Genomic DNA, 56,151 nt, shown 5'->3' on the forward strand with positions numbered 1-56,151 from the left:
CTTTGTCGATATTGTCTCTGCTTTAACCACCTCACACAGATACAAACTTTTGTTCTTGGTGAAGGCACCATGAGCCGATCCAAAAGGCCTCGGTACTTACTAAGCTTGAGCGTACATCTATAGCCCAGACTCTGGACACTCTTGCGAGCAATGTGGGACTATTACACAATTTTTCTTAATTTCATCCTTAATTATGTTTTTTACGGAATTCTTTCACCCCTGATAATTATTTTTGCATTTTAGTACTCGCATTTTATTCTGTTATCATGATATGATATAAAAAAATTTAGTATATATAAGTTATTGAGAAAAATGTAGGTAGAAAAGACATGGTACTCCTGTCACAAGTGAGGCCATAATTTAAGAGGCTCCCCCCTGTTGTCCCATTCAATTAACAAAATTAGGAAAACAAATTTGAAGGTTTCAAAGCATCTCTCATCTTTTCAGTTCAATTCCAACATTAATACTTGTCCCCACCAACCACCATCTTTGCTTCAAAATTCCTAAACAGAGAAAAAGCTTCAAATTTCCAACATTAGTAGTTGAATCATTGAATCCATATACATGCACCCAAATAAATGAAGGAGGAGAGCCTAAAAGAAAGCCAATCAAATAGAACTTTCTTGTGTGTCCAACTTAGTTGTTATGCACGCCTGAGTCGTTAGATTGATTTACATTTTTTTGAAGAATACAAGAAAGATATATACACGTGAAAAACACACGAGTTGACGTATCACACAAGAAACAAACATATCACACTCATACATTATACTAGGCCATCTTATTCATCATGATTATATCCTGCAAAAATTTATTGTGTTTCACATGTTTAATACTACTTGTGAATACTATATCTAAATTTATTGTGTCCACATGTTTGGTGCTATTTGTGAATGCTATATCTAAAGTTTACTTTAAAAAAAATATCACTTTTTCTAGCCATCTCATGTGCTTAGCAACAAATAGAGATCTATTTGATAGACAACCAATATGACATTGGCATGGAAGGTGATGTAAATAGGTAATAATGTTGTTAATAACTCACATTTGCTTGTACCCACATCAACTTGTAAATGTGGTTTGTTCATAAACTCAAATCAGTTGTAAATAGGTAATGTTGTTAATAACTCACATTTGAATGTTGTAAATTGTGTTTGATGTATTGAGTCATGAGAGATTGAAAGAAGAGATTGAAAGAAGAGATTGAAAAAGAAGAATGAGGCCGAGAATAACCAAAAAGAAAATAGAATTGGCATATATATATATATATATATATATATATATACTCCCTTTTCATCATTAAGAAATCCACATAAGTATATACTTGTTATATATGAACATACCTTTCTTGAATTGTTTGTTACTCCTTATTAGTAGAAAACAATGAGATCGATGTAGAACGAGCTACTAGGAAAATCCTTGGCGAGTACCAGTTATAGTTTAATATAGAAAGTGTAAGAAGACTATATCATCTACTTTAGCTCAATGTTTTAGTGGTTGATACTAAGAAAATTCTTGGTTGTTATATCGTCTTTCTCTCATGTGGGACTATTCATTTCACGCTCATAAAACAAGTTTTTACTGAACAAATAGACGGTGATATTTAAAGAAACTTATAATAAGATCAATATTGTTTAATTCAAATTCTCCTTATCATTTTTTTTAGGAAGGTAGTTAGGTATTTGTGTCTGGAACCCTAGACCTAAAGAAGCTTTTGACGTGGGAAAGCGTAACTGTATCATCAAATAAAACCTGGAAACAGAGTTGAACTCTGATCAATTAAAAGAAAAATTGTTGGAATTCTTATTACTAAATCATTACATGGACATAATTGGTGGATGAAACCTCAAAATGAACAACAAAACTTTCAAACAAACAGAATTTTCAAATAATATAGGAAATTCAATTCTGAGATCGACGTTTTCTGTTTTTTGGCTTTGTGTTACTGGATGCCTCATTTAGTTGGGTATCACTGCTGCTGCCTCAATCTATATCACCATCTGGGCCTAAACTTCTTCTGAATAACCTTCTTTGTACTATCAGATTGAGGATGCAACCATTCAATATCTAAAATTTGTATCATTTCAAGGGCTTGTATATCAATGTCTTGTATATGTGGAAGGAAACCTTGGAAATTACGACATTCTCTAATGATCAGATGCGTAAGTCTAGGATGATATATCTGACGCGGCAGAAACTCAAGTTGTGGAAAATCCACAATGTGAAGGTGTTGCAGAGAAGTGATAATGTTGTTGATATTCAATACCTTGGCATTGACTTGTCTAATGGTGAGCTCCACAAGACAGGGGAAATTAGTTGGGAATGTGATCAACTTTGGGCAATATTCAATGTACAAATAAACAAGCTTCGGAAAATAACAAGAAGCTGTCTCCTCCACTTCCTCAATCCATTCTTCCAAATTTTCCATATTGTTAGAACATTCGTCGCGGAAGCTATCGAACCTATCCTAGAAATTGATCCGATTATGAAGATTAATCGAAAAGCTAAGCCAAAATCAAATATGCGAACAGAATTTAACGAGGTTCGGCTTTAAAGCCTACGTCCTCGGGCGAACAAGAAATCTTTATTGAAGGATAGATGAAGACGACTCACACAACCCGCAAGTTCGTCCCAAGATGGTACCGTATAGAAATTAACCTTCTATACTAGATCTTCGACGACCGAGAAATTTAACACCGCTCAAAACTATGAACAAAAAATTTCTCTCTCACTTGCTCTCTCTCTTTAGCTCTCTCTAAAGAAGAGTTGTTGTTGCTTGTGTTGGTTGATTGTTGTTTACAAATACTCAAGACCCCTTTTATAATTAATATAAGCCGGTGGCATCCCTCCTAAATTGAACCAAAATTTAGAAATTGAATCCAAACCGCCTATTGCTTAAACCGCCTATTGCCATGTTTGAAACCGCCTATGAGTTTTGGAAACTGCCAACTAAACCCAACTAAACCGCCTCTCACAATTCTCCACCTCGTACACAATTTGATATACTTCAAATTTTGGACGAACACCAGGATACTCCTTGTAAGATATATTTGCTTCTTGTAACTTCATCCGACTGCGCCATATGACCATGGCTGCCTACGCACCCTTTTATAGGATCAAGCCTACCGTAGTTCTACCAACCCTTCACATAAAGATTACCTTGTCGCCATTACGTCCTTTCGGGCAACTTAACACGAGCCGATTTGTAGCAATTCTAGGCAATGCTGAAACTTGCTACATGTCACCACTTTAGTCAACATGTCCGCGGGATTCTCATCTGTGTGTACCTTCATTAGAGAAACATCACCTTCCTCTATGACATCTCGTACAAAGTGATACCTGACATCGATATGCTTAGTACGAGCATGATGAACCTGATTCTTCGCCAAGTGGATTGCACTTTGACTATCACACCATACATCCACGCACTCCTGCTTAATCCCTAGATCATCCAGAAGACCCCACAACCACAATGCTTCCTTCACACCCTCGGCCATAGCCATATACTCGGCCTCCGTAGTAGATAACGCAACTGTAGATTGTAACATCGATCGCCAACTAACTGGAGCACCATGTACCTTAAATACATAACCAGTAGTAGATCGTCTTCTATCTAGATCGCCAGCATAATCCGAGTCAACATAACCGCTTACCTGACATGTGTCTCCACCAAAGCACAAACCCGTATCAACAGTACCCTTCAAGTACCTCAAGACCCACTTCACAGCTTCCCAATGTGTCTTTCCCGGGTTTGCCATAAACCTACTAACCACACTGACCGCCTGTGAAATATCCGGACGAGTACACACCATAGCGTACATCAAACTGCCAACTGCACTAGCATACGGTACACGATCCATATGATCCTTCTCCACCGTAGTAGTGGGAGATTGTTTTCCCGAGAACCTGAAGTGTGGTGCCAAAGGTGTTGACACCGCCTTCGCATTCTGCATCCCAAATCGAGAAACTACTCGTTCGATGTAACCTTTCTGATTCAAGTATAGTTTCTTACTTGATCGCTCTCTCTTAATCTCCATTCCCAGTATCTTCTTTGCAGCGCCCATGTCTTTCATCTCAAACTCTTGACTGAGTTGAGATTTCAACTTATCTATCTCCACCATGCTTCTAGAAGCAATAAGCATGTCATCCACATACAAAAGGAGATAAATAAAGTCACCTTCGCGAAGCTTCTTGATGTATACACAACAATCATAGTCACTTCTGCGAAAACCATGCTTTAGCATGAAAAAATCAAATCGTTTGTACCATTGGCGAGGGGATTGTTTCAATCCGTAAAGAGACTTCCTCAAACGACATACTTGATTTTCTTTACCCTCAACCTTGTATCCCTCAGGTTGAGCCATATAAATTTCTTCTTCCAAATCTCCGTGCAAGAAGGCGGTTTTAACATCGAGTTGTTCCAGCTCAAGATCACTGTGAGCAACAATACTCAATAGCACCCGAATAGAAGTATGTTTCACGACCGGTGAGAAAATCTCATTGTAGTCGACCCCTTCTTTCTGTGCATAACCCTTGGCCACTAGTCTTGCCTTATACTTTGTACCCTTGATCTCGGAAGAATCCTCTTTCTTTTTGTACACCCATTTACAACCAATAACAGACTTACCTTCGGGCAATGGGACAACCTCCCATGTCTGGTTCTTGTGAAAAGACTCCATCTCTTCTTGCCTAGCAACCAACCAACTCTCTCTTTCCGCCGCGGTGATAGCTTGTTTGAAGGTGACCGGCTCGTCGTCTTCCACCGAGAGTGCATATTCAACCAGATTTGCCTGCCCGTAATGCCTAAGAGGTTTGTTTGACCCTAACCTCTGTACCGGCTTATATAACCGTTTCGGCCTAGTGTGTACCGAAACATCCTGCTGCTGTTGTTGTAAAACTTGTGTACCTTCCCCTTGAACCTCCTCATGATCGGGTTCATCAATTTCCTCATCCTGGGTATTAGCCTGATGCTCCACCTGATCATGATTCCTAGAAACCCGTTGGTCTTCGGCTTCTACTTCCACTACTTGAGCTTTAGTAGACCCAACATCACCACAACTAGGCACCGTAGCTTTCGCCATAGCTACAATAGACGACTCATCAAACACCACATCTCTGCTGATTACAAACTTCTTGTCTTCCGTACACCATAGCCGATAACCCTTGACTCCTGTAGCATATCCTAAGAAAATTGCCTTCTTTGCTCTATTGTCAAGTTTGTTACCTTTAACATGGTAATAGGCCGTACAACCGAAAACCTTAAGTCTCCCGTAATCTGCATGTTCACCTGACCACACCTCGTAAGGTATGCCGCCATCTAAAGAAGAATGTGGAGACCTGTTCACAATATAACAAGCTGTAGCAACAGATTCTGCCCACCATTCTACGCCTAATCCCGAATTGGAGCGCATACATCTAGCCTTCTCAAGTAGTGTACGGTTCAATCTCTCTGCGACTCCATTCTGTTGAGGTGTGTTTACTACTGTCCAGTGCCTCACAATGCCTTCCTGATTACAAAACTCCTTGAATGCCCCATCCGTGTACTCGGTCCCATTATCCGATCTTAACGTCTTCAGCTTTCGACCAGTTTTGTTCTCAACCATTGCTTTCCACACCAGGAATGTGTTGAATACCTCATTCTTATGCTTCAGAAAAAAAAGCCAGACAAATCTCGAATGATCATCAACGAATGTAACAAAATACCTGGAACCACCCTTGGAAGGTAACTTTGCCGGTCCCCAGACATCGGTATGTACGTAGTCTAATACCTCTTTGCTCCTGTGCTTGCTTGTAGAGAACGTCACCCTGTGTGCCTTCCCGAACACACAATGCTCACAAAACTCCATGCAAGGCTTCTTCATGTCCTTCAACAAGCCTTTCCCGCACATCATAGTTAGACCCTTTTCTGACATATGCCCAAGGCGCATATGCCAAAGCCTCGTACTAGCCGTTGGATCCCTTCCACTGATTCCTACTGCTACATCTCCAGTAATTGTTGTCCCCAAAAGTTTGTATAAATTACCGTAACGAGTACCTCTCATTACCACCAAAGAACCCTTAACGACTTTTATGGAGCCATTCTCTATAATTATCTTACAGCCGTTCCGCTCCAACACACCAAGGGAAATTAGATTTTTCCGCAAATCGGGTATGTGTCTTACGTCCGTCAATGTTCTCACCACTCCATCGTGCATCTTGATCCGTATTGTTCCGAGTCCCACAGTTTTACATATACTATCATCACCCAGTATAACTGTACCACCATCTATACTCCTATAGGTAGTAAACAACTCCCTATTTGGACACATATGGTGTGACGCCCCTGAATCAAGCATCCACTTATCGAAGATCTTCTCAGACACCTCTGTCACCGAGAAACATTCGTCTGCCTCTTCTGACACATATCCCGCCTCTTGCATCTCTTGTTTCTCCTTGTAGCCTTCGTTCTTTTGCTTCAACTTTCTCTTTGGACAAGCCGCTTTAAAGTGGCCAAGCTCACCACAACTAAAGCACGTTTTCTTGAAAGAGCCTCTAGATTTGGATCTAGATTTCCCGCCCTTTCCCTTTCCCCTTTCATTACTCCTCCCCCTCGTTACAAACAACCCTTGTGCTTGATCCTTGTCTACTCCACCCGACGCCATACTGCTAGTAGCAACCTTACGAAGGTCATCCGCTAATAGCGAATTTCTCGTCTCTTCCATGCTTAGACTATCACCAACAAGCATCAAAGTTTGAACAAGGTTCTCATAGGATTTAGGTAATGAAAGTAACAATATGAGGGCTTGGTCCTCATCCTCAACCTTAACATCGATATCCTTCAAATCTGAGATAATCCTGTCAAACCTATTCACATAATCCTGAATAGAAGAACCCTCTTCCATTCTACATGTGAATAATTTGGATTTCAAGTAGACCCGATTCGTTAATGTTTTCGTCATGAAATTGCTTTCTAGCTTTAACCACACACTCGCCGCCGTTATTTCTCCGTCTACTAGGAATGCCACGTCCCTCTCAAGACACAACATAATGGTGGCCCGTGCTTCGAGATCTAACTCCTCCCAATCCTCATCTGACATATCTCCTGGTTTCTTTCCCGTCAACGTCTTGTGTAATTTCTGCGAGATTAGCAGATTCTTCATCTTCATCCGCCAATAAGAAAAATCGTTTTTCCCATTGAACTTCTCTATCTCATATTTCCCTGCTTTGACCGTACCACTTCTCGATCCCATCTTCTTCTTCGTTCAATCTCAACAAGGCTCTGATACCAATTGTTAGAACATTCGTCGCGGAAGCTATCGAACCTATCCTAGAAATTGATCCGATTATGAAGATTAATCGAAAAGCTAAGCCAAAATCAAATATGCGAACAGAATTTAACGAGGTTCGGCTTTAAAGCCTACGTCCTCGGGCGAACAAGAAATCTTTATTGAAGGATAGATGAAGACTACTCACACAACCCGCAAGTTCGTCCCAAGATGGTACCGTATAGAAATTAACCTTCTATACTAGATCTTCGACGACCGAGAAATTTAACACCGCTCAAAACTATGAACAAAAAATTTCTCTCTCACTTGCTCTCTCTCTTTAGCTCTCTCTAAAGAAGAGTTGTTGTTGCTTGTGTTGGTTGATGTTGTTTACAAACACTCAAGACCCCTTTTATAATTAATATAAGCCGGTGGCATCCCTCCTAAATTGAACCAAAATTTAGAAATTGAATCCAAACCTCCTATTGCTTAAACCGCCTATTGCCATGTTTGAAACCGCCTATGAGTTTTGGAAACTGCCAACTAAACCCAACTAAACCGCCTCTCACACATATGATCTAAACGAATCCATTTCAAGTGAAGAAGTTGACCAAGGCCTTGAAGTTGTTGAATTCCGTTGCAGTTTCTCAGTTTTAGCTGCACCAAATTTGGTAGAAAGAATGAGATATTAGTCATCCATGATGGAAGTTTGAAACCTTTATAGCCATGAATTTCCATTATCTTCAGATTAGGATGAGGTTGAAGGCCCTCCAGTGTGTCTTCATCCAAATGTCTGTTTTCGCCAATATCACTGAAATCCCATATTCGAAGGTGTTCCAGAGAAGTGATGTTTTTTATATTAAATAGCTTGGCATTGACTTGTTCAATGATGAGATTCTCAAGACAGGGAAAATTAGTTGATGGGAATGTAATCAACTGCGGACAAACTTTAATGAACAACTCATTAAGCATGGGAAAAGTAGTTGGTGGGAATGTAATCAACTTTGGACAATATTTAATGACCAACCTATCAAGCATGGGAAAATGACAAGAAGAAGAATATCCGGTAGATTCTGCTGCAATAGCTTCCTCTACCTCCTCAATCCATTCTTCTAAATTTTCCAAATGATCTAAACGAAGATATATCAACTGAGGAAGTTGACCAAAGCCTCCAAGTTGTTGAATTCCGTTGCACTTTCGCAGTTCTAGCTGCACCAAATTTGGTAGAGACAATGAGATATTAGTCATCCATGGTGGAAGTTTCAAACCTTTATAGCCATCAATACTCATTTTCTTCAGCTTAGAATGAGGTTGAAGGCCCTCCAGTACGTCTTCATCCCGATGCCTGTTTTCATCAACATCATCATCGTCATCATTATAATCATCATCAGTAGCTGAACGTGGACTCTGCTAGTTTAGCATCAACCACGTAATATTTGATTTTTCCTTTAAACGAGCTCGTTTGGCTTCCTCTATTCCACCACCTCTTACCCTCTTCAAATAATTGATCATTAACTCACCACCAATGAGGTTTAGACCTCCCAGGTCTCCAATACCACCAACACAATGTGATCCACTCACATCATACATATCTAATCTAAGACTTGTCAGGTTAGTCCAATTTCCTATGTATTTGGGAGGCTGACAGTTCCCTAGATGTAACTCGGTCAATTCCTTCAATTCAATAATACTGTCAGGCAAATCTCTTACACTTGTCTCAGAAATATTTAAGACACGTAAACGTTTCAAAACTCCCAAGTCTTTCGGTAGCTCACCAAGATTTTCACAACCGCGAATATTCAACATTTTCAAATCATGGCAATCATTAATGGAGTCAGGTAATTTATTTATCCCAGAACCAGTGAGATCAAATATTCTCAATTTTTTCAAATTTCCAATGTCACTGGGTAATCCTTGTAATCTTTCACAAAACTGGATGGTCAAAAACTGCAAGTTAGACAGGCTACAAATAGACTTGGGCAATTCTTCAAATTTTGAACACCAAGACAACCCAAGATACCTTAGATTTTTCAATGCTCCGATGTCATTAGGGAGACCTCGAAGATCTTTACAATCGTTTAATATGAGTGTTTGCAAATTATATAGAGCACCGATAGTCAAATCATGTACTTGGACTGAGCAGTATGAGAGGCAAAGGTATCTCAAGTGTTTCAATTTGGCAAAAGAAAGAGGTGAACTCGTAATCATTGAATAACTCAAGTTTAATACGCGTAAGTACTTATTACTAAATACACAGTTTGATTCCCATGGACCCCTTGCAGTGAAGGCAAGAAAAGTGTGCAGTTTCTTTGGGAATGTTGTTGAAATTTCTTTTTTGTCAAAAACCACCCCTAGACGACGAACTTCTTTGTTAGAAATGGCATCCATTTCGCTCACCTTCACATTTAAGAACTCGTCATCCTCGCTAACACTTTGTGCAAGGTCATATATAAGATCATGCATCTTGTACTTTTTATCTAGTACTTGTGAATGAGTTTGGAGTAAGGAATTGTTTAACAAAATATTTAAAAATTTATTTCCTTCTTCTTCCATTGGTGATGGAACAAACCCTTCTGCTATCCACAACTGGACCATAGTTTCTCTATTAAACGTAGAGCCCCTTGGAAATATAGAACAATAAGAGAAACACTGTTTTAGATTAGGCGACAAACGATCGTAACTCAATTTCAGTAATTCCTTTATTCTAATTTCATTTTCTAAGCTTTTCATTACGGGATTGTCTTTTATATCCAGCCAGTCGCTTTGTTGATTTGTTATGTGCATAAGACTTCCTAGTGTTTGTGCTACAAGGGGAACTCCGCCACATTTACTTGCTATGCCTTTTCCTAGGTCTATCATATTTGAGCTCTCCTGTGCTCCGCCAGGAGAAAATGCTCGGTGTTTGATAATAGACCAACAACCCTCATCTGAAATCTGTTGCAGAATGTGAGGAGAAATCGCTCCCCCAACATTTGATGCAACCTCACAGCTTCGTGTAGTTACTAAAATTTTGCTCCCTTGAGCACCGACTACCAACCGTCTTTTAAGACTTGCCCATTTTCCAATATTTTTGTCCCAAAAATCGTCGAGGACTAACAAATATTTCTTACCGTTCAACTCTTTACGAAGTCGACTTACCAACACATCAGTGGTTGGTGTGTCACAAGTATATCCAGTAACTGTGTCAAGGATATCTTTTGAAACTTTATCCACAACAATATCACGATCAGAGATATATACCCATATTTTTAAGTCGAAGTGTTTGGTTACAGTCTCGTGATTATAGACTTGTTGAGCAAGTGTTGTCTTTCCAATCCCTCCCATACCCACAATGGATATGACAGAAATCTTTTCACCATCATGGGATTTAATCAGCAAGTCAACTATGTGGGATATATCATTCTCCCTTTCGACATTAATTTCCGTTTCATCTCCATAGGAGTCAGTGTTGTTTTGGTCGTCCCGCTGAAGATGATCAGTAGTACTAGTACTACCCAGCTGGTTGAATCCAAACTTAGCCATATCTTTGGTAAGATCATCTAAGTTTGTGTTAGTAGTTTTGATTTTATTAGCCATATCGTAATCAAATGAGATGTTGTTGATTACGGGTACTGAAAGTAAAATATCGCTTACCATGTCTCGCTCACCGCCAAGGTTCACAATGTGATCTCGACGCATTATTCGTAGGCAAAGTCGGCGAGCACGTCCTCAGCATCATAAGCGACATCTCTGAGGCGTTTCAACCAAAGCTTGACTGAATTTTCATTCACTTGTCGATTTTCGGCATCAGATATTACAGCCAAAATCATCTCCAGTGTCTTCTGAAGAGCTTGCAGATCACCTTTGACGTTCCAAACAGGACCAATCTGCGGCAACAGTTTCTTCAAGATTTCAGTTACACCATTAACTATGAGACCCTCAATTACTGGTGCCATTCTCTCTCTCTTTTTCTTGCTTTCTGTCTTTCTCTCTTTCTCTATCTCTCAGTAGTGATGAGTCTCATTTGCTCAATTATTCTCTTTTTATGGAGAGTCTCAATTATTATTTTTGAAGATAATGTTGTGTGTGAATTTTTTTTGTGGACGAGATGGTTTTCACCATACATGTAGGCCTAGACTTTTCGTATTTTCTTGAATCCTCTCTGCACCACAAATGTCGCCTAGACTTTTAGGTTTTTTTCAAGATATTGTTGTGTGTCGATTTCCTCGTGGATAAGATGGTTCCTTGAACCGTCTCTAGTTCTTTTTTAAGGCCAAAATGGAGGGATAAATAGAATTTCTCAACTAATAACTTTGTATTCATTGAGAAAATATTTTAAAGTTTGTTCCAACTTTTGTTTTTGTTTTCTAATTGTAAGCGTGCTTCCAATCCTTGACCTGTGGTGTGGAAACTAAACATTCTATCACTTGTAACCGAAGGTTGTTGGCTATTTCATTTGCTCACAAGAAGGTAATTTTCACACTTTTCATCTCTTACCGGAGGGTAGAAAATCGATTTTTATAAGAAAATCTACTTTCTCATCCTATTTGCATAAGTACTAAACCCACCCTAGAATGGTGTTGTTGGAAAAGTTTCATACAATGTGGAAATAAGTACGTTATGACAACCAACATGAACAACTTCATATATTCAATAATCCTAGATTTTTGAAAGAGTTCATTTCGTTTTAGCCCCCATAAGTACCTGGCAGTTGGATTTAGTGTTTAAGGATACAAAAAATTCAACTTTTTTCAGAAATACACTTGTGAACACTTCTCAAAACAATTTAGAACATTAAAGACCACTTCATCTCCTCTCGTTTCCTCTACTTCATCACATCTCAAAACATGGATAATCAGCTAACGAGCAGTTGCCCGATGGATAGTAGTTTCGGCGAAATCGTGAGAGATACTCATGCTTGTACTCGTACACATACATGTAACCCTCCTGAGAGATAGTGCTTAAAAAAAAGGGCGATGTTTTTTATTGCCTTGGTGATGGATTGAAGTGTTTCTTTTTTCATTTGGAAGTCGTTAGGTAAACAAAATATACACAGAGAAACTGAACTTTGTCGGGTAGTATAGTGCTTAGTTTTGAATTTGATTGTCGAAGAAACGCCATTAAAAGTACACAATGAGTAACCTACAACAGTTTTTAGTTTACTTGGTTTTCATTGATGATCTTTTTCTCGGTATGTTTTCTTCTGCTTTACGCCTGCTGGCGGGTGAATGGGATACTGATGATAATTATTTTTTTGATTAGCTTCGATTAGCTTCCTTATACCCCATCTGATAAAGCTTTCATTTGTTGCAGATTCGACGAAAGACATGATAGTTTTAGTTTTGGGTTTTCTTATGGCAATCAACATGAACAAAGTAAAGCAGTGGCATCCTTAGTTGTGGAAGATGGCTCTCTATCTTGTAAGTAACTGTGAACAACTGTTTTCTCTAATAAGATCAATTGTCTAGTAATGTGTGTGTGTGTCTCGAACCCTGAGACTTGGAAAGTGGAAAACAACTTGATCACCACTCTCTTTCTCATTTTCCTATCAGAACATAAGTGGAGTCACACAAAATGTATTATGACTGACCTAAAGAAATTTTTGACGTGGGAAAACATAACTGGTAGATGAAATTGAATTCTTGATCAGTTAAAGAGAAATTGTTGGAATTCTTATTATTAAATCATTAGATGGACATAATTGGTAGATGAAACCTCAAAATGAATAATTGAACTTTTAGATGAACACAATTGATTTTTAAGTCACCACCAATGAGGCTTAGACCTCCCAGGTCTCCAATACCACCACCAGCACCAGCACAATGTGACCCACTCACATCATACCTATCGAATCTTTCAAGGCGAGTTAGGCTGATCCATACCTTGCATTGTTCCAATGGTGTAGTTTTCAGACCATGTAAGACTTGTCAAGTTGGTCCAATTTCCCCAGATTTACTTCCTCCAGATTGCATAGCCCCCCGGTGCTAGTACATGACTTCGGTAACAATCTGATTTTAGTACCTTCCAAGTTTAGTTTCCCAAGTTTCAAATCTCCAATAACTAAGGTCTAATTCGGTCAATTCCGTCAATCCGGTAACATTGCAAGCAAATCTCTTGTACTTGTTGGAGAAATATTTAGGACACATAAACGTTTCAAAACTCCCAACTCTTCGGTAGCTCACCAAGATTTGTACACCTTTCATCATTCAACACTTCCAAATCATGACAATCATTAACCGACTTGGGTAATTTACTTATCATAGTACTAAAGAGATTAAGAATTCCCAGTTTTTTCAAATTTCCAATGTCACTGAGTAACCCTTGTAACTTAATACAACACATTAAGGCATGCTTGTGTTCAAGTAGAAAGCATTTTTATCTTGTTTAGCATCCCATCCTCTTCTTAATCCACCTCCCAATCCTCTTGAACCACCAGAGTAAATGTTAATCTTTGTGAATTGATCCATTAGGTTCAGCAACTGACTCAAACTCCTCCGTGGAGAAAATGGGTATAAAAAATCTCTGTTATTCATAAAATCGATTTAGAAACAAAAACGGAAATTATAACTGTGTTATGAAAACCAACATGAACAACTAAAAGCATGTGTCTTGTCTAATAAAGAAAAAATAATAGTAAATAAGACGAACCTGTATCACCATATATGTTAGTATAGGTGCTAAAACTTCTTCTCAATAACCTTCTTTGTACTATCAGATTGAGGATGCAACCATTCAATATCCAAAAAGCGTAAGCTCTCAAGGTCATCTAAGTCAATGTCTTGTATATGTGGAAGGAAACCTTGGAAATTTGGACATTTCTTAATAACCAGAGTCTTGAGTCTAGGTTGTAATAACTGGCGCGGCAGGAACTCAAGTTGTGGAACATCCACTATGTCAAGGTATTTCAGAGAAGTGAAGTTTGTGATATTCAATACCTTGGCATTGACTTGTTCAATCTTGAGCCTGATCAGAAGAAAATTAGTTGGGAATGTAATCAACTTTGGGCAAAATTCAATGACCAACTCAACGAGCATGGGAAAATAACAAGAAGCTGTCTCCTCCACTTCCCCAATCCATTCTTCCAAATTTTCCGTATGATCTAAACGAATCCATTTCAAGTGAAGAAGTTGACCAAGGCCTTGAAGTTGTTGAATTCCGTTGCAGTTTCTCAGTTTTAGCTGCACCAAATTTGGTAGCGAGAATGAGATATTAGTCATCCATGATGGAAGTTTCAAACCTTTATAGCCATCAATTCTCATTTTCTTCAGATTAGGATGAGGTTGAAGGCCCTCCAGTACGTCTTCATCCAAATGTCTGTTTTCGTCAACATCATTAACAACATCAATATCTGAAGGATGACCCCAGTTTAGTATCAAATACGTAATATATGATTTTTTTCTCTTAAATTTGCTCGTTTAGCTTCCTCTGCCCCACCATCTCTTACCTTCTTCAAACAATTGATCGTTAAGTTACCACGAATGAGGTTTAGACCTCCCAGGTCTCCAATACCACCACCACCAGCAGCATAATGTGATCCACTCACATCATACCTAATTAATGTTTCAAGATGAGTTAGGCGATCGATTCCTGACATTGTTCCTATGGTGTCGTAGGACGATGTAAGACTTCTCAGGTTAGTCCAGTATCCTATGTATTTGGGAGGCTGACAGTTCCCCAGATGTAACTCGGTCAATTCCATCAATTCAATAATACTTTCAGGCAAATCACTTATACTTGTTCCATAAATATTTAGGACAAGTAAAAGTTTCAAAGCTCCCAAGTCTTTGGGTAGCTCACTTAGATGTCTACACCAGCTAACATTCAACACTTCCAAATCATGACAATCATTAATGGAGTCAGGTAATTTGTTTATCTCAGAACCAGTGAGATCAAGAATTCTCAGTTTTTTCAAATTTCCTAAGTCACTGGGTAACCCTTCTCATTTATGACAATTGTGGAGTAACAGAAACTGCAAGTTAGATAGGCTACAAATACACTTGGGCAATTCTTCAACTTTATAACATGAATACAGAGCAAGATGCCTTAGATTTTTCAATGCTCTGATGTCATTAGGGAGACCTCGAAGATCTTTACAATAGTTTAATATGAGTGTTTGCAAATTATATAGAGCACCGATAGTCAAATCATGTACTTGGACTGAGCACCATTCGAGGTTACGGTATCTCAAGTGTTTCAATTTGGCAAAAGAAAGAGGTGAACTCGTAATCGTTGGATGAGCCAAACTTAATATGCGCAAGTGCTTATTATTAAAGACACAATTAGATTCCCATCCATATATTGTATTGAAGGTAAGAAAACTGTGCAATTTCTTTGGAAATGTTGTTGGAATTTCTTTCTCGTCAAAATCCACCCCTAGACGACGAACTTCTTGATTAGAAATGGCATCCATTTAGCTCAACTTCACATTCAAGAACTCATTTTTCTCACTAACACTTCGTGCAAGCTCATATGTAAGATCATGCATCTTGTACTTTTTATCCTGTTTTGGTGATTGAGTTTGGAGTAACAAACTGTTTACCAAAATATCAAAACATTTATTTCCTTCTTCTTCCACTGGTGATGGAACAAACCCTTCTGCTGTCCACAACTGGACCATAGTTTCTCTCTCAAATTCCCAGCCTCTAGGAAATATAGAACAATAAGAGAAACACTGTTTTAGATTAGGCGACAAATGATCGTAACTCAATTTCAGTATTTCGATAATTCTACTTTCACTTTTTAAGGTTTTCATTACGGGCTTGTCTTTTATTTCCAGCCAATCTCGTTGTTGATTTTTGTTGTGCATAACACCTCCTAGTATTTGTGCTGCGAGGGGAACACCGCCACATTTACTTGCTATGCCTTTTCCAATATCTATCATATTTGAGCTCTCCTGTGCTCCGCCAGGAGAAAATGCTCTGTGTTTGATAATAGACCAACAACCCTCATCCGAAATCTGTTGCAAAATGTAAGGAGAAACCGCTCCCCTAACGTTTGATGCAACCTCAATGCTTCGTGTAGTAGCTAAAATTTTGCTCCCTTGAGCACCGACTATCAAACGACTTTTAAGACTTGCCCATTTTCCAATATCTTTGTCCCAAAAATCGTCAAGGACTAACAAATATCTTTTGTCGTTCAACTCTTCACGAAGTCGTCCTACCAACACATCAGTCGTTGGCGTGTCACAAGTGGATTTCTTAATCGACTCAAGGATATGTTTTGAAACTTTATCGACAACAATATCATGATCAGAGACATAAACCCATATTTTTAAGTCAAAGTGTTTGGCTAAAGTGTGGTGATTATAGACTTTTTGAGCAAGTGTTGTCTTTCCAATCCCTCCCATACCCACAATGGATATGACAGAAATTTTTTCATCATCATGTGATTTAATTAGTGAGCTAATTATGTTGGATATGTCATTCTCCTTCTCGACATTACTTTCAGAGTCGTCTCCATAGGAGGCAGTGCTGTTTCGACCGTCCCATTGAAGATGATCACTAGTATTACTAGTACTAGTACTACCCAGCTGGTTGAATCCAAACCTAGCCATCTCCTTAGTAATTTTATCTAATTCTGTGTTGATAGTTTTGATTTTAGTAGCCATCTTGGAACCAAATGAGATGTTTTTGGGTACTGAAAGTAAATAATTGTTTACCTTGTCTCGCTTACGACCACTGTTCATAATGTGGTCTTGGCACCTTAATTCGTAGGCAAACTCGTCGAGCACGTCGTCAGCATCGTAAGCCACATCTCTGAGCCCTTTCAACCAAAGCTTGACTAAATTGTCATTAACTTGTCGATTTTCGGCATCAAATATTACAGCCAAAATCATCTCCAGTGTCTTCTCAAGAGTTTTCAGATCACTTCTCATGTTCCAAAGAGGACTAATCTCATTTGAGATCACACCCACCAGTTTCTTTAAGATTTCTGTTACACCATTAACTAGGAGACCTTCAACTGTTGCCATTATTCTCTCTTTCTTTCTCTATCTCAGTAAGGATGGGGTCTCATTTGCTCTCTCTCTCTCTCTCTCAATTATTATTTTTGAAGATACTGTTGTGTGTGAATTTTCTTGTGGACAAAAAGGTTTTCACTCCACATGTCCCCTAGACTTTTCATTTTTTTTTAAGATATTGTTGTGGGTGAATTTGATCAATTATTCTCTCAATTATTATTATTTTCGAAGATATTGTTGTGTTTGATTTTTTTTTTTTTTTATTGGCTTGGTGATGGATTAAATTTTTCGTTTTTCATTTGGAAACCATTAGGTAAACAAATTATGGAAGCGCAGAGAAACTGAACTTTGTTGTGTAGTATAGTGCTTAGTTTTAATGTTGATTGTCGGAAAAACAGCATTAGAAGTACACAATGAATAACCTACAGCAGTTTTTAGTTTACTTGGTTTTCATTGATGATATTTGTCTCGGTATGTTTTCTGCTGCTTTACGGCTGCTGGCCAGTGAATGGGATACTGATGATAATTATTTTCTTGATCAGGAGTAGGAGCTCGTTGATCGACTACTTGTTGAAGAACTACTAACTGGGTGAAAATGGCTTAAAAGGACGATGGAGTCGACCCTCAAGCTTCGATTAGCTTTTATACCCCATCTGATAAAGCTTTCATTTGTTGCTGATTCGACGAAAGACATGGCAATCAACATGAACAAAGTAGTGCAGTGGCGTCCCTAGTTGTGGAAGATGGCTCTCTATCTTGTAAGTAACTGTGAAACAACCGTCTTCTCTAATAAGATCAATTGTCTAGTAATGTATGTGTGTCTCGAACCCCAGACGTGGAAAGTGGAAAACAACTTGATCACCACTCTCTTTCTCATTTTCCTATCAGAACATAAGTGGAGTCACACAAAATGTATAATGACTGACCTAATGAAATTTTTGACATGGGAAAACATAATTGGTAGATGAAATTGAACTGTGATCAGTTAAAGAGAAATGGTTGGAATTCTTATTAAATCATTAGATGGACATAATTGGTAGATGAAACCTCAAAATGAATAACAGAACTTTTAGATAAACACAATTGATTTTTAAGTCACCACCAATGTGGTTTAGACCTCCCAGGTCTCCTATACCTCACATCATACCTATCGAAGACCCCAAAATGGTGTCTCTGGGCAGTTGGTGTCTCTGGGCTGTTAGGAAAAATAACCTAATTAACTTGTTCAGGAATATGAAGATAAACGATGCGAAAGTAAAAGTAGAGACACCAAGATTATTTAACGTGGCAAAAAACCCCTCCAAACTAGAAGGTAAAAAACCACGGGACCTAGTCCAGAAATCTTCCACTATAATTAAATAATGGGTTACACAACTCTTCAAGATGTGTAGAAACACTCTTGGACAACTCTTCACCAAATCTATGGTGGATAAACTGAACAAAGAAACAAAGAAATAAAATCTCTTACTCCTTAGGATTTGAACAAATCCTAGATTACTAAAGGTTGAAGAAGATAACCACAAACTAAATTGCTTCACAAGATTAATAATCTTCTTTTCTTCAAACCAATATTCTGCTCTTTCAATCTCTCTTGAAAGAACCACTTCAGAAATCTCTCTTTCTCTGACTTCTCTTTGTTCTGGAAGTTGTTGTGTATAATCTCTTCCCTTTCATTCCCTATTTATAATAATAAATAAGGAGGTTTACCAATAGAAATAGGAATTCCTTTTTAGGCTTGAAAAAATAGAAGTTTCTATTTTTTTCCCCAAACAAGGAATAAGGGAAATCCTATTCCAACTAGGAGTCCTTTAATTATAAGGAGGGACCCCAACAAACTCCCCCTCCCGACTTATGAAGAGGGACCTACCATCCCCAAACCTGCAACACTGCTACATAGCTCATGTTTGCCTTTGGGTAATGGTTTTGTCATCATATCTGAACCATTGTCTTCAGTATGGATTTTCTCGATCTTCAACACCTTTTCTTCAAGAACATCTTGGATCCACTGGTATCTCACATTTATATGCTTGGACTTGGAATGGAAACTAGAATTCTTACTGAGGTGGATGGCACTCTGACTGTCGCAATGAATAACATAATTATCTTGTTTCATACCAAGTTCTTCTACCAGCCTCTTCATCCATAACATCTTCTTGCAACATTCTGTAATGGCAATATATTCTGCCTCTGTAGTAGATAAAGCTACACACTTTTGTAATTTAGATTGCCATGACACTGCTCCCCCTGAAAATGTAAATAAGTAGCCTGATGTGGACCTTTTAGAGTCTACATCTCCTGCCATGTCTGCATCTGTGTAACCGACTAATACTGGCTTATCATTACCAAAACATATACGAGCTTTAGACGTACCTCTAAGATACTTCAGAATCCACTTCACTGCTAACCAATGCTCTTTGCCTGGATTAGCAAGAAATCTGCTTACTACTCCAACTGCAAATGCAATGTCCGGTCTTGTACACACCATTGCATACATCAAGCTTCCTACAGCTGAAGCATAAGGAATTTTCTCCATTTCTTCTTTCTCACTTCTAGTTGATGGGCACTGATCACGAGTCAACTTGAAGTGACTAGCTAATGAACAACTCACTGGTTTTGTCTTGTCCATATTGAACCTTTCTAGAACCTTCTCAATGTATCTTTCTTGGATAGCCAAAGTTTTCCAGCTTTCCTATCACGAGAGATATGCATGCCAAGAATTTGTTTTGCTGGACCCAAGTCTTTCATATCGAAATACTTGTTTAGTTCCTTCTTTAACCTGCTAATTTTATTAGCATCCTGACCAACAATCAACATATCATCAACATAAAGTAGAAGTATAATCAAATCTCCATCAAGAAATTTATGAACGAAAACACAATGATCTGAAGCCGTCCTGTGATACCCTTGATCCTTCATGAATGATTCAAACTTTTTGTACCACTGTCTTGGTGCTTGTTTCAGCCCATATAAACTCTTCTCTAACTTACAAACCAAGTGTTCCTTACCTTTAACTTCAAACCCTGTTGGTTGTTCCATATACACATCTTCCTCCAAGTCACCATGAAGGAAAGCGGTCTTGACATCTAGTTGTTCAATTTCTAGGTTCATACTTGCAGCCAATCCCAATACTAACCGTATAGAGGACATCTTCACCACCGGAGAGAAAATCTCATCAAAATCAATACCCTTCTTCTGCCCAAATCCTTTCACCACTAGGCGTGCCTTATACCGTGGTTGTGAATTTCTTTCTTCAGTCTTGATTTTGAACACCCACTTATTTTTAAGAATTTTCTTATTCTTAGGTTTTTCAACCAACTTAAAAGTGTTGTTTTTATGCAACGATTCAATCTCATCTTCCATAGCTTTCAACCACTCCTTCTTGTGTTCATCATCTAGGGCTTCTTCATAACACTGTGGTTCTCCACTATCTGTAACCATCACATACTCGTGTGGAGGATACTTGGTAGATGGTGCTCTATCTCTAGTCGATCTTCTCAATTCAGCTGGTGGTTCATGTTGAACTTCCATTCCTTGCTCAACATCATCACCCATAGGAACATCTTCATGAGCTTCATCTTCATGATTTTGTTCTTCACTTGCATTATCATGCATAACCTTAGAAGAGATATGTGGATCTAGATCAATGAGATCATTACTATGATTCTCATGCTTCTCAACTTTCCCGAAGTCCTCAATAGTTTGATTTTCAAGAAAGACCACATCTCTACTTCTAATAATCTTCTTATCGACTGGATCCCATAACCTGTATCCGAATTTCTCATCTGCATACCCTAAAAAGATGCATTGTTTGGCTTTATCATCAAGCTTTGCTCTTTGATCTTTAGGTATATGCACAAAAGCCCTGCAACCAAACACCCTTAAGTGTTCATAACTGACTTCTTTCCCAGCCCACACTCTCTCAGCTACATCTCCATCTAATGGTGCTGAAGGTGATAAATTGATCAGATAACATGCAGTACGCATTGCTTCACCCCAGAAACTTTTAGGCAACTTAGCTTCTGAGAGCATACATCTGATCCTCTCCACAATAGTGCGATTCATGCGTTCTGCTACACCATTTTGTTGTGGAGTTTTGGGAACTGTCTGTTCATGTCGAATACCATGGGTTTTGCAATACTCTTCGAACGACCCGATGTATTCTCCTCCATTGTCAGTGCGAATGCACTTCAATGATTTTCCTGTCTCCCGTTCTACCATGTTGTGGAAATTCTTGAAAACTGCAAGTACATGATCTTTGGTCTTTATGGCATATGCCCAAACTTTCCTGGAAGCATCATCTATAAAAGTAACAAAATACAAAGCACCACCAAGTGTTTTGACCTTTAAAGGTCCACAAACGTCAGAATAAACAAGCTCCAAAACTCTGGATTTTCTTTCAGATGCATTCCTTTGAAAGGAAACTCTATGTTGCTTTCCTACTAAACAATGAGAACAAGTGTTTAAATTTATACCTTTTACGTTCGGTAAGTCTTGTCGTTTAGCAAGGATTTGAAGTCCTTTCTCGCTCATGTGCCCGAGTCTTCTATGCCAAAGATCAGTGGAAGAATCTTTTTCAACTGCATTCAATTCTCCTTTGCACAGTTTTACTTGAGTCCTGTATAAAGTACAACACTTCTTCCCTCTTGCTATCACCATTGACCCTTTTGTGAGCTTCCACTTTCCATCACCAAAGTGACTGTGGTACCCTTCATCATCTAATACTCCTGTAGAGATTAGGTTATATCGAAGATCTGGTATATGCCTCACATTCTTAAGAATCAATGTACTTCCTGTGCTCGTCTCAATTTTCACTTCTCCAATTCCTACGATTTTTGAGAAACCTAAGTTTCCCATCCTGACTTTGCCAAGGTCACCAGTTCTGTAAGAGTTAAAGAAATCCTTACATGGAATAGCATGATACGAAGCACCTGAGTCAACCAACCATGTTGTTTCTGGTTCTGACTCAGCCATACTTAAGCAAGTGTCTCCACAACCTGAGAGTAAGATAATGTCATCACCTGAGGCAACTGCCGCAACATTATCTTGTTTTTCATCATCCTTTTTATTTTCCTTCTTTGGTTTCCTGCAATCACTCTTGTAATGACCCATTTTTCCACAACCAAAACATCTAACTTCTTTCTTTGGTTTTGATCTCCCCCTTGACTTATCACGGTTATGAGGTTTTCTACTTTTACCTCTCCCCCGTCTTTCTGTAACAAGTGCCTCTGAATGAGACTCGTCTGACGATGATTTCCTTCTTGTTTCTTCATTCAACAAACTACCTGTTACGTGATTCATACGCATTATGCCATCAGGAGCAGAATTGCTAAGAGACACCACCAATGTCTCCCAACTATCTGGTAAAGAATTTAGAAGAAGTAAGGCCTGCAACTCATCATCCAAAACTAACTTCATTGCAGAAAGCTGGTTTACTAGACTTTTCATCTCATTCAAGTGTTGAGCAATTGAGGTTCCTTCTTTATATTGTAATTTTCCTAGCTTTCTGAACAAGTAAGCCTTTTTGGCAGCTGTCTTCTGATCATACAATTCTTCTAATTTCCTCCATAGACTATAAGCGGAAGTCTCCGTCGATACATGATGAAAAACACTGGGTTCTACCCATTGTCGAATAAATCCAACAACCTTACGATCTAATACCTTCCAGTCTTCTTCATCTATCTTCATCGGTTTTGTACCGTGATTTTCAATGGGTGTAGCTAGGTCTTTGCAGTATAACAAATCTTCCATTTTTGCTTTCCACATCAAGTAGTTTTCTCCATCTAAACTAATCATGCGATTAGTATTCACTTCCATATTTCTGAACAATAAATCCAACCTTAGCTCTGATACCACTTGTTAGGAAAAATAACCTAATTAACTTGTTCAGGAATATGAAGATAAACGATGCGAAAGTAAAAGTAGAGACACCAAGATTATTTAACGTGGCAAAAAACCCCTCCAAACTAGAAGGTAAAAAACCACGGGACCTAGTCCAGAAATCTTCCACTATAATTAAATAATGGGTTACACAACTCTTCAAGATGTGTAGTAACACTCTTGGACAACTCTTCACCAAATCTATGGTGGATAAACTGAACAAAGAAACAAAGAAATAAAATCTCTTACTCCTTAGGATTTGAACAAATCCTAGATTACTAAAGGTTGAAGAAGATAACCACAAACTAAATTGCTTCACAAGATTAATAATCTTCTTTTCTTCAAACCAATATTCTGCTCTTTCAATCTCTCTTGAAAGAACCACTTCAGAAATCTCTCTTTCTCTGACTTCTCTTTGTTCTGGAAGTTGTTGTGTATAATCTCTTCCCTTTCATTCCCTATTTATAATAATAAATAAGGAGGTTTACCAATAGAAATAGGAATTCCTTTTTAGGCTTGAAAAAATAGAAGTTTCTATTTTTTCCCCAAACAAGGAATAAGGGAAATCCTATTCCAACTAGGAGTCCTTTAATTATAAGGAGGGACCCCAACACATTTTTCTAAAGGTAGTGTTTGCAAATTATATAGAGCACTGATAGTAAAATCATGTTCTTGGAGTGAGCAATTTGAGAGGTTCAGGTATCTCAATGTTTCAATTTCGCAAAAGAAAGAGGTGAACTCGTAATCGTTGAACGACTCAAGTTTAATATGCGCAAGTTCTTAATAATAAACGATGAACTTCTTGGTTAGAAATGGCGTCCATTTCACTCACCTTCACATTTAAGAACTCATTATTCTCACTAACACTTTGTGCAAACAAAAACATAAAGATTTAGCATTTCCATCTTCTTTAGCATGAACAACTAAAAGCATGTCATGTGTCTTCTCTAATAAAAAAAAATTATAGTACACTTTAAGAGAGGAAAGTAATAGTAAATAAGACGAACCTGTAGGGCTATGTAGCTTCTCGTGATATCTTTGAAAGAACCTTTTGTGTACTATCAGATTGGGGATGCAACCATTCAATATCTAAAATCTTTATCCTCTCAAGGGCTTGTAAATCAATGTCTTGTATATGTGGAAGGAAACCTTTGAAATTTGGACATTTCTTAATCACCAGATACTCAAGTCTAGGATGTAATATCTGGCGGGGCAGGAATTCAAGTTGTGGAACATCCACTATATGAAGGTGGTGCAGAGAAGTGATGTTGTTGATATTCAATACCTTGGCATTCACTTGTTCAATGGTGAGCTCTTTCACACAGGGACAAATAGTTGGCAATGTAACCAACTTTGGGCAAAACTTAATGACCAAATTAACAAGCATCGGAAAATAACAAGAAGTTGCCTCCTCCTCCTCAATCCATTCTTCTAAATTTTCCATATCAAATAAAATAAGATTTTTCAAGTGAGGAAGTTGACCAAGGCCTTGAAGTTGTTGAATTCTCTTGCAGTTTAGCAGTTCTAGCCTCAACAAATTTGGTAGAGACAATGAGATACTATTATTAGTCATCCATGATGGAAGTTTCAAACTTTTATACCCATTAATTCTCAAATTCTTTAGATTAGAATGAGGTTGAAGGCCTTCCAGTACGTCTTCATCCAAATGTTCGTGTTCGTCAACATCAATAGGTAAAGGACAATTCCAGTATAGTGTCAAAGAGGTAATTTTTTATTTTTTTTCCTTAAATTAGCTAGTTTGGCTTTCTCAATTCCACCGCCTCTTACCCTCTCCAAACAATTGATCATTAACTCACCACCAATGAGGTTTAGACCTCCCAGGTCTCCAATACCACCACCACCACCACCAGCACAATGTGATCCACTATTTTCACTCACATCATACCTAGCTAATTTTTCAAGATGACTTAGGCGATCCATTCCTGACATTGTTCCTATGGCGTCGTAGGAATATGTAAGACTTCTCAGGTTAGTCCAGTTTCCTATGTATTTGGGAGGCTGTCATTTCCCCAGATGTAATTTGGTCAATTTCGTCAATTCAGTAATACTGTCAGGCAAATCTCTTATGCTCGTGTAAGAAATATTTAGGACACGTAAACGTTTCTGTGAAGTGAATGAACTCACTTTGATTATGATAGAACCGTGAAGAATGGAGAGAGGGAGAGAGTGATCGGTCGACAGAGAGAGATGGAGGAAGAGAAGACAAACAAATGAGTAAACTCAATGATATTTCTCTATGTATATTTAGGGTTACAATTGATACTATATATAGGTTATTAAAGATAAGTACAACTAGAGATACAAAAGATATTTATCAAATCTAAGTTAGTTAAGATCATGGAGGAGATCTTGTTTGCATTGGTTGCATGGGTCGGCCTTGATGTCGCCGGGCTGGTGCTTGTGTCGGGTACTCGGTGAGAGACCCATAATACTCCCCCTCAAGTTGGAGCGGAAATAGAAGGAACGCCCAACTTGCCAATAATCTTCGAAAACGCATCAGCTCCTAAAGGTTTGGTGAATATATCTGCAAGTTGATCCGTTGTCGGTGTAAACTTAGTTGCAATGAGGTTTGTTTTAAGCTTTTCCCGTACCAGGTGACAATCTATTTCAATGTGTTTCGTTCGTTCGTGAAATACCGGATTGTCAGCGATGTGAAGAGCTGCGCGATTGTCGCAGTGTACCGTCATAGGGGAAGGATGATCAACTTCGAGGTCTGTAAGGAGATATTTGAGCCATTGTAACTCACAAGTAAGTGTTGCCAATGCTCGATATTCTGCTTCTGCGGAGGAGCGTTCTATAGTGTGTTGTTTCTTTGATTTCCACGATAATGGACTCGATCCAAGCATCGTGAAATATCCTGTCGTTGATCGACGGGAGGAAGGACAACCAGCCCAATCTGAATCACAATAGCCAGAAATGTGGAGAGAAATGGTTGCAGAGAGAAAAATACCGTGATCTAAGGTTCCTTTAATGTAACGTAGGATACGGTTAGCAGCTTCTAAATGAGCAGTGGTTGGTTGCTGCATAAATTGACTTAAGTTATTGACCGCAAACGAGATATCAGGTCGTGTAACTGTAAGATAAATTAAGCGACCCATCAATCTTCTATATGGAGTCGGATCCGGAATATTGATTCCGTCCGTTGATGTGAGACGGAGTTTCTGTTCCATGGGAAATGGTGAAGGCCGGGCTGCAGTGAGTCCCGAATCCTGGAGAATATCAAGCGCATATTTTCTTTGACAAAGAAAAATGCCTGAAGAAGAGCGGGAAACCTCTATTCCTAAAAAATACTTAAGGAAACCAAGATTTTTAAGGGAAAACGTATCCCCAAGAAAAGATTTGAGCTTGGAAATGGCCGATTCATTATTTCCTGTGATTATAATGTCGTCCACATAGACTAGTACATGAATAATAATATCGGCTTTGAAGTAAGAAAAAAGGGAATAGTCTGATAAAGATTGTTTGAATCCTTTTTGTACGAGAACTGAAGAAAATTTCGAGAACCATTGTCTAGATGCTTGTTTGAGGCCGTATATTGATTTATGAAGGCGACAAACACGTGTCTCCCCCTTGTTGGAATAACCTGGAGGTAATTTCATGTATACTTCCTCATTTAAGTCACCTTGAAGAAAGGCGTTATTTACGTCTAATTGATGAGGAGACCAATTTTTGATGGCTGCAATCGAGAGAAGGACACGAACAGTTACCAATTTAGCGACCGGGGCAAACGTGTCATGATAATCCAGCCCTTCTATTTGTGTATAGCCTTTGGCGACTAGCCGGGCTTTGTAACGTTCGATCGAGCCATCGGGTTTATATTTTATTTTATAAACCCATTTACAACCTATGGGACGTTTGTTCATAGGAAGAGGAACAAGTGACTATGTGTTGTTTGATTCCAAAGCCTGAATTTCTTTGGTCATGGCCTCTTTCCAATGTGGAAATTTCATGGCCTGAGAAAATGATGAAGGTTCATTTTCCGAAAGGATTGAAGCAAGAAAGATTTTGTGGTCCGAAGATAAGAATTTATCGGAAAGAGAATGTGATAATGGATAAGGAATATCGGAGTTTGAATCAGAAAATGGGAAACTCGGAGTGGCACATATGTAATCGTCCAAGTGGGAAGGTGGACGCCGAATTCTAGAGGGACGAGTTGGGACTAGTCCCTCGGTGACTGGGATTGAGTCAGGATTGACCAATGAGTGGTCAGAAATTGAAATCGCAGACGAGTTGTTGATCGGTTTGGAAGCATGAAGTGGAGAATTGGCAGAGGTGCCTATAGAATCAGATGGAAGTGAAGGGGAGACCGGGCTTGCGGTGCCTGTAGAAGATCCTCTTGAGTCAGCTATGGTGGCTGAGGGCACAATAGGTGATGAAGGCCATGAGGTTTCGTCAGGTACTATCGGCACACCAGTAGGTGAGCGTGCCAACGGAGTACATTCTGTGGGCACCCCAGTAGCTGGTATGGCCGAAGGGTCAACTGTTGGGAAGATGAATGTGCCATCATCTTCGATAAAGATGAAGGGACGTGGTAATGCTTGTGTGATAGAAGAATGAGATGACATGGGAAACGTGGATTCGTGAAAGACCACATCACGAGAAATGATAATTCGGCGGGAACGTAAATCAAACAATTTGAAGCCTTTTTGTCCATGTGGGTAACCTAAAAATATTGCCGGATTGGCACGAGGATCCATTTTGGTAATGGGTTTTGGTGTTCGTACAAAACACAAACAACCAAATACACGAAAGTGGGAGAAGGTAGGTGGTGAGCCAAGTAATTTCTCATGTGGAGAAAGACCATGAAGAACGGGTGTTGGTAATTTATTAATTAGGTAGATTGCCGTTAATACGCATTCACCCCAAAAGGATAATGGAAGGCTTGCTTGAAGTCGGAGGGATGGAGCAACTTCCAAAATGTGTCGGTGCTTACGCTCAACGACACCATTTTGTTGCGGAGTGTAAGTGCAACTACGTTGGTGTAATATTCCTTGAGTGGAAAACCAATTTTGTAGCTCCTTGTTCATAAATTCCGTTCCATTATCGGAACGAAATATTTGAATTTGAGGGAAAAGAGTATTACCGTTTCCCGAAGAAATAGAGTGGATTTTTTTATTGAATTGGGTCGTTACGTAATTAAAAAAATGGATGATCCAAGTTGTAGTGTCCGATTTATTATGCATTAAATATATCCACGTACATCGAGAAAAGTCATCGATTAAGGTGAGGAAATAGCGACACCCGGACGTGGAGGGAGTTGAAAATGGTCCCCACACATCCGCGTGGATAAGTTGAAAAGGGTGAGTAGATTTAGATGTGCTAATTGGGAAGGGTAATCGGGTTTGTTTAGATTGTGGACAAATTACACACGGAACTTTATTTTTATTGATAATACTAGAACGCATACAAGGAATACGAGAAATAAAATACTTATAACGAGAAACCGAAGGGTGACCTAACCTCCAATGCCATAAATCAAAAGAACTAACAAGATTATTACTAATAGAACTAGAAATTTTGTTTCTCTTCTTCTCAGATCTCTTTTGCTTTTCCGGCGGAGGGATGACCCTTCGCCGGATCCCCTTTTCGTTTTCATTGTGTGTTAGGCTTCCCTCCATTAATAGCTTCTCCTAATCAACTTCATTGAATGGTTGAGATATCAAAAATCACCCATATCTCTTTTCTTTTTTAGATCTATTTGTTTGATTTTAATGGAAGAAAAGAAAAACTATATTCGATCAGGGTGAAACTCTCTCTTCAACATTTCATCTTCTCTTCCTGCCAGATCCCAATCCCTTTCTCTACCCATCATTCATTCTTTCTCTTGGAATCCAAATCTCTCTTGGGTTTCTTTTTGTTGTTGAGAATTATCAAAATTTATTTGTCAATCGAAGAAGAAGAAGAAGAAGAAGATGTTTAGTATTATTAGATTGAGGAAGTTAAAGGAAACAGTGATTAGAACATCAAAGTTTGTAACTTTATCAGAAATTAGGTCATCATCAGATTCTTATATCAGAATCTTAAATAGATCGTTTTTTATACTCGATTTGATAGTGTTTATCGTCGGCGTGAATCTTTGATTGGATTATTACAACAAGAACGTTATAAATGGGATGGAGGTAGTGGTGGTGGTGGTAAATCTATTTATCAAGATGTGAATCTCTGCGAGACGGTTATCCTCCTAGGTCCGAATTGGGGATCATCTTTGAGAAGAACTTAGGGTTGGATTAAGAAGTCGAATTAAGAAGTGGTGGTAATTCTCGTCTGAAGAAGAACTTAGGGTTGGATTAAGCAGTGGAATTATTCTTTGTAGTGTTCTTAATAAAGTTTTTCCTGCATTGACGGCGGTTCCTTTGTGGTGGTGGTGGTTCTCCGGTGATGGCGGCGGTTCTCCGACGATGAAGACGGTTTTCCGGTGATGAAAACAGTTTTTTTACGGTGACGACGACGGTTCTCTGGTGAAGACTACTATGGTTATTTTCGTATTTGTATTAGTATTATTTTTGTCGACCTTTAGGGTCTTTTCATTCTCGACCTTTAGGGTCTTTTCATTCGCGACCTTTAGGGTCATTTTATCGAGTCGGTGTCTAGTCCCATTTCTGTCCCTTCATGAGGCACTTTAGATTCGAAAGTTCTAAGAACTTTGCTTATATAACTCTCATGAAGTTGAGGAGAGAAATAACAATATCATCCTTGTATCATTGTGATGTTTATCACTTATTAATGGATATGTTTCCCTTGGATTCAAAAAAAATAGAACTAGAAATTGAAAAGATCCTAGGTTCCGTGCGAAGCAAGTATAGTCCTTCATGACATTCACCAAGTCCAATCGTCCTTGTCCTCCGTAGGTCCTGAAAGACACAATGAGAAGATCGAAAAATTACTTCACAATTAAGTGATTTAGTAGTTTCGGAAACGGAGATGAGATTAAATTTAAAAGAGGGTATATGAAGAACATTACGAAGAAACAATGTAGGGGTGAATTTAATCGAACCTATATTGTGAACTCTCACTCGAGTACCATCGGGGAGACGAACAAAATAATTGTCGGGAGCCAATGAGTAAGACGAAAAATAAGAAAGATCGGAACAAATATTTTTAGCCGCCCCCGAGTCAATAACCCAAGTGGCGAACGAAGGAGAAGAAGTACCTGTCATGTTGACCGCCGGGTCTTGCATAGTGGAGGCGCCTGTAGACAGTGACATTTGGGTATTCCTTTGCTGGTCCAGGAGTGTCAATAGATACTTGTATTGATCAAGTGACATAGTTGTTGCTGCAGGCACCCCTGCGTCAGGAGCAATGGAAGAAACCGTGGCTGCCAATGGACCTGTTTTGTTCTTTGGTGGGTAACCATGTAACTTGTAACAAGTTTGTTGAAGGTGACCATGAAGCTTACAAAAATCACAGAATGAACGAGGTCGTTTCGGACGAGGTTTGTCAAATGAATCCACTCGGTTTCCAAACCGAGAATTGTTATGACCGACGGCTAGAGACGCCGCTTCAACATCAATGACGGAAGAGTTCACAATGTTTTGTTGAATCTCTTCTTGTTTAACAAGAGAGTGGATCTTTAAAAGTGATGGAAAAGGATCCATAAGTAATATCTGGCTTCGAATAGCCGAGAACCGGTCGTGAAGACCTTGGAGGAATTCCATGGCACGATCCTGGTTAGTTCGATCAAGGATCGATTTGCCATGACCACAAATGCAAGGATCAATAGCCATTAAAGACAATAACTCGTCTTGAAGAGACTTAAGACGAGTAAAATAGGAAGAGACATCGGAAGTTTCTTGTTTAAGCGACGAAATCGCTCTTTTAAGTTGAAACACTTTCGGAGCGTTCGTTTGATAAAACCTATCGTATAAATTTTTCCATATGTCTGAGGCAACATCATCATAAAGGACAGATTGACGGAGATCGGGATCAATGGAATTTGTGATCCAACTAACCACCAAATCATTACAACGTTCCCACGAGTGGAGGTCGTTTGGATTGGTTGGTTTTGGAATGGTTCCATTGACAAAGCCGAGCTTGTCTTTAGCTCGTAAGGCCTTTGTCATGCCTCGAGACCAAGACGGATAGTTATCTCCACTAAGTAGAGGCGTTATCATCACCGTAGTTGGTGAGTCGGAAGGATGAACATCATAAGGAGATAGAACTCGGTTTGGAGCTTGCATAGTTGTTTCAGAGGTGGTATCTTCTGGAGTTGTCATTGAAAAAAAATAAGAGAAGTGGCTCTTATACCATGTGAAGTGAATGAACTCACTTTGATTATGATAGAACCGTGAAGAATGGAGAGAGGGAGAGAGTGATCGGTCGACAGAGAGAGATGGAGGAAGAGAAGACAAACAAATGAGTAAACTCAATGATATTTCTCTATGTATATTTAGGGTTACAATTGATACTATATATAGGTTATTAAAGATAAGTACAACTAGAGATACAAAAGATATTTATCAAATCTAAGTTAGTTAAGATCATGGAGGAGATCTTGTTTGCATGGGTTGCATGGGTCGGCCTTGATGTCGCCGGGCTGGTGCTTGTGTCGGGTATGTGGGTGAGAGACCCATAATAGTTTCAAAGCTCCCAACTCTTTCAGTAGCTCACAAAGATTTCTACAATGTCTAACATTGAACACTTCCAAATCATGACAATCATTAACTGAGTCAGGTAATTTATTTATGTTAATATCATAGAGATCAAGATTTCTCAATTTTTTCAAATTTCCAATGTCACTGGGTAACCCTTGTAATTTACCACAATGCCAAAGGAACAGAAACTGCAAGTTCGATAGGTTACAAATAGACTTGTGCAATTCTTCAAACTGTGGACATGAATACAGACCAAGATGCCTTAGATTTTTTAATGCTCCTACGTCATTAGGGAGACCTTGAAGATTAACACATCTTTCTAATATAATTGTTTGTAAATTATATAAAGCACTAATATTCAGATCCTGTACTTGGACTGAGCAGTTTGAGAGGTGAAGGTATCTCAAGTGTTTCAATTTGGCAAAAGAAAGAGGTGAGCTCGTAATCGTTGAACGACTCAAGTTTAATATGCGTAAGTGCTTATTACTAAACACAAGATTAGATTCCCATAGATATCTTAGATTGAAAGTAAGAAAAGTGTGCAATTTCTTTGGAAATGTTGTTGGAATTTCTTTCTTGTGCAATTTCTTATGACATCCATTTCGCTCACCTTCACATTTAAGAACTCATTATTCTCACTAACACTTTGTGCAAGGTCATATATTAGATCATGCATCTTGTAACAAACTCCGGATGGAGGACTTTGGAATAAACCCTTCTGCTATCCATAACGGGACTAGATATGGTCTCCCAAACATGTAGGCCCTTGGAAATAAAGAACAATAAGAGGAGACGTATTAATTTTTCTTTGGAAACGGTAATAATGAACAGGTTCGTCTTATATACTACTTCCCTCTCTTACACCTACACATTTTGGTGATGGAATAAACCCTTCTTTTTCTTTGGAAACGGTATTAATTTTTTCTTGACCTTTTCGATCAACATAAAATTGAATTGCATCTCGAATAGGATCCCAACATAAACATGAAAAAATTTTCCAACATTCAAGAGGAGACGTATCCATAGACTTTTTTTTTTAGATAAAACTGCAGAGAATGGTTGAAGCTGTGACTCTTTGCAATTCAAAAATGGCTTGACTAAGACCGGAAAAGAAAATGGTTTGATCTATTTGTTTTGTGATGAACCTGCAGATAGTGAAGCTTTTACATGGGGAGAAAGAGCAAATAAAACCAAAAAACCATCATTCTCTGGAGGACTACTTAAAAGGAGGATGGAGTCGATCTTCAAGCTTCAATTAGCTTCTTTGTACTAATTCTCAAATAATATTTGGAAACAGAATTGAACTCTGATCAGTTGAAAGTGAAATTGTTGGAATTCTTATTAAATGAACAACAGAACTTTTAAATAAACAGAATTCTCAGATAAAATGGGAAACTCAATTCTGACATCGACGTCTTTGTTTTCTTCAGTTTGGTTTAATTTGTGTTATTGGATGCCTCACTTAGTTGCATATCACTGCTGCGCGGAATGAAGAAAAATAGAACAATATGACGCAACAATATTTTCAGAGCGTAAATACACGTGAAAAAGTAAGAGAGAAAAGTAGTAAATAAACGAACCTATATCCCCATATATGTTAGTTTAGGTGCTTAAACTTTCTCGAAAGAACCTTCTTTGTACTGTCAGATTGAGGATGCAACCTTGGAAATTTGGACATTCTCTAATGATCAGATGCCTAAGGTGCTGTTTGTTTTTTCTTTTTGTCTGAATCTGAATTTCGCTGAATCTGAATTCGCTGAATTGAAATGGCTGAATCTGAAATGCTGAATTATTTTGGCAGAAACTCAAGTTGTGGATGATTCTGCTGCAATAGTTGCCTCCTCCTCCTCAATCAATTCTTCTTTATTTTCCAAATGATCTAAAATAAGCTTTTGCAAGTGAGGAAGTTGACCAAGGCCTTGAAGTTGTCGAATTCCGTTGCAGTCATACAGTTCTTGCTTCACCAAATTTGGTAGAGACGATAACGTATTAGTCATCCATGAGGGAGGTTGCGAACCTTTATAGCCATAAATTCTCATTACCTTCACATTAGAATGAGGTTTAAGGCCCTCCAGTATGTCTTCTTTGTCCAAATGTTTGTTTTCGTCAACATCATCATCATCAATAGCTGAGTGAGGACCCTGCCGGTTTAGTGTCAAAGAGGTAATATTTGATTTTTCCCTTAAACTAGCTCCTTTGGCTTCCTCAATCCCACCACCTCTTATCCTCTTCAAATAATTGATAGTTAAGTTAGCACGAATGACGTTTAGACCTCCCAGGTCTCCAATACAACCAACACTAGCAGTACAATGTGATCCACTCTATAATACTGTCAGGCAAATCTCTTATACATGCTCAAGAAATATTTAGGACACGTAAACGTTTCAAAGCTCCCAACTCTTTCGGTAGCTCACTAAGATTTCTACAACCGTCAACATTCAACACTTCCAAATCATGACAATCATTAATGGAGTCAGGTAATTTAGTTATCCCAGAACTAGTGAGATCAAGAATTCTCAGTTTTTTCAAATTTCCAATTTCACTGGGTAACCCTTCTAATTTAGTACAATCCTGGAGGAACAGAAACTGCAAATTATACAGGCTACAAATAGACTTGGGCAATTCTTCAAATTGTGGGCATCCAACAAGAGAAAGATCCCTTAGATTCTTTAATGCTCCGATGTCATCAGGGAGACTGCGAAGATTAAAACATTTTTCTAAAAGGAGTGTTTGCAAATTATATAGAGCACCGATAGTCAAATCATGTACTTGGAGTGAACAGTATTTGAGGTTAAGTGTTAGAACTAATAGTCGCGGAAGCTATCGAACCTATCCTAGAAATTGATCCGATTATGAAGATTAATCGAAAAGCTAAGTCAAAATCAAATATGCGAACAGAATTTAACGAGGTTCGGCTTTAAAGCCTACGTCCTCGGGCGAACAAGAAATCTTTATTGAAGGATAGATGAAGACGACTAACACAATCCGCAAGTTCGTCCCAAGATGGTACCGTATAGTAATTAACCTTCTATACTAAATCTTCGACGACCGAGAAATTTAACACCGCTCAAAACTATGAACAAAAAAAATCTCTCTTACTTGCTCTCTCTCTAGCTCTCTCTAAAGAAGAGTTGTGTTTGTGTTGGTGTGTTTTTAGATTGGACCCAAGACCCCCTATTTATATATTATTATAAGCCGAAATTTAGAAACCAATTGAACCGCCTATAGCCATGAATTGGGAACAAGGGAAACTGCCAATTCCAAAACCGCCATAGCCAATAGCCATCTAAACCGCCTCTTGATTTGTTTGAAACCAAACCGCCACCAAAACCGCCTCTTATAACTTTTAGAAACTGCCTATTACAATTCTCCACCTCGTACACAATTTGATATACTTCAAATTTTGGACGAACACCAGGATACTCCTTGTAAAATATATCTGCTTCTTGTAACTTCATCCGACTGCACCATATGTCCATGGCTGCCTACGTACCCTTTTATAGGATCAAGCCTACCGTAGTTCTACCAACCCTTCACATAAAGATTATCTTGTCGCCATTACGCCCTTTCGGGCAACTTAACACGAGCCGATTTGCAGCAATTCCAGACAATGCTGAAACTTGCTACACGTCACCACTTTAGTCAACATGTCCGCGGGATTCTCATCTGTGTGTACCTTCATGAGAGAAACATCACCTTCCTCTATGACATCTCGTACAAAGTGATACCTGACATCGATATGCTTAGTACGAGCATGATGGACCTGATTCTTCGCCAAGTGGATCGCACTTTGACTATCACACCATACATCCACGCACTCCTGCTTAATCCCTAGATCATCCAGAAGACCCCACAACCACAATGCTTCCTTCACTCCCTCGGCCATAGCCATATACTCGGCCTCCGTAGTAGATAACGCAACTGTAGATTGTAACATCGATCGCCAACTAACTGGAGCACCATGTACCCTAAATACATAACCAGTAGTAGATCGTCTTCTATCTAGATCGCCAGCATAGTCCGAGTCAACATAACCGCTTACCTGACATGTGTCTCCACCAAAGCACAAACCCGTATCAACGGTACCCTTCAAGTACCTCAAGACCCACTTCACAGCTTCCCAATGTGTCTTCCCCGGGTTTGCCATAAACCTGCTAACCACACTGACCGCCTGTGAAATATCTGGACGAGTACACACCATAGCGTACATCAAACTGCCAACTGCACTAGCATACGGTACACGATCCATATGATCCTTCTCCACCGTAGTAGTGGGAGATTGTTTTCCCGAGAGCCTGAAGTGTGGTGCCAAAGGTGTTGACACCGCCTTCGCATTCTGCATCCCGAACCGAGAAACTACTCGTTCGATGTAACCTTTCTGATTCAAGTACAGTTTCTTACTTGACCGCTCTCTCTTAATCTCCATTCCCAGTATCTTCTTTGCAGCGCCCATGTCTTTCATCTCAAACTCTTGACTGAGTTGAGATTTCAACTTATCTATCTCCACCATGCTTCGAGAAGCAATAAGCATGTCATCCACATACAAAAGGAGATAAATAAAGTCACCTTCGCGAAGTTTCTTGATGTATACACAACAATCATAGTCACTTCTGCGAAAACCATGCTTTAGCATGAAAAAATCAAATCGTTTGTACCATTGGCGAGGGGATTGTTTCAATCCGTAAAGAGATTTCCTCAAACGACATACTTGATTTTCTTTGCCCTCAACCTTGTATCCCTCTGGTTGAGCCATATAAATTTCTTCTTCCAAATCTCCGTGCAAGAAGGCGGTTTTAACATCGAGTTGTTCCAGCTCAAGATCCCTGTGAGCAACAATACTCAATAGCACCCGAATAGAAGTATGTTTCACGACCGGTGAGAAAATCTCATTGTAGTCGACCCCTTCTTTCTGTGCATAACCCTTGGCCACTAGTCTTGCCTTATACCTTGTACCCTTGATTTCGGAAGAATCCTCTTTCTTCTTGTACACCCATTTACAACCAATAACAGACTTACCTTCGGGCAATGGGACAACCTCCCATGTCTGGTTCTTGTGAAGAGACTCCATCTCTTCTTGCATAGCAACCAACCAACTCTCTCTTTCCGCCGCGGTGATAGCTTGTTTGAAGGTGACCGGCTCGTCGTCTTCCACCGAGAGTGCATATTCAACCACATTTGCCTGCCCGTAATGCCTAAGAGGTTTGTCTGACCCTAACCTCTGTACCGGCTTATATAACCGTTTCGGCCTAGTGTGTACCGAAACATCCTGCTGCTATTGTTGTAAAACTTGTGTACCTTCCCCTTGAACCTCCTCATGGTCGGGTTCATCAATTTCCTCATCCTGAGTATTATCCTGATGCTCCACCTGATCATGATTCCTAGAAACCCGTTGGTCTTCGGCTTCTACTTCCACTACTTGAGCTTTAGTAGACCCAACATCACCACAACTAGGCACCGTAGCTTTCGCCATAGCTACAATAGATGACTCATCAAACACCACATCTCTGCTGATTACAAACTTCTTGTCTTCCGTACACCATAGCCGATAACCCTTGACTCCTGTAGCATATCCTAAGAAAATTGCCTTCTTTGCTCTATTGTCAAGTTTGTTACCTTTAACATGGTAATAGGCCGTACAACCGAAAACCTTAAGTCTCCCGTAATCTGCATGTTCACCTGACCACACCTCGTAAGGTATGCCGCCATCTAAAGAAGAATGTGGAGACCTGTTCACAATATAACAAGCTGTAGCAACAGATTCCGCCCACCATTCTACGCCTAATCCCGAATTGGAGCGCATACATCTAGCCTTCTCAAGTATTGTACGGTTCAATCTCTCTGCGACTCCATTCTGTTGAGGTGTGTTTACTACTGTCCAGTGCCTCACAATGCCTTCCTGATTACAAAACTCCTTGAATGCCCCATCCGTGTACTCGGTCCCATTATCCGACCTTAACGTCTTCAGCTTTCGACCAGTTTTGTTCTCAACCATTGCTTTCCACACCAGGAATGTGTTGAATACCTCATTCTTATGCTTCAGAAAATAAAGCCAGACAAATCTCGAATGATCATCAACGAATGCAACAAAATACCTGGAACCACCCTTGGAAGGTAACTTTGCCGGTCCCCAGACATCGGTGTGTACGTAGTCTAATACCTCTTTGCTCCTGTGCTTGCTTGTAGAGAACGTCACCCTGTGTGCCTTCCCGAACACACAATGCTCACAAAACTCCATGCAAGGCTTCTTCATGTCCTTCAACAAGCCTTTCCCGCACATCAAAGATAGACCCTTTTCTGACATATGCCCAAGGCGCATATGCCAAAGCCTCGTACTAGCCGTTGGATCCCTTCCACTGATTCCTACCGCTACATCTCCAGTAATTGTTGTCCCCAAAAGTTTGTATAAATTACCGTAACGAGTACCTCTCATTACCACCAAAGAACCCTTAACGACTCTTATGGAGCCATTCTCTATAATTATCTTACAGCCGTTCCGCTCCAACACACCAAGGGAAATTATATTTTTCCGCAAATCGGGTATGTGTCTTACGTCCGTCAATGTTCTCACCACTCCATCGTGCATCTTGATCCGTATTGTTCCGAGTCCCACAGTTTTACATATACTATCATCACCCAGTATAACTGTACCACCATCTATACTCCTATAGGTAGTAAACATCTCCCTATTTGGGCACATATGGTGTGACGCCCCTGAATCAAGCATCCACTTATCGAAGATCTTCTCAGACACCTCTGTCACCGAGAAACATTCGTCCGCCTCTTCTGACACATATCCCGCCTCTTGCATCTCTTGTTTCTCCTTGTAGCCTTCATTCTTTTGCTTCAACTTTCTCTTTGGACAAGCCGCTTTAAAGTGGCCAAGCTCACCACAACTAAAGCACGTTTTCTTGAAAGAGCCTCTAGATTTGGATCTAGATTTCCCGCCCTTTCCCTTTCCCCTTTCATTACTCCTCCCCCTTGTTACAAACAACCCTTGTGCTTGTTCCTTGTCTACTCCACCCGACGCCATACTGCTAGTAGCAACCTTACGAAGGTCATCCGCTAATAACGAGTTTCTCGTCTCTTCCATGGTTAGACTATCACCAACAAGCATCAAAGTTTGAACAAGGTTCTCATAGGATTTAGGTAATGAAAGTAACAATATGAGGGCTTGGTCCTCATCCTCAACCTTAACATCAATATCCTTCAAGTCTGAGATAATCCTGTCAAACCTATTCACATATTCCTGAATAGAAGAACCCTCTTCCATTCTACATGTGAATAATTTGGATTTTAAGTAGACCCGATTCGTTAAAGTTTTCGTCATGAAACTGCTTTCTAGCTTTAACCACACACCCGCCGCCGTTGTTTCTTCGTCTACTAGGAACGCCACATCCCTCTCAAGACACAACATAATGGTAGCCCGTGCTTCGAGATCTAACTCTTCCCAATCCTCATCTGACATATCTCCTGGTTTCTTTCCCGTCAACGTCTTGTGTAATTTCTGCGAGATTAGCAGATTCTTCATCTGCATCCGCCAATAAGAAAAATCGTTTTTCCCATTGAACTTCTCTATCTCATATTTCCCTGATTTGACCGTACCACTTCTCGATCCCATCTTCTTTTCGTTCAATCTCAAACAAGGCTCTGGTACCAATTGTAAAAACTAAAAGTCGCGGAAGCTATCGAACCTATCCTAGAAATTGATCCGATTATGAAGATTAATCGAAAAGCTAAGTCAAAATCAAATATGCGAACAGAATTTAACGAGGTTCGGCTTTAAAACCTACGTCCTCGGGCGAACAAGAAATCTTTATTGAAGGATAGATGAAGACGACTAACACAATCCGCAAGTTCGTCCCAAGATGGTACCGTATAGTAATTAACCTTCTATACTAAATCTTCGACGACCGAGAAATTTAACACCGCTCAAAACTATGAACAAAAACAATCTCTCTTACTTGCTCTCTCTCTAGCTCTCTCTAAAGAAGAGTTGTGTTTGTGTTGGTGTGTTTTTAGATTGGACCCAAGACCCCCTATTTATATATTATTATAAGCCGAAATTTAGAAACCAATTGAACCGCCTATAGCCATGAATTGGGAACAAGGGAAACTGCCAATTCCAAAACCGCCATAGCCAATAGCCATCTAAACCGCCTCTTGATTTGTTTGAAACCAAACCGCCACCAAAACCGCCTCTTATAACTTTTAGAAACTGCCTATTACATTAAGGTATCTCAAGTGTTTCAGTTCGGCAAGAGAAAGAGGTGAACTCGTAATCGTTGAAATACTCAAACTTAATATGCGTAAGTACTTATTACTGAACACACGATTAGATTGCCATCGATCCTCTGGATTGAAGGTAAGAAAAGTTCGCAGTTCCTTTGGAAATGTTGTTGGAATTTCTTTCTTGTCAAAATCTACCCCTAGCCGACGAACTACTGTGTTAGAAATGACATCCATTTCGCTCACCTTCACATTTAAGACCTCATTATGCTCACTAACACTTTGTGCAAGGTCATATATAAGGTCATGCATCTTGTACTTTTTATCTCGTTTTGGTGAGTGAGGTTGGAGTAATGAATTGTTTACTAAAATATTAAAAAAATTATTTCCTTCTTCTTCCATTGATGATGGAACAAACCCTTCTGCTATCCACAAGCGGATCATAGGTTTTCTCTTATACATCCAGCCCCTTGGAAATGTAGAACAATAAGAGAAACACCGTTTTAGATTAGGCGACAAACGATCGTAACTTAATTTCAGTATTTCCTTTATTCTACTTCCATTTTCTAAGATTTTCATTATGGGCATGTCTTTTATTTCCACCCAGTCGCTTTGTTGATTTTTGTTGTGCATAAGATTCCCGAGTGTTTGTGCTGCAAGGGGAACACCGCCACATTTACTTGCTATGCCTTTTCCTAGATCTATCATATTTGAGCTCTCCCGTGCTCCGCCAGGAGAAAATGCCCGGTGTTTGATTATAAACCAACAACCCTCATTTGAAATTTGTTGCAAAATGTAAGGAGAGATCGCTCCCCCGACGTTCGATGCAACCTCTACGCTTCGCGTAGTTACTAAAATTTTGCTCCCTTGAGCTCCGACTACCAAACGACTTTTAAGACTTGCCCATTTTCCAATATCTTTGTCCCAAAGATCGTCGAGAACTAACAAATATTTTTTGCTGTTCAACTCTTCACAAAGTCGATCTACCAACACATCAGTAGTTGGTGTGTCACAAGTGGATTTAGTAATCGAGTCAAGGATATCTTTTGAAACTTTATCGACAACAATATCACAATCAGAGACACAAACCCATATTTTTAAGTCAAAGTATTTGGTTACAGTCTGGTGATTATAGACTCGTTGAGCAAGTGTTGTCTTTCCAATCCCCCCCATACCCACAATGGATATGACAGAAATATTTTCATCATCATGTGATTTAATTAGTAAGCCAACTATGTTGGATATATCATTCTCCCTTTCGACATTAATTTCCGAGTCATCAACGTAGAAGTCAGTGTTGTTTCGACCGTCCCACTGAAGATGATCAGTAGTACTACTAGTACTACCCAGCTGGTTGAATCCAAACCTAGCCATATCTTTGGTAAGAGCATCTAAGTTTGTGTTGATAGTTTTGATTTTAGAAGCCATCTGGTGATTAAATGAAATTTTTTTGGGTACTGAAGGTAAACAATTGCGTACCTTGTCTCGATGCATTAATTCGTATGCAAACTCGTCGAGCACATCGTCAGCATCATAGGCGACATCTCGGAGGAGTTTCAACCAAAGCTTGACTGAATTGTCATTAACTTGTCGACTTTCGGCATCAGATATTACAGCCAAAATCATCTCGAGTGTTTTATCGAGAGTTTCCAGATCACTTCTCATGTTCCTAAGAGGACTAATCTCATTTGAGATCACACCCACCAGTTTCTTCAACATAACTTGGAGGCCTTCAACTATTGTCATTTTCTCTCTTTCTTTCTTTCTTTCTTTCTTTCTTTCTTTCTTTCTTTCTTTCTTTCTTTCTCAATTCTCACTCAGTAAGGATGAGTATCATTTGCTGATCAATTATTCTCTTCTTGCAGAGCTCTCACTCTGACTCTCGATTATTAATTTTGAAGATAACGTTGTGTGTGAGCTTTCTTGTGGACAAGATGGTTTTCACTACACATGTGGCCTAGACTTTTCATTTTTTTCGAAGACTTTTTTTTTTTTTTCACATATCAGCATTAGCCTTGCACAAGACCTGGAATTTTGCTTTCAGCAATAAGAAAAAAAAAGACACGTTATCAGAGATTTACGGAACTTTTTTCACATACCGAAATTTTTCACTTTATCAGAGATCTATGAAACATTTTCCAATATGTTACAAACAAATAATACTAAACCTAAAGCAACCCTATAAATGTACTTAAAATCAATTAAAAGATTTGAACATAAAGTGTACGGTTCCTTCTTAAGAGTACTATCCTAATACAAAAATTTAGTATATATAAGTTATTGAGAAAAAGGTAGGTAGAAGAGAGATGGTCCCCCTGTTGTCCCATTCAATTAACAAAATTAGAAAAACAAATTTGAAGGTTTCAGAGCATCTCTTATCCTTTTCAGTTCTCTCACAAAAGAAAAATGATAAAGTTCCCTCCCACCTTACTCCCTTGTACACCATCTTGCCTATGTGGCACATAAAAGTAGGGGTGTTCTTAAAAGTTGAAACACTTGCAGGGACTGAAAATGAAAAAACACTCCCTTGTCTAATTCTAATACGGTAGACAAGGGAGTGAGGTGGGGAGTTACCCCATCACGGTTGCTCACAAAATTCAAACATTAATTCTTGTCCCCACCAACCACACCATCTTTGCTTCAAAATTCCTAAACAGAGAAAAAGCTTCAAATTTCCAACATTAGTAGTTGAATCATTGAATCCATATACATGCACCCAAAGAAATGAAGGAGGAGATCCAGCTAAAACAGAGCCAATCAAATAGTAGAACTTTCTTGTGCGTCCAACTCAGTTGTCGAGATTATGCCAGCCCGAGTCGTTAGATTGAGTAACATTTTTTTACTAATACAAGAAACATATATACACGTGCAAAACACACCTGTTGACGTTTCATACAAAAAAAAAAACACTTAACTTGTTGGCCGTTGTTGCATTAACTCGTAGCAACTTATGATTATATCCTACAAAAATTTATTGTGTTTACATGTTTGGTACTATTTGTGAATACTATGTCTAAAGTTCACTTTGGTTGAATGATAATAGTATGTCTTCCTTTTGAAAATAACAAAAGTTCGAATCTTGCTGATTCTTCAGAAAAAGAATAAAAAAAAACTTACTTTGCATATTAGTGGTCGGTCACCATTCAACTGCAGTTCTAGGGTTAACGAAAGACTTATTTGAGTTCTCATTAGCTGCACAAAGTATTGACGCTATGGCTATGGTTGAGGGGCAAAAATCTAAGCAACTAATTTATGCTCTTAACATTCAACTAAAGTGATATATAAAATCGATCACTCTTCTGTCGTGTCATGTGGTTAGCAAATATGATCAGGAAACACCTAAAAAACTAATATTCCCATGGCAGACAGAACATCTAGAACCATTTTTGATAGACATACCACTATGGCACTATGACATTGGCAAGGAAGGTGATGTAAAATAACCCACATTTTCTTGTACCCACATCAAGTTGTGATCAGTAAATGTGATTTGATACATTTTGAATGTTGTAAATTGTGTTTCATGTATTGAGTTATGAGAACATTGAAAGTGGAGATTGAAAAAGAAGAATGAGGAGAGAATAAGATGTATACTCCCTTTTCATCATTAAGAAAATGCACATAAGTATATACTTATTACATAAGAGCATACCTTTCTTGAATTGTTTGTTACTCCGAAATCACTTTCAAGGTAGTGGCCTCCATACCACGACACAATGCATAAGTTCTTTCTACCAAAACAGTTCCATTGATCTACTACATATTTCCAACACGGGCGACCAAGAAAACTTTATTGAAAGATAGATGAAGACGACTCACACAACCCGCAAGTTCGTCCCAAGATGGTACCGTATAGAAAATAACCTTCTATACTAGATCTTTGACGAGCGAGAAATTAAACACCGCTCAAAACAATGAATAAAATTTCTCTCTCACTTGCTCTCACTCTATGTTGAATAGTTGTTGTGTTTGTGTTGTAGTTGTATTCTTACCAATACTCAAACCACCTATATATAGCATTGAAACTGACTCCAATCTCGAGTTTTGAGCAGTTTCCAAATTTTGAGCAGTTTTGAGTCCAAATCCAATTTTGGAAAAAAGACTCTCACCAAACCCGCCTTTCACCAAAACCGCCTAACACCAACCGCCTCTCACAATAGGTAACAGAGTTATGGAAGTAACACAAAAAGTTAATGTCATTATGGTATAGTTGGAACATTATGCCGAAAATTGCTCTCTGATTTCGGACACCTAAACCTTCAGTTGAAGAACATTATGGTATAGTTGGAACATTCCGGTATCTTGCTCCAGAGTATTTCATGTAAGGGAAAGTTAGCGATAAGACAGACGTTTACTCTTTCGAGGTTCTTCTTCTTGAACTGATTTCAGGAAGAATGCCAATCAGCTCATAGCCACCCAAAGGACAAGAGAGCTTGGTCATGTGGGTAAGTCATTCTCTACAAATTTTTAAATAATAAAAACTTTGTATATGAAAATGATGTACTGTTCCGTTCCAGGCGAAACCAATGTTAGAAAGTGGAGGTATTTCGGGTATACTTGATCCAGATCTGACTGGGAAGTTCGACGAGGTAAAACTGCAGAGGATGGTTCAAGCTGTGACTCTTTGCATTGCAAAAACGACTCGACGAAGACCTGAAATGAAAATGGTTCGATTTATTTCAGTTTTTAGTTTTGGTAGATCGAGTCTTTTTTTCTCAACATAAACCGACATAATAACGTTTTGTTTTGTGTTGATGATGTTATATGGTGGGGTCAACTAGAATGCAACTTGCCATTAATTGCCAAGACTAAATTCAAAGGCTATGAGCCTAGGCTTTGAAATTCACATGCAGAAAACGGATGGAAGAAGAAAATCAATCCATTCCCTGGATTTGAGGAAGATTTTTCCTCCCATGCATTAAATAATGAAGACTTTTGTTGCCTAAGCATTTAATTTGTTGTTTTTTGATTTCACGGATGAGAAGGCTATAAATAGCCATACTCTTTCATCATTTGAAGTATCCCATTTTCTCAAGTCTCCTGGATAAGTGAGAGAGTGAGAAAGAGTGTGAGATCAGAGAGTTGAGTGAGTGTATGAGGGTGAGAGTTGTAGTGATAAGATATTGTAATCGGGGAGTACACTAAACTTTGTGTACGGTAACTCGGGTAAGTTGTAACTTCATATTCATAGTGGATTTGCTTGGTGCGGCTGAAAGAGGACGTAGGACTTGCTCCGAACCTCTATAAATCTTGTGTGTCATTATTCTTTATTTGCTTCGTGGTTATTTTTCTATTTATTCACCATTTCGTCCAAGATCCTGGTTTTCCGCATTAGAGAAAAACTCTAAGTAGACTGATCACCTATAAGGAGTGGCTATTTTTCTCAACAGATGAACCTGCCGATAGTGAATCTTTTACATGGAGAGAAAGATATAGAGGAGTGGGTGAATTCTCAGTTGAGGGATCTAAAGGAAGCAAATGAAGGCCAAGATTATCCAGATTCGAGATTATCTGAATGAGTACTTAAAAGGACAATGGAGTTAAAAGTGAAAGAGTTGGAATTCTTATTATTAAATCATTAGATGGACATAATTGGTACATGAAACCTCAAAATGAACAACATAACTTTTAAATACACGAAATTATAATGTCTGGAATAAAATAAGAAATTAATTCTGACATCGACATCTTCGCTTTCTTCATTTTGGCTTAATTTGTGTTATTGGATGCCTCAGTTAGTTGCATATCGTTGCTGCCTCAATCTAGATCACCCTGGCTCTGCGAGTAATAAAGAAAAATAGAACATGATTGACGCAACGGAAAAACTGATAAAAGCCTTAGAACTCCGTCTAAAGACTATAGAACCAAAACTAATAAGATTTACTACTAAATACTGAATTTTATTAATAAACTTGAATGAATAAAACAACTCCTAGATTCCCCTTTATATAGACTTAGGGTTTCCTTAACCTAATCAAACTCAAATAACAATTTCTAATAAATAAAATACTACTTTCCTAAACCTAATCAAATTCTAATAACAACTTCTAAATAAATAAAATACTAGAATCTAAAACATAAAAAGTTTCCTAAAAATATAAAACTGCTAAAAATAAAAATTCTCTACTAACAAAAATATTATGCTACTAAAATAACTAGATTTTAAGATATCCAAGATACTTGGAATATCTCATGAAAATCTCCCTGCATCAATGATGAAGCAACAATCTACTAACTAGTATAGTAGGAGGAGGAGGAGGAGGAGGAGGTGTATTAAACATGTAAAAGTAAGAGATGAAAGTAGTAAATAAACGAACCTGTAGCCCCATTTATAGTGCTTAAACGGTTTCGAAAGAACCTTCTTTGTACTATCAGATTGAGGGTGCAACCAGTCAATATTTATAACGGATAACCTATCAATGGCTTGTAAGTCAATGTCTTGTATATGTGGAAGGAAACCTTGGAAATTTGGACATTGTTTAATCATCAACTGCTCAAGTCTAGGATGTAATATCTGGCGAGGCAGAAACTCAAGTTGTGGAAGATTCTCTATATGAAGGCCTTGCTGAGAAGTGAAGTTGGTGATATTCAATACCTTGGCATTAACTTGTTCAAAGGCAAGTAACTCAAGTTGTGGAACATCCACTATATGAAGGTATTCCAGAGAAGTCAAGTTGGTTGGCAATGTAGTCAACTTTGGGCAAAATCTAATGACCAAACCAACAAGCGTGGGAAAATAACAAGAAGAAACTCTGGTGGATTCTGCTGCAATAGCTGCCTCCTCCTCCTCAATCCATTCTTCTAAGTTATCCAAATGAACTAAATTAAGCCTTCTCAAGTGAGGAAGTTGACCAAGTGTCACGTCCATATTCTTGAGCATGTTATATGGCGTGACGAGTGCTAGGATGGCACGCATGAGCGTATAGGCCGGAGGGCCGAAGACGAGGTCGAAGAAGGGCAAGAGTGCCAGCAAGCTTCCTTAAGGCCATGCACGGGGACATCCGTGGCATTCAAGACTTAACAGGGGTATAAAGGGTCATTTGAACGAGAGTATGCCTGGTTAAAAGGATTGATGTTTCCTTGTGGAAATAGGCAAAACAATAAGTTTGCACCTTAGGAGGGGGTGGTCTCCCTTCCTCATATGCATCCTGCATATGCCAAGACCTCGTGGATGGGAAGCTCGCCCATCTTAGCATTTATGCACGGAAGTGAGCATCCTCATGGCGCAACCCATGAGGCCGGCCTAGCATATGTGAGAGAAACATATTGCACGGGTTCCCTTGTCATAGGAAATGGCTCGGGACAGTACCTGGAGATAGGTTACTGCGGGTTCCTTTGGAATAGTTGTTACATATTCTCTTGCCATGGCGAGGCGTGCGTCGTGCTAGCATATTCCATATGGAGGATTGAGCTATTCAAGGGGCCAAGCCTTGATGTGCTATGTTGGGCATGAGGTAGCTTATTAGAGATGGATGCTCCTATGCTCAATATCCGGATGGTAGCCGAGATGATAGGTGCCGGATGCTTGAGACTAGATGGCAAGATCCGCATATGCGGCTTGGTGTGCTCCGCACGTATGTTGGTATCCTTTATAGTGGGCGAGAGTCTATGACTCAAGGAAGGGTTATACGAGACGGCACGAGCTATGCTCGTATGTTGGGGCACGATGGTGTCATGCCACGATATTGGTTGGGAACCAAGATGACTTGATAGTCGAGATGCTCCGAATATGTTCGGGAAGGCTGGTTATGTACTAGGAGGGAGTACATGACGCCGCATGGCACGTTAGGATTTGATATTTCGCACTATCGGCCCGTGTGTTTTGAGCATAATATGCCGGGTCGACCTAACGGGACAAAAAAGCCGTGACACAAGGCCTTGAAGTTGTTGAATTCCGTTGCATTTTTCAAGTTCGAGACACACCAAATTTGGTAAAGAGAATGAGATATTAGTCATCCATGATAGAAGTTTTAAACCTTTATAGCCATTGACACTCATTACCTTCAGATTAGAATGAGATTGAAGGCCCTTCAGTACATCTTCATCCAAATGTCCGTTTTCGTCAATATCATTGACATCGACTTGTTCAACACATCTTCATCCAAATGTCCGTTTTCGTCAATATCATTGACATCGACTTGTTCAACGATGAGCTTCTCGAGCCAGGGGGAAATAGTTGGCAATGTAATCAACTTTGGACAAAATCTAATGACCAACTCAACAAGCATGGGAAAATAACAAGAACCTGTCTCCTCCTCCTCAATCCATTCTTCTAAATATTCCAAATTAACTGAAGTAAGATATTTCAAGCGAGGAAGTTGACCAAGGTCTTGAAGTTGTTGAATTCCGTTGCAGTTATCTAGTTCTAGTTCCACCAAATTTGGTAGAGACAATGAGATACTAGTCATCCATGATGGAAGTTTCAAGCGAGGAAGTTGACCAAGGCCTTGAAGTAGTTGAATTCCGTTGCACTTATACAGCATTAGCTGCACCAAATTTGGTAGAGACGATGACGTATTAGTCATCCATGATGGAAGTTTCAAACCTTCATAGCCATGAATTTCCATTTTCTTCAGATTAGAATGAGGTTGAAGGCCCTCCAGTACGTCTTCATCCAGATGCCCATTTTCGTCAACATCATTAACAACATCAATATCTGAAGGATGGCCCCAGTTTAGTGTCAAACAGGTAATATTTGATTTTTCCCTTAAATTTGATCGGCTGGCTTCCTCTATTCCACCACCTCTTACCTGCTTCAAACAATTGATCGTTAAGTTACCACGAATGAGGTTTAGACCTCCCAAGTCTCCAATACCACCGCAACCAGAAGCACAATGTGATCCAGTATTTTCACTCACATCATACCTAGCTAATGTTTCAAGATGAGTTAGGCGATCCATTCCTGACATTGTTCCTATGGTGTCGTAAGACCATGTAAGATTTCTCAGGTTAGTCCAGTTTCCTACGTATTTGTGAGGCTGGGAGTTCCCTATATGTAACTCGGTCAATTCCGTCAATTCAATAATACTTTCAGGAAAATCTCTTATACTTGCCTTAGAAATATTTAGGACACATAAACGTTTCAAAGCTCCGAAGTCTTTGGGTAGCTCACTAAGATTTCTACAACTGCTAGCATTGAACACCACCAAATCATGATACTCATTAATGGAGTCAGGTAACTTATTTATCCCAGAACCAGTGACATCAAGAATTTTCAGTTTTTTCAAATTTCCAATGTCAGTGGGCAACCCTTGTAATTTAAGACAACCCTGGAGGAACAAAAATTGCAAGTTAGACAAGGTACACCGTACACATAGACTTGGGCAGTTCTTCAAATTGTGGACACCAATACACAGTAAGACGCCTTAGATTTTTTGATGTTTCCATGTCATTAGGGAGACCTCGAAGATTAAAACAATTGTCTAATAGGAGGGTTTGCAAATTATATAAAGCACCATTAGTCAAATCATGTACTTGGAGTGATCAGAATGAGAGGTTAAGGTATCTCAAGTGTTTCAATTTGGTAAAAGAGAGAGGTGAAGGTATCATTGGACGAGTCAAACTTAATACGCACAAGTACTTATTACTAAATACACAATTAGATTCCCATGGATACTTTGCATTGAAGGTAAGAAAAGTGTGCAGTTTCTTTGGAAATGTTGCTGAAATTTCTTTCTTGTCAAAATCCACCCCTAGACGACGAATTTCTTTGTTAGAAATGGCATCCATTTTGCTTACTTTTACATTTAAGAACTCTTCACTAACACTTTGTGCAAGGTCATATATAAGATCATGTACTCTTTATCTAGTCTTCCTGAATGAGTTTGGAGTAATGAATTGTTTAACAAAATATTAATAAATTTATTTCCTTCTTCTTCTTCTTCTTCTTCCATTGGTGATGGAACAAACCCTTCTGCTATCCACAATTGGACCATAGTTTCTCTCTTAAAGACCCAACCTCTAGGAAATATAGAACAATAAGAGAAACACTATTTTAGATTAGGCAACAAATGATCGTAACTCAATTTCAGTATTTCCTTTATTCTACTTCCATTTTCTAAGATTTTCATTATGGGCATGTTTTTAATTTTCAGCCTGTCGCTTTGTTGATTAGTGTTGTGCATAAGGCTTCCTAGTGTTTGTGCTGCAAGGGGAACACCGCCACATTTACTTGCTATGTCTTTTCCAAGATCTATCATATTTGAGCTCTCGTGTGCTCCGCCAGGAGAAAATGCTCTGTGTTTGATAATAGACCAACAACCCTCATCCGAAATCTGTTGCAAAGTGTGAGGTAAAATCGCTCCCCTAACAAATGAAGGTGGACCCTAGAAAGCAAAAAGTAGAAATATCACACTCATACATTGTACTAGGCCATCTTATATTCATCATTTTCTTCCTTTTTCTTCTTATAAAAACTTGGTTATTGTCAATATTTACAATAACTTATTGCATTCACTAAAAGTAACTTATGATTCTATCCTCCTAAAATTTGCTGTGTTCACAAGTTGGTACCGTTTGTGAATACTATATCTAAGTTCACTTTAGTTGAATAGTAATATTATGTCTTTCAACTGAAACTAACTTTTCAAATTCCGAATCTTACCGATTCAGCAAAAGAATACAGAAAAAAAAACTTATTTTGGTTAGTCCATGAATCATTCAACTGCAATTTCAGGGTTAACAAAAGACTTATTTGGGTTCTCATTAGTTGAACAAAGTATTGCGGGGCAAAAATCAATATCTGCATTACAAATAGAACATCTACATATTGAAATAAATTAACTCAAATCAAACAAGATAGAATGAAATAAATTTGATTCATTTTGAATATTGTTGTAAATTGTGTTTCATGTATTGAGTTGTGAGACATTGAAAGAAGAGATTGAAAAATAAGTTGAGGAGAGAATAACCAAAAAAAGAAAATAGAATTGGCATATATACTCCATTTTCATCATTCAGAAAATGCACATTAGTAAAAACTTATTATCACACAAAATAAAAGAGTTTTAGTGACGATAGAGAACAGTAACTATGTACCACATCCGTCGCCAATAGTGTTCAGCAACTACTTAGAGTACGCCGTCAGAACACCATTGTGGATATTATTACCGACAGTTGGTAACGACGGCTAGAAAACTGTAAATGATGTTTGTTATTTGTGACGGTTTTGAGAAACTTCTCGTAGCAAATTTATTTTATTTTGTGTCCCTACTGATTAGAAACCGTCGCTAATGTGTAGTAACACCCAATAAAAACATCGCTACTGAGTTAAAAAAAAAATTATTTATAATTTTAACACTTGCATTGATCCCATCATTTCAAATTAATAGTATAAAAAACATTAACAAATAATCAAAAACATTAACATATCTATATTTCAAACACTATTCCAACTATCCAATGTCAAAGGAGAAAAACTGAATATGCATCACAATTCTAGATCGCCAAAACATTCATATCTTTTTTCTTCTAAAGTTTGAATAATTACTATTCAGTTGCTACCGCACCATATAACTTTCTATTCCCCCCATTCGCTGCAAAAAAAAACTGTAATGATTAAGATTACCTCATTTGAACCAGATTTCTTCGATAATAAGTTGGATCTGGATGATCCTTCTCCCACATTTTGGAGGATGTAAGGAAGATCCAACTCACAGAGTGCCTCACGGACAATCTGTGCATACTGCAAGAAAAGAAAAAGAGAGATATTGGTTCAGTGTTAAATTGTACGCTTGATGTGGAATTTGCATCTAGTTGTGTTTTTGTTCACGGATCTTATTCTCAGTTCCCACATGTCTAAGAATTGAAATTTAAATAGCATTATTTGGCCAGTAAGAATTGAAAATACAAGCATAGATCGATAAGTAAATGAATCTCGAACAATTAACTGATTCGATACAAAATATACCCTGTAATTACATGAGCCACATACGACTCCTATACAGCTCTACGCGATAAATACTCTAACTTTTAAGGCCTGTAATTAGTAGTATTTATAACAAATATGTTAGTACTAAAAGTCGCGGAAGCTATCGAACCTATCCTAGAAATTGATCCGATTATGAAAATTAATCGAAAAACTAAGCCAAAATCTAAATATGCAAACAGAATTTAACGAGGTTCGGCTTAAAGGCTACGCCCTCGGGCGAACAAGAAATCTTTATTGAAGGATAGATGAAGACGACTCACACAACCTGCAAGTTCGTCCCAAGATGGTACCGTATAGAAATTAACCTTCTATACTAGATCTTCGACGACCGAGAAATTAAACACCGCTCAAAACTATGAACAAAATTTCTCTCTCACTTGCTCTCTCTCTAGCTCTCTCTAAAGAAGAGTTGTTGTTGAGTTGTTGTGTTGATGTTGTTGATACAAAGAACTCAACCCCCTATTTATAGCTTTTATCCACCTACTAAAACGGCTTCTAGGCGGTTTAGAAACCAATTCACATGTAGAAACCTCCTCTTGGAATTGCAAATCGCCTCTTCCAACCATTAGAAACCGCCTCTTCTTAGAAACCGCCTCTCACAATTCTCCACCTCGTACACAATTTGATACTCTTCAAATTTTGGAAGAACACCAGGATACTCCTTGTAAGATAAATCTGCTTCTTGTAACTTCTTCCGACTGCACCATATAACCATGGCTGCCTACGTACCATTTTCTAGGATCAAGCCTACCGTAGTTCTACCAACCCTTCACATAAAGATTACCTTGTCGCCATTACGCCCTTTCGGGCATCTTAACACGAGCCGATTTGTAGCAATTCCAAGTAATGCTGAAACTTGCTACACGTCACCACTTTAGTCAACATGTCCGCGGGATACTCATTTGTGTGTACCTTCATGAGAGAAACATCACCTTCCTCTGTGACATCTCGTACAAAGTGATACCTGACATCGATATGCTTAGTACGAGCATGATGAACCTGATTCTTTGCCAAGTAGATCGCACTTTGACTATCACACCATACATCTACGCACTCCTGCTTAATCCCTAGATCATCCAGAAGACCCCACAAACACAAAGCTTCCTTCACACCCTCGGCCATAGCCATATACTCGACCTCTGTAGTAGATAATGCAACTGTAGATTGTAACATCGATCGCCAACTAACTGGAGCACCATCTACCCTAAATACATAACCAGTAGTAGATCGTCTTCTATCTAAATCGCCAACATAATTCGAGTCAACAAAACCACTTACCTGACATGTGTCTCCACCAAAGCATAAACCCGTATCAGCAGTACCTCAAGACCCACTTCACAGCTTCTCAATGTGTCTTCCCCGGGTTTGCCATAAACCTACTAACCACACTGACCTCCTGTGAAATATCCGGACGAGTACACACCATAGTGTACATCAAACTGCCAACTGCACTAGCATACGGTATACGATCCATGTGATCCTTCTCCACCGTAGTAGTAGGAGATTGTCTTCCCGAGAGCCTGAAGTGTGGTGCCAAAGGTGTTGACACCGCCTTCGCATTCTGCATCCCGAACCGAGAAACTACTCGTTCAATGTAACCTTTCTGACTCAAGTACAGTTTCTTACTTGAATGCTCTCTCTTAATCTCTATTCTCAGTATCTTCTTTGCATCGCCCATGTCTTTCATCTCAAACTCTTGACTGAGTTGAGATTTCAACTTATCTATCTTCACCATGCTTCGAGAAGCAATAAGCATGTCATCCACATACAAAAGGAGATAAATAAAGTCACCTTCGCGAAGCTTCTTGATGTATACACAACAATCATAGTCACTTCTGCGAAAACCATGCTTTAGCATGAAAAAATCAAATTGTTTGTACCATTGGCGAGGCGATTGTTTCAATCCGTAAAGAGACTTCCTCAAACGACATACTTGATTTTCTTTGCCCTCAACCTTGTATCCCTCAGGTTGAGTCATATAAATTTCTTCTTCCAAATCTCCGTGCAAGAAGGCGGTTTTAACATCGAGTTGTTCCAGCTCAAGATCACTGTGAGCAACAATACTCAATAGCACCCGAATAGAAGTATGTTTCACGACCGGTGAGAAAATCTCATTGTAGTCGACCCCTTCTTTCTGTGCATAACCCTTGGCCACTAGTTCGGCCTTATACCTTGTACCCTTGATCTCGGAAGAATCTTCTTTCTTCTTGTACACCCATTTATAACCAATAACAGACTTATCTTTGGGCAATGGGACAACCTCCCATGTCTTGTTCTTGTGAAGAGACTCCATCTCTTCTTGCATAGTAACCAACCAACTCTCTATTTCCTCCGCGGTAATACTTTGTTTGAAGGTGACCGGCCCGTCGTCTTCCACTGAGAGTGCATATTCAACCACATTTGCCTGCCCGTAATGCCTAAGAGGTTTGTCTGACCCTAACCTCTGTACCGGCTTATATAACCGTTTCGGCCTAGTGTGTATCGAAACATCATGTTGTTGTTGTTGTTGTTGTAAAACTTGTGTACCTTCTCCTCGAACCTCCTCATGATCGTGTCCATCAATTTCCTCATCCTGAGTACTATCCTGATGCTCCACCTGATCATGATTTCTAGAAATTCTTTGGTCTTCGGCTTCTACTTCCACTACTTGAGCTTTAGTAGACCCAACATTACCACAACTAGGCACCGTAGCTTTCGCCATATCTACAATAGTCGACTCATCAAACACCACATCTCTGTTGATTACAAACTTCTTGTCTTTCGTACACCATAGCCGATAACCCTTGACTCCTGTAGCATATCCTAAGCAAATTGCCTGCTTCGCTCTATTATCAAGTTTGTTACCTTTGACATGGTAATAGACCGTACAACCGAAAACCCTAAGTCTCCCGTAATCTGCATGTTCACCTGACCACACCTCGTAAGGTATGCCACCATCTAAAGAAGAATGTGGAGACCTATTCATAATATAACATGTTGTAGCAACAGATTTTGCCCACTATTCTACGCCTAATCCCGAATTGGAGCGCATGCATCTAGCCTTCTCAAGTAGTGTACAGTTCAATCTCTCTGCGACTCCATTCTACTGAGGTGTATTTACTACTGTCCAGTGCCTCACAATGCCTTCCTGATTACAAAACTCCTTGAATGCCCCATCCGTGTATTCGGTCCCATTATCTGACCTTAACGTCTTCAGCTTTCGACCAGTTTTGTTCTCAACCATTGCTTTCCACACCAGGAACGTGTTGAATACATCATTCTTATGCTTCAGAAAATAAAGCCAGACAAATCTCGAATGATCGTCAACAAATGTAACAAAATACCTGGAACCACCTTTGGAAGCTGACTTTGCCGGTCCCCAGACATCGGTATGTACGTAGTCTAATACCTCTTTGCTCCTGTGCTTGCTTGTAGAGAACGTCACCCTGTGTGCCTTCCCGAACACAAAATCCTCACAAAACTCCCTGCAAGGCTTCTTCATGTCCTTCAAAAAGTCTTTCCCGCACATCAAAGATAGACCCTTTTCTGACATATACCCAAGGAGCATATGCCAAAGCCTCGTACTAGCCGTTGGATCCCTTCCACTGATTCCTACTGCTACATCTCCCGGAATTATTGTCCCCAAAAGTTTGTATAAATTACCGTCACGAGTACCTCTCATTACCACCAAAGAACCCTTAACGACATTTATGGAGTCATTCTCTATAATTATCTTACAGTCGTTCCGCTCTAACACACCGAGGGAAATTAGATTTTTCCGCAAATCGGGTATGTGTCTTACGTCTGTCAATGTTCTCACCATTCCATCGTGCATCTTGATACGTATTGTTCTGAGTCCCACAGTTTTACATATACTATCATCACCCAGTATAACTGTACCACCATCTATACTCCTATAGGTAGTAAACCACTCCCTATTTAGACACATATGGTGTGACGCCCTTGAATCAAACATCCACTAATCGGAGATCTTCTCAGACACCTCTGTTATCGAGAAACATTCATCAGGGTCTTCTGACACATATCCCGCCTCTTGCATCTCTTGTTTCCCCTTGTAGCCTTCGTTCTTTTGCTTCAAATTTCTCTTTGGACAAGCCGCTTTAAAGTGGCCAAGCTCACCACAACTAAAGCAAGTTTTCTTGAAAGAGAATCTAGATTTGGATCTAGATTTCCCGTCCTTTCCCTTTCCCTTTCCCTTTTCATTACTCCTCCCCCTCGTTGCAAACAACCCTCGTGCTTGATCCTTGTCTACTCCACCTGACGTCATACTGTTAGTAGCAACCTTACGAAGGTCATCCATCCGCTAATAACGAATTTCTCGTCTCT

At 39.1% G+C, this 56,151-nt stretch overlaps 2 protein-coding genes, 1 long non-coding RNA gene and 1 pseudogene across 5 annotated transcripts; 1 reads left to right on the top strand and 3 right to left on the bottom strand.

Moving 5' to 3' along the window:
* Positions 1–8,630: 8,630 nt before the first annotated feature.
* On the bottom strand, positions 8,631–17,211 carry LOC147570696 (uncharacterized). Its single transcript, XM_086664672.1, has 4 exons — positions 15,639–17,211; positions 13,922–14,571; positions 11,015–11,110; positions 8,631–10,952 (listed from the first exon to the last, which is right to left on the bottom strand). The coding sequence occupies exons 1-4, from the start codon at positions 17,191–17,193 to the stop codon at positions 8,655–8,657; spliced, it is 4,599 nt and encodes a 1,532-aa protein (XP_086520798.1). The 5' UTR covers positions 17,194–17,211; the 3' UTR covers positions 8,631–8,654.
* LOC147570697 (uncharacterized) lies at positions 12,855–15,634 on the bottom strand (annotated as a pseudogene). The gene has a single exon (XR_015231488.1). The product of XR_015231488.1 is annotated as an uncharacterized LOC147570697 (transcript).
* Positions 17,212–17,395: 184 nt separating the features above from the next.
* On the top strand, positions 17,396–33,058 carry LOC147570698 (uncharacterized). 2 transcript variants are annotated; one of them, XR_015231490.1, is made up of 4 exons: positions 17,396–18,348; positions 23,718–25,178; positions 31,655–32,142; positions 32,822–33,058. It is a non-coding gene; the product is annotated as an uncharacterized LOC147570698 (long non-coding RNA). The 2 variants fall into 2 exon arrangements; XR_015231491.1 differs by having other exon boundaries at positions 31,655–32,103.
* A 414-nt stretch (positions 33,059–33,472) lies between these two features.
* On the bottom strand, positions 33,473–41,773 carry LOC147570699 (putative disease resistance protein RGA1). The gene is made up of 2 exons (XM_086664673.1): positions 39,887–41,773; positions 33,473–34,387 (listed from the first exon to the last, which is right to left on the bottom strand). The coding sequence occupies exons 1-2, from the start codon at positions 41,640–41,642 to the stop codon at positions 34,026–34,028; spliced, it is 2,118 nt and encodes a 705-aa protein (XP_086520799.1). The 5' UTR covers positions 41,643–41,773; the 3' UTR covers positions 33,473–34,025.
* Positions 41,774–56,151: the final 14,378 nt, after the last annotated feature.

Source organism: Eschscholzia californica, unplaced genomic scaffold (assembly GCF_041429995.1).
Source record: "Eschscholzia californica isolate CP2 unplaced genomic scaffold, dmEscCali1.0.p SCAF_1, whole genome shotgun sequence".
Classification (NCBI taxonomy): Eukaryota; Viridiplantae; Streptophyta; class Magnoliopsida; order Ranunculales; family Papaveraceae; genus Eschscholzia; species Eschscholzia californica.

What these genes read in the sequence shown, in the direction of transcription:
- LOC147570696 (XM_086664672.1), bottom strand. Translation starts at nt 17,193, where the DNA reads ATGGCAACAGTTGAAGGTCTCCTAGTTAATGGTGTAACAGAAATCTTA. An exon ending in AATCTGATAGTACAAAGAAG is followed by an intron (nt 11,111 to 13,921) that starts GTTATTGAGAAG and finishes CTGTTGCCGCAG; the next exon opens with ATTGGTCCTGTTTGGAACGT. An exon ending in CTGATGCCGAAAATCGACAA is followed by an intron (nt 10,953 to 11,014) that starts GTGAATGAAAAT and finishes TTATGATGCTGA; the next exon opens with GGACGTGCTCGCCGACTTTG.
- LOC147570699 (XM_086664673.1), bottom strand. Translation starts at nt 41,642, where the DNA reads ATGACAATAGTTGAAGGCCTCCAAGTTATGTTGAAGAAACTGGTGGGT. An exon ending in ATACCTTAATGTAATAGGCA is followed by an intron (nt 34,388 to 39,886) that starts GTTTCTAAAAGT and finishes CACTCCTTTTAG; the next exon opens with AAAAATGTTTTAATCTTCGC.